We start from the raw sequence: 72,089 nt of genomic DNA, 5'->3' as shown, positions 1-72,089 counted from the left end.
TGATCTTAGGCTTGTGTGCGGCCGCTTGGCCATGGAAACTAATTTCATGAAGCTACCGAAGAACAGTTCCTATGCTGACTGTAAAGTTTGGTGGAGGAAGAATAATGGTCTGGGGCTGTTGTTCATGGTTCAGGCCCCTTAGGTTCCAGTGAAGGGAAATCTTAACGCTACAGCATACAATGACATTCTAGATGATTCTGTTTTTGCAACTTTGTGGAAAAAGTTTGGGGAAGGCCCTTTCCTGTTTCAGCTTGACAATGCCCCCGTGTACAAAGCGAGGTCCATACAGAAATGGTTTGTCGAGATCAGTGTGGAAGAACTTGACTTGCCTGCACAGAACCCTGACCTCAACTCCATCTAACACCTTTGGGATGAATTGGAACGACGACTGCGAACCCGGCCTAATCGCCCAACATCAGTGCCGACCTCACTAATGCACTTGTGGCTGAATGGAAGCAAGTCCCCTCAGCAATGTCCCAACATCTAGTGGAAAGCCTTCCTAGAAGAGTGGAGGCTGTTATAGCAGCAAAGGGGCGACCAACTCCATATTAATGCCCATAATTTTGGATTGAGATGTTCGACGAGCAGGGTTCCACATAATGTTGCTCATGTGGTGTATTTAATCAATGGGAGATAGATTTAAAATGACAGAATTAAAAGCAGCAATGCAATTTTCTCTCGCTCTCCACTGGAAGTGTAAGGATCAGAACACATGCCTTTTATTGCAACTTCTTCCAAATCATCCATTTAGAGTTGGCACAATGCAGCCTTTATGTTTTGATTTCTAAGAGATTCCCAGGTTTGTAGGTCTATAACAACTGAATAAATAATGGATTTTATGGTGATGACTATATTAAACTGATTTATTCCACTTTTTAAAGTGTAGATACTTCCTAAACATGTTTATGTTAATAAATGGCCAACTACTGTGAGACCGGCAGCCATTTGCATTACAATTACCGTCTGACAAAATGTCATGACCACCACCGCCTTTGGTGCAGAAAACAAAAAAGATCCAGTCAGCGGCAGTCCTGTGGACTAAAACAGTTTGTTGATGAGAGGTCGAAGGAGAATGGCAAGAACTGTAACAGCTAACAGGCGGGTCACAAACATGCAAATAATGGCACAGTACAACAGTGTCGTACTGCAGAACGGCGTCTCAGAGAGCACAACTCGTCAGTCCTTGTCATGGACGGGCAGCAGACGACCACACAGGGCTCCTATCACCTAAAAACAAGACGAAGGGTTTCCAGTGGAAGGGCAGAGGCGGATTATTTACTCCCTGACGTAGTTTCGACAGGATGCCCGCACGTCGGCCTCTCTTACGCTGTTCCTTCCTTTTCCGGGTATCAGGGATTAGGGCCTGATCCGTGGTGAGAAGTATGACCTGCACCGCTGACTCGTTGAAGTAGAAATCTGCATCCTAATCGTGGTTAGTGACTGGTGTTCTGATGTCCAGAAGCTCTTTTCGGTCATAGGAAACGATGCAGGAAAACAAAACAGCAGAACTGGCCAGGAGCCCATTAAACAAAAGCCATCCAATGCAGAGCCATTCTTTCAACATCAACACCCACCCCTGCTCCAGCCCAAGCAGAACTTGATGCACACCTCCGTGTCAATCCGTCAGGAACATAAATGGGGCGACGCCAGCAGAATGTGCTTTGCTAGCACCCGCGACCTCATCTCCAGCTCTGGGAACATACGTCACCCTGACAACAGACAGATTAGTAGCACGGTGCTCGCCTCTGGATTTATTGTCTCAACATGTGTTTTTTTATTTTTTTTAATGTTCGATGCTTGCTGTTTGCAGCCATCTAACATTTCCTCTCTATATGCTGTACTGTGGAGACTGAAAATCCATCTAGAGATTTGTGCTGACATCACATACTCAGGTACCATGGTAACCATAGCTATGTTATAAAAAAAAATTAAAAATCGTATATGCTACTAATCAAATGAAAATAACAACCAAACAAGTCTTTGACCTGTTCTATAAGAGCTCCTGGTACTCAAGAGGTAAAACATTTGAGATTCCGGTTCTCGATAGCGGTCAGCACAGGCCAACTTCAACCACTAGTCGAGACAGATCTCAAGAAGCAGTTCTATTCAGATCAATTTAAATTCGGTGTATTAATCGATGTCACGACATACACATAAAAAGACACTCAGGGTAAAAATGCAAAGGCACTTTTCCTCCATCTCCACCTTCACTCAGGCACGGGAAGCATTCAGGAATACATTCATCTCAGGCCATAAAGGAGAGGAAGCTCACACTCCATTTCCATCTGATGAAAGTATTTCAACTCCAGCTAGCTCTTACTCTGTCATAAAAGTCCCCTGAGTGGACAATTATACACTCTAACAGTATTTTGCTTTGCCTGCTTAGCCTATATGTTGTGAAAGCATTGTAATAACATTATAATAAACTGATAAAAGCATAGCATATATAGTATTATTAGCCAAATCTTTCATAATATATTAACATAGTAGAGAATGAAATAAATGTAACAAAACAAACATATGGACTCCGGATTACTTTAGATCCCTCAAATTCAAATCTGGATCTCGAACCCAGTTCCACTGTTTTTTTTATTTTTATTCTCCCCTGTAATCAGGGACTGATTTAGACCTGGGACACCAGGTGGGTGCAATTAATTATAAGGTAGAACAGGAAACCAGCAGCAGTCCATACCTTGTAGGGTAAGATTTGAATAACCCTGCCTCTGGTGGTCTTTTAAAATATGCATTTACCTTTGACCTTTTCAACAAAAAAGTAGTTTTTCCTTCATAATTGCTTTTACAATTACAGATTAGTGAGAGAACGCAATAAAACGCAGTCATCATCTCATACTCCACTGAGCACCGTCTTTAACTCTGACACCTACATGAGGGAAGTCATAGCTACTGTAGCTGTGCTCAGTGTGGATGACCAACGGTAGACCACAACAAGATAACAATTTTCAGATGTTGTAACTGAATTTGAAGACACTGTTGACTCTTTCCAACAAGTCATATTGACATCTTTAGGTAGAATAATTAGGACGAGTAGAGGGGACTGCATGAGGATTCCTCTGAGCTCCAATTAAAGAGTGTGTCTTTGAAAATATGTGCTGTTTTCAACTCTAATTCATTAACGTGACGTGTGTGCCAGCTTCAGAGCCTGTACCCTTTCAAGTTAAGACCAATTATAATGATCCTTCTCTCTTTCTCTCCCTCACATCCAGGAGCAACTGTAGGAAAGAGGTTTGAATTTTCCCATGTCTTGGCTCACCATATAGGGACATTTACAGATCAGAGGACTGGTCCATTGGAGCTGGATTATGACATGACAACCAGGGGAGTGGGTTATACAGACCTGTCTATGGCAGAAACCTTCATACAGGTCTAACACTGACCTTGGGTGCCTATCCTTCTGTCAACAGACAGGCAAATCAAACCTGTTCTGCACAAGAAACATCCATAACCTGGGATTCAATCAAAGGTGTGTTGTCGACGACCACATTACACTACGAATGTCTGGGAAATTGCACTTAAAAGGCGCACTGTCGGTAGTGCAGAATGCAGCTCTGGCAACACTACATCTTTAAATGACTCCCAGCCATAGATATGAAGCACAAACTCTATACGAAACAGCATGAATATACTGCATCTCTCAAATGGCTTTGAATCTATGTGGAATCATATGACATAAAAGTCTTTGTCACGCCCTGGCCATAGAGAGGTTTTTATTCTCTATTTTGGTTAGGCCAGGGTGTGACTAGGGTGGGCATTCTAGTTTCTTTATTTCTATGTTTTCTATTTCTTTGTTTTTGGCCAAGTGTGGTTCCCAATCAGAGGCAGCTTTCTATCATTGTCTCTGATTGGGAATCATACTTAGGCAGTCCTTTTTCCCTCTTTCATTTGTGGGTTCTTATTTTTGGATTGGTTGTTATTTTGCCCTGCAGAGCGTCCCGTTCGTATTTTGCTGTGTTGTTGTCGGTGTTCTTTAAATAATAAATAGAATGAACACGTACCATTCTGCTCTTTGGTCCACTTCTTCCCATGACGATCGTGACCGTCTTGAAGCTCTCAGATCCTCAGTGAAGCTCTGTTTTCATGACTGTTTCCCTAATAGGCTAATAAATGCTTGGGTGACTAGATAAAACAAGATTCATTTCCACACAAAGATTAGAAACCTTTGAGGCATTTCTTTCACAACCGTAGCCAGGGCCGGGCTATGCTCAGCTGTATCAAATTTCAATCGCAGCAGTCTGGGTCTTTGGGTAAGATTCAATAATGTTTCATATGAGCTGCTCAGTCAGTCATCTCCACATTGTCTGATCTGAAGACAGCAATTGAAAGTGAAACAGCTGGATGTATTATTTGAGTCTAGACCTATTGTGGCATTTTGATCAAATAATGTTTTTTAACAGTTTAGTTACTTAACAGACACTTATCCAGAGCAACTTACAGCAGTAATTAGGGTTAAGTGCCTTGCTCAAGGGCACATCGACAGATTTTGCACCTAGTCGGCTCGGGGACTCGAAGCAGTGACCTTCCGGTTACTGGCCCAACGAGCTTAACAGCTAGTCTGCCTGCCACCATAAACACATAATCACATATAAACTGTTCTCTGGCTTTTTCACCTAAATAGCTCCATCTCCCTCCTTATGTGTTTGGATAAGAGGCCATATGGACATTTATGAGTCAGTATCCTTGAGGAAATGTGAGCACATGCCGTAGAGTCAACCCTGTAATGCACGGGTGATTACTTCCACACTGTTAAAATAGAAAAGACACCATCATCGTGTAGTATTACCATGAAAAGTACCTCACCTAAGCTGAGATCTGGTGTTCGGATGTAAACCCAATGTCAGTGTTCTGATACACGGAATAGATTTCAAAACAGATTAGAAGTACTCTGAAACACCCAAAGTGGTTCTTCAATCTGAATAATTGTATCAAGAAAGTGTTGTGAAAACACTTGTTGGTGTTTCAGTGCATGTAAAAGGCAGCATCAAAACACAAAAAAATCATGTTTGGCAGACTGTGTCTCTCATACAATCAAATGGTTTTACATTGCAAATGATGCAAAGTATAAATATTGATTGATGATGATTTTGAGTATTTTGATTAGACATGGGGAATGGAAGACTTTTCCTAGGGTTGACAACGCCATTAATTATAGGCTACAGTTGCCAGGCCCATTGTAAGATTATAAATGTTGTTACGATCAAGTTGTCTAGAGCTATGTATAGTAGAAGTAGCATGTGGTCCAGTCATGAACCTTCATGTGAGGAGGTGGATGTGAACCCTGGTCTTTTGCCTGTCAAAACACTGCCTTTGTCCTCTCAGCCAGACTTCAGGAATAAACTGCTGTGCTGAACCACTCTTCTTACACTGAGCACATTGGGCACAATTCAGTCTTGAGATAAGTAAGACTTAACATGGAATCAATAAAACATGGACTTAATTAAGTCCCCAAAATTGTAAACGTCCATGTTAAATCAACTTAACTAAAGACTAAATAAGGTTTAAGGAGAATTTTGGGGACTTTTTTTGTTGACAAATTTATACATTTTCTTGATGCAACACTGTTAGGAAAAAAAGGTGCTATGTAGAACCTAAAAGGGTTCTTCGGCTGTGTCCATTGGAAAACCCTTTGATGAACGCTTTTTGATTCCAGGTAGAACCCCTTGTGGTTCCAAGTAAAACCCCTTTTTAATTCAATGTAGCCCTTTGAGTTCAATGTAGAACCCTTTGTCAAACTCAATCCATGGAGGGCCTAGTGTCTGCTAACTGTTTTTTCCCCTATCAATTAAGCCCTAGACAACTAGGTGTGGGGAGTTCCTTACTAATTAGTGACCTTAATTAATCAAGTACAAGAGAGCAGCGAAATCCCACAGACACGCGACCCTCCGTGGAATGAGTTTGACACCAGTGCCTTACACAGAGGGGTCTACCTGGAACCCAGAAGGGTTCTCCTATGGGGACAGCAGTAGAATCATTTTGGAACTCTTTTTTTAAAGCGTGTACATCAGTGGAGGCTCCTCCTCAGAAGAAAGGGAGGACATCCTCCTCAGTGAATTTAATAAAAATAGCGTAACATAAAAATAAATTATGCTTTTTAGATAAAACTATAAAAAGTCGAAGTTTACATACACTTAGGTTGCAGTCATCAAAACTCTATCAACCACTCCACAAATGACTTGTTAACATATTATAGTTCTGGCAAGTCGATTAGGAAATCTACTTTGTGCATGACACAAGTCATTTTTCCAAAAATTGTTCACAGACATATAATTTCACTTATAATTCACTGTATCAATTCCAGTGGGTCAGAAGTTTACATACACTAAGTTGACTGTGCCTTTGAACAGCTTGGAAATTTCCAGAAAAGGATGTCATGGCTTTAGAAGCTTCTGATAGGCTAATTGACATCATTTGAGTCAATTGGTGGTGTACGTGTGGATGTATTTCAAGGCCTACCTTCAAACTCAGTGCCTCTTTGCTTGACATCATGGAAAAATCAAAAGAAATCAGCCAAGACCTCAGAATTATTATTATTTTTACCTCCACAAGTCTGGTTCATCCTTGGGAGCAATTTCCAAATGCCTGACGGTACCATGTTCATTAGTAGAAACAATAGTACGCAAGTATAAACACCACCATGGGACCACACAGCCGTCATATCGCTCAGGAAGTAAATGCATTCTGTCTCCTAGAGATGAACGTACTTTGGTGCAAAAAGTGGGAATCAATCCCAGAACAACAGCAAAGGACCTTGTGAAGATGCTGGAGGAAACAGGTACAAAAACATCTATATCCACAGTAAAACGAGTGCTGATAGACATCATCTGAAAGGCCGCTCAGCAAGGAAGAAGCCACTGCTCCAAAACCGCCATAAAAAAGCCAGACTACGGTTTGCAACTGCACATTGGGACAAACATTGTACTTTTTGGAGAAATGTCCTCTGGTCTGATGAAACAAAAATATAACTGTTTTTCCATAATGACCATCGTTATGTTTGGAGGAAAAAGTGGGAGTCTTGCAAGCCGAAGAACACCATCCCAACCGTGAAGCAAGGAAGTGGAAGCATCATGTTGTGATGGTGCTTTGCTGCAGGTGGAACTGGTGCAGTTCACAAAATAGATGGCAACATGAGGGAGGAAATTTATGTGGATATATTGAAGCAACATCTTAAGACATCAGTCACGAAGTTAAAGCTTGGTCGCAAATGGGTCTTCCAAATGGACAATAACCCCAACTATACTTCCAAAGTTGTGGCAAAATGGCTTAAGGACAACAAAGTCAAGGTATTGGAGTGGCCCTCACAAAGCCCTGACCTCAATCCTATAGAAAACTTGTGGGCAGAACTGAAAAAGCATGTGCAAGCAAGGAGGCCTACAAACCTGACTCAGTTACACCAGCTCTGTCGGGAGGAATGGGCCAAAATTCACCCAACTTATTGTGTGAAGCTTGTGGAAGGCTACTGAAACGTTTCACACAAGTTAAACAATTTCTAGGCAATGCTACCAAATACTAATTGAGTGAATGTAAACTTCTAACCCACTGGGAAAGTGATGAAATAAAAGAAAGCTGAATTAAATTCTCTTTACTATTTTTCTGACATTTCACAGTCTTAAAATAAAGTGGTGATCCTAACTGACCTAAGAGAGGGACTTTTTGCTAGGATTAAATGTCAGGAATTGTGAAAAACTGAGTTTGAATGTATTTGGCCTAGGTGTATGTAAACTTCCGACTTCAACTGTATATTCACGTCACCAAATAAATTATTAAAACACACGGTTTTGCAATGAAGATCTACATTAAGCCTCAGCAGCACTTTGTGGGGTAGCACCACAGACAGAACAATGAGACAGATTTTTCACTGGATGTATAAATGTGAAGCATCCGCTTGGCGTTTCCACTCATTACCAAATATGGTAGCGAGAGGAAGCTCACTGGCGGTCAGTCGGAGAAGGTGGAACAAGATGAATTTTGGCCGACATTCTGCAAATTTTCTCATCGATGAAACATTTGATCTCAATTCAGTCGTGGCCAAAAGTTTTCAGAATGACACAAATATTAATTTCCACAAAGTTTGCTGCTTCAGTGTCTTTAGATATTGTCAGATGTTACTATGGATTACTGAAGTATAATTACAAGCATTTCATAAGTGTCAAAGGCTTTTATTGACAATTACAAGAAGTTGATACAAAGAGTCAATATTTACAGTGTTGACCCTGCTGTCAATTAACTTCTGGGCCACATCCTGACTGATGGCAGCCCATTTTTGCACAATCAATGCTTAGAGTGTGTCAGAATTTGTGGGTTTTTGTTTGTCCACCCGCCTCTTGAGGATTGACCACAAGTTCTCAATGGGATTAAGGTCTGGGGAGTTTCCTGGCATGAGCGGTTCAATTTGCCATAAGGCAAATGTGATGACTAAGTGACTCGGGGAACAAAACATCGATATTTTGGGTCTACCGCCAGACCAAAAATATCGATGATTTGTTCCCCGAGCCACTTAGTTATCACATTTTCCTTATGGCAAGGTGCTCCATCATGCTGGAAAAGGCATTGTTCGTCAACAAACTGTTCTTGGATGGTTGGGAGAAGTTGCTCTTGAAGGATGTGTTGGGGCCATTCTTTATTCATGGCTGTGTTCTTAGGCAAAATTGTGAGTGAGCCCACTCCCTTGGCTGAGAAGCAACCCCACACATGAATGGTCTCAGGATGCTGTACTGTTTGCATGACACAGGACTGATGGTAGCGCTCACCTTGTCTTCTCCGGACAAGCTTTTTTCCAGATGCCCCAAACAATCGGAAAGGGGATTCATCAGAGAAAATGACTTCACCCCAGTCCTCAGCAGTCCATTCCCTGTACCTTTTGCAGAATATCAGTCTGTACCTAATGTTTTTCCTGGAGAGAAGGGGCTTCTTTGCTGCCCTTCTTGACACCAGGCCACACCAGGCCTCCAAAAGTCTTCACCTCACTGTGCGTGCAGATGCACTCACACCTGCCTGCTGCCATTCCTGAGCAAGCTCTGTACTGGTGGTGCCCCGATCCCGCAGCTGAATCAACTTTAGGAGACAGTCCTGGTGCTTGCTGGACTTTCTTGGGTGCCCTAAAGCCTTCTTCACAACAATTGAACCGCTTTCCTTGATGTTCTTGATGATCCGATAAATGGTTGATTTAGGTGCAATCTTACTGGCAACAACATCCTTGCCTGTGAAGCCTTTTTTGTGCAAAGCAATGATGATGGCACGTGTTTCCTTGCAGGTAACCATGGCTGACAGAGGAAGAACAATGATTCCAAGCACACCCTTATTTTGAAGCTTCCAGTCTGTTATTCGAACTCAATCAGCATGACAGAGTGATCTCCAGCCTTGTCCTCGTCAACACTCACACCTGTGTTAACGAGCGAATCACTGACATGATGTCAGCTGGTCCTTTTGTGGCAGGGCTGACATGCAGTGGAGATGTTTTGGGGGGATTCAGTTCATTTGCATGGCAAAGAGGGACTTTGCAATTAATTTCAATTAATCTGATCACTCTTCGTAACATTCTGGAGTATAAGCAAATTGCCATCATACAAACTGAGGCAGCAGACTTTGTGAAAATTAATATTTGTGTCATTCTCAAAACTTTTGGCCACGACTGTACAGTTTTCTGTCCAAAACAAAAAATATGTTATGAACAGAGTGGACTAAGGTTTGTACATTTTACCCTTTGCAAAAGTTTTAAAAATCAAGTTGTTTAGAAGGAGTGCAAAGGCAAATTTAGTTATTGCACACGCGCACTTCACAGAGTAGGCGTTCCGTAACAGAAATATGCAGATAATGCTAGAATGCACAAATAGGATCTCACTAGCTCATGCTTGGCTCTACCCCCCTCCTTGTGTGTCCTGCCACTATGGCTCATTTGTTGGAAATGACAGGCTGCAGTCTATCTTGGTTTAGTAAAAAAATCTTTGGTAGCACCATGGTGTAGCCGCTAGCTACTGTCCTCCTCTTGGTACATTAACTTCAATACAAAACCTAGGAGGTGCATATTTCTCACCCCCTTCCATAGACTTACACAGTCATTATGACAACTTCCGGAGGACATCCTCCAACCTTTCAGAGCTATTGTAGTATGAACTAACATGTTGTCCAGTTGTCCACCCATCAAAGGGTCAGAGAATGAATCTAGTACTGAAAGCATAAGCTACAGCTACCTAGGACTGCAATATATACAATGTGGTGAGTAGTTGACTCAAAAAGAGAGAAAGATAGAATTTTAACAAGGAGAAGCATGAGAGAGCTAGCTATATTTGGTTGTATTTTTTAAACTTTCACTTAGCTAGCGAATGCAGCTAGCTAGTTTAGCCTACTCAAACACCTGGCTCAAACAGATAGGGATGCCATGTTAGCTAACTGGCTGTGGCTATTCAACACTGGAACTCTTACAAGTCAAGGTAAGCTTGTGGTTTTATGAATTTATTGCCACAGGGGCCCGCCAGTGTAACTGCTAAATTGCTTTCTGGTTGTAGACTGTACAGCATGATTGTAGCGGGTTTACTAATGTGTTAGTTGTATTAGCTATGTTGACTATGAGGTGACAATGATATAGGCTGTGTGTAGCGGTTAGCAGTCATGATATGGAGGTTTGGCTTGGCAAGGTTTTTTGTTCTGGTCACAGACAGCTGATGTGTTGTGCACTAAAGTCCACAAGTGAAGGGAAAAGGTGAGAGGAGGAGAGCGCGTAGATAGTTGAGGGAAGGAATTATATATACAACGACCATGCATTTTTTTATTGTGGCTGCTATGAAAATTAACTGTGTTTGCGGGGGTGTATACATTCCGCTGATAGTTGAGTTTTTGTATTCTTATTTTTTACCCCTAATTCTCCCCAATTTCATGGTATCCAATTGGTAGTTACAGCATTGTCAAATCTAGACCCCTACAAATCAGCAGGGCTAGACAATCTGGACCCTCTCTTTCCAAAATTATCAGCCGAAATTGTTGCAACCCCTATTACTAGCATGTTCAACCTCTCTTTCGTAGAAGCAGACGATACCATTCTGTATACTTCTGGATCTTCTCTGGACACTGTGTTAACTAACCTCCAGATGAGCTTCAACGCCATACAACTCTCCATCCGTGGCCTCCAACTGCTCTTAAATGCAAGTAAAACCAAATGCATGCTCTTCAACCGATTGCTACCAGCACCTGCCCGCCCGTCCAGCATCACCACTCTGGATGGTTCTAACTTAGAATATGTGGACATCTACAAATACCTAGGTGTCTGGTTAGACTGTAAACTCTCCTTCCAGACTCACATTAAGCATCTCCAATCCAAAATTAAATTTAGAATCGGCTTCCTATTTCACAACAAAGCATCCTTCACTCATGCTGCCAAACATGCCCTCGTAAAACTGACTATCCTACCAATCCTTGACTTCGGCGATGTCATTTACAAAATAGCCTCCAACACTCTACTCAGCAAATTGTATGCAGTCCATCACAGTGCCATCGGTTTTGTCAACAAAGCCCCACATTCTACCCACCACTGCGACCTGTACGCTCTCGTTGGCTGGCCCTCGCTTCATATTCGTCGCCAAACCCACTGGCGCCAGGTCATCAATAAGTCAGCTCACTGGTCACCATAGCAGAACCCACCCATAGCACACGCTCCAGCAGGTATATTTCACAGGTCACCCCCAAAGCCAATTCCTACTTTGGCCGCGTTTCCTTCCAGTTCTCTGCTGCCAATGACTGGAACAAATTGCAAAAATCACTGAGGCTGGAGACTCATATCTCCCTCACTAACTTTAAGCACTAGCTGTCAGAGCAGCTCACAGATCACTGAACCTGTACATAGCCCATCTGTAAGTAGCCCATCCAACTACCTCATCCCCATACTGTTAATCATTTTTTTGCTCCTTTGCACCCCAGTATCTCTACTTGCACATTCATCTTCTGCACATCTATCACTCCAGTGTTTAATTGCTAAATTGTAATTATTTCACCACTATGGCCTATTTGCACACATTTGCAAACACTGTATATAAACTTTTTTTCTATTTTGTTATTGACTGTATGTTTGTTTATTCCATGTTTAACTCTGTGTTGTTGTTTGTGTCACACTGTTTTGCTTGATCTTGGCCAGGTCGCAGTTGTAAATGATAACTTCTTCACAACTCAGCCTATCTGGTTAAATAAAGGTAAAAAAAAAAAAAAAAAAAAATTAAAAAAATCGCTGCATAGGGACTCGGTAGAGGCGAACATCGAGAGCCATGCATCCTCCGAAACACACCCCATCCAAGCCGCACTGCTTCTTGACACAATGATCACTTAACCCGCGCTGGGACAAGGACATCCCTGCCGGCCAAACCCTCCCCTAACCCGGGCGAAGCTGGGCCAATTGTGCTCTGCCCCATGGGTCTCCTGGTCACAGCCCGGCTGCGACAGAGCCTGGACTCGAACCCAGAATCTCTAGTGCCACAGCTAGCACTACGATGCAGCACTTTAGACCACAGTGTCACTTTAAGGGAAGCCCTTAAAAAAACATTTCTTAAACGGAAGCAAATGGAATAAAACGGGGATAAACATACCTGAATGGGTCCAATAGAAACTCTCATTTGCAACTTTTGGACTAATGATTACACCCTAGATCAGCTAGATGCAGGCAATAGTGTGAATGGCTGTATTGAATGTGTTAATGTCTGTCACCTTGATTCCTCAAAGTTATCTCGACCTGTGTGCACCTACATTGTAAACTGTCATTCATAGGCTAGGATGTAATGACCTCATGATGGGTACAGGGATATTTTAGTATCATCTAGTAGCTGTGGTGGTTCATTTCTTTACTATCAAATGAGGAGAGACAAACTTATCACACAAGTCAGAGTTATTCTCAAACTAAATCTTTATTCACTTATTAATAAGGGAGCAGGTCAATACAACACATATAAAGTGAATCGATTGAGTGCTCTACGTTAATGATGGCTGGTCGATGAATCACCCTCAGATGATTTGTTGAGAGCCCCGAGACAAAAGTACAAAGGTATTTTATAGCCAAGATACACACCTTTCAGTCTACCTGACAAACAACAGATGTATGGAATGGGTCACAATGTTAAGATTTGTATAATTCACAGCAGACAGTATCTGCTGGAAAAACAGTTATCTTTGTGTAGAGATCAAAGTCTGGCCCTGGGGTCATCTCTCCCTGGTACCATATAGAACAGAAACACTAACTCATGCTCTGGAATGCGGTATCCCCAAAGACATCATATATCTTCCAGAGGACAATCCTCAGTAGAACACACAGAGATGAGCTTTCTAACAACTCCTTATTCTTTTGCATAAAACAACCATTTCATGCAATGAAAAGTATTATAACATAATCTTGCAATTTTGCTCTCACATAGCCTAAACCTAGATATGTTAAATTGAGATGGGTGAATGGAATATGAATGACAATCATCCAATATGCTGTAATAGAAGTAAGGCCATGTTCATAAAAATAAAATTCTCCTCCCTCATCTTAAACGGCACCAAATGCCACTGGTGTACCTATAGTTGTTAATTGACACCACCTTGTTTGCATCTGTTTTTTTATGCAAACAAATGCCATCTTTTTAGTTTATACTGCTGACAGGTTTGCCTACTAACTTTGAGTTTTAGCTGTTGTTTGCTATATGCTACATTAAATAGCCACTGCAATTTTAGCCTGCTTTGGCTTACCACACCACATGTTATTGTCCCACTTTTGACGTTCATATTGTTATCTTGTTGCTATATTTGCATATGAGCTATTTGCATAGCTCATATGTATTTTGTTCAATAATTGTATATTCAAATCACAAAATATTATTATTATAGAATTTGTTATGCATTCATGTAGTGTCATTATTGCTTGTTATTATTTGCTATTTCTGTCTTCCTGCAGACAAACATACATTACCCACCGGCTAGCCAATCCTATACAGAGCTAATCAATACCAGGATCACAGACTAATGCCAACTGAACTGTCAACTGTCAATCATATTGTCTAACTGTACTGTGATTTTATTAATCTGAACAACATTCCATGTACCATCTAAATATAAAGTTTAGCATAATGTCTGACTGGTGGATCGCATTGAGCCCTGGGCTGAAGTGTTGTATGAATGCTACTGCTAACATTAGCAGTCATTGCCTGTATTTGTTTTCCATTCATGTAAATGACAATGCCATGTTTGCCTTGATTTGGAAGAATATTAAAGATGAATGCCTTACAGATCTTTGAACTGTCTTTATCAATAGAAAAATGTGAAAGACCTATTTTGTTAAATTAATATTTGCCAAGAAAAGAGAAACCATTTGAAGCTTAAAAATAATGTCTTCAAGTAATTTTGTCTTTAAGTAATTTATAATAGTGTATTTAACCTTTTGAAAATACCAATGAGGTCATCAGCACACCATATAAAAGAGCAGGAAATACACAATAAGAGGAGAGACTCCCATTTACAGTATTTGGAAAGTCCAAAAGAAGAGATTTAATTCTGCACACTAGACTGGATTGGGGAATAGGGAAACCTAGTCAGTTGTACAACTGAATGCCTTCAACTGAAATGTGTCTTCCGCATTTAACCCAACCCCTCTGAATCAGAGAGGTGCGGAGGGCTGCCTTAATCAACATCCACGTCTTCGGCGATTGGGGAACAGTGTAACTGCCTTGCTCAGGGGCAGAATGACAGATTTGTACATTGTCAGCTTGGGGATTCGATCCAGCAACCTTTCGGTTACTGGCCCAATGGAAACAGCATCATAGTGTTTAGGAGCTTTAGAGAGTTGAAACAACACCAACAGAGGAGGGATCTAATTCTGCACTGTACACAGGACTCAAAACACCATAAGTGTGGTCAATCTTTTCTGGGTTAGTGCTCCCAGTCTCTGGCAAAGGTGTTGCACAACTCTTGATTAAGTGGTGTTATAACACACCATGTTTCAGAACACCTCAGGGTGAATGTTTCAGTACACTTTAAATCTGTCCCAAGATCCTCACAACCATGTGTTTCAAGACTCCAGCAAAGTTACCATTTCGCCTCCTTAAGGTGGTGGCAGCTCAGTTGACACTAGTTTTAACAGCGCATTCTTTTGTGATGTGAAGATTGGGGAGAAATGAAAAGGTAGAAATGAAAAAGACTATAGAGCAATTCCAACAGTGAGTTGAAAAAGTGGAAAAGGTGTGTGTACTTTTCATGGAGGCTCACACTACGTTAACAATACAGTACTAATGTGGTGATGTTTAGTGTGACATTGTGCTAGTGTGAAATAGAGCTGCCATGCATTGTCAAAATGTATCTGTAAATAGCACACCAAACTACCTCGTCCCCATATTGTTATTTATCTTTTTGCTCTTTTGCACCCCAATATCTCTACTTGCACATCTATCACTCCAGTGTTAATGCTAAATTGTAATTATTTCACCACTATGGCCTATTTAGACTCCTTTTACCCATCTATCACTCCAGTGTTAATGCTAAATTGTAATTATTTCACCACTATGGCCTATTTAGACTCCCTTTACCCATCAAGGAGTCTAATCTATGTGGCAAACATCTCATAAAGGGGGTTTGGAATGCAACAGTTTTGGGACTGAATTGGGCATGTTTCTTCACAGTTACGTTTTACATGTAATACATTGCTTTGCACAGATGTAATGATGATAAAGGTGGTGATATATATAGATTATATTTATGATCAAATTTTATTTGTCACATCCGCTGAATACAACAGGTATACAGTGAACTACTTACTTGCAAGCCCTTATGATGGTGAGGATGATGACAAGGTAATGTTGATCAGAACTACATCTAGCTATTGTCAATAGTTGATGCAGGACAAGGTAATTGCCAAGTCAGTAAACTCCAAATTCAGGGCTAAAATTAATTCAATTTCAGCCTCTTTAGCAGAGTTAGATTTAATCTTTCACAGGGGAGGGAAAAAAAGCATTCCATTTGCCAGTGGAACACTTAGCGAGATGAAAAGCCTTGCTAGCAGCCCTGTTGCCGGGCTACTCTGCCAGTATTGTCTTTGTAGATTACACCCAGCAAGGGGGACTGCAGGGGTCAGTGCCTGAGGCAGGTACTACAAACAGCTTTCTGCTGGCGTCCTGCAACCCAGAGCCCTGGCCCTGCCAAACAGCTGGCTCTACAGCGCGTCACAAGGCCTGGTCATTAAAGTGCCCCAGTTCAGCCTTCAACTTCCTCAACCCGGACTTCCGTTCACAGAGCTCGTTTGTGCCAGACAAACACTCTGCCAGCGGGGTCGCTGATTGGCTGAATACCCAGGGCGCGAGGTGGTTGGAGTTGTCAACAAAGTAGCGTTACAGAAATATGATGCCAAGTTTCCGAAATAGCGGTATTTTCTTTGAGAAGATAATAATATAATATAATATAAAGCGATCTGTGCATTTGAACAGCATAAATACACCTATTTCACTTTTGCATGTCAAAAACTGAATGACCACAGCTGCACATGATGCCAGTGTTTAGAACGAGCAGCCAGGTCACGAACAAACGAGTGCACCAGTGAGAACGGTCGTCACTAGTTACCACAGCTACAAAATCATAAAGCCTGTCTATTTTTTTTTAAATATATCCTCTTAAAATGTGATTTCAAACCTAAGGCGCTGCATGGTCAATCTGACATCTGCATTGGCCGTGGGGTATTTACGGTGATACGGCCTCTGCAGAAGTCTGGGCATTCATACTGCTTGTGCTTCACGGAGTAGTGCAGAACGGTTGAGCAGAGCGGTTGTGAATGAAGTTGGCAAGAAAGTGATTTTGTGTTTATACAGGACCTCCTGCCCCCACCTACCATCAACCAATAATGTCAATGCGGAGCTATACAGAGCCCTCCACATTGTTACAACATTTGGGAGGTGCACGGTGATGCGGTACAGAGCTCAATTTAGCCTCTGAGTGTTTCCAGTGGCTCTGCAATTGCATACGGGGCCTCCGACCACATTTTCGGATTTAACGTTAGTGTCACGTCCGTCTGGCAAAGAGACTAATTGGGATGGAGACTAGATCAGACCCAGAAGTTGTGAATGAACGGACACACATTTGACCGGGACAATCCATTTGCTTTGTGCTGTTATAATGTATGCTGTGAAATCCTGCGAATTCATTGGGGCAGTGCTCCCTCATAGCAAATAGCTGGCAAAACAATTCAAGCAATGATCGCACAACCTATGCACCCAAGGAGTCGGGGGCTGCTGGCAGTCACTGATGGGGCAGAGTATTAAGTAACTGAACAGCTTGTTTTGAACAATATATTTTTGAAAACAGGAAAATGTACACATTTACTGAACTTTTATGAGCATTTAAAACATAATCCATGCATTATATTTATACATATTTTTTTTATCGGAAGTGTTTAACTTTTTATTTTGTTAACCATTCACAAGTGGGGCTCTGTCCCTAAAGCCCTAATGGGCGAGCTTCCACTGCACTCGGCTGACACAACAAAACATGACCGGAAACTAATCTGAACTCCAACCTCAACTCCCCTGCAGAGGTAATAGATTCTAGCACATCGTCTCTCCAGTGAATCTCAGGATAGTGGAGGAGGGGAGGAGAAAAGGAAAAACATAAGAGGAGATGAGACTAAATGAAGGGTGCACCACCCATTCTCAACAACACCTTGCCCAGAGGCCTGATGTTGTTAGAGAGTGAGGCAGCTGGAAAACGTTTAATTCAAAGCGAACAGGAATAACTAATTGAACATTTCGGATGCAAAGCCTTCCCAGTGGGGTGTTAGCCAGGGAGGGTTGTGAGTAAAAGGATTTAGAGGTCTGCTCCACAGAGGGAAGCCAATGCATCGACATGTCAAGCCGCAGCCCTCCCCCGAGTCAGACACAGAAGCAAAACAAAATGATAAAATGGGAACCATTATATTCGTCTCTCAGAGGCATGCAGAGTCTGAGAATACCTAAGTGCCACCGCTGTAAGCAGCCTCCTGTAAAGGAAATCATACCGTAACCCTTCTCACACACAGACGCGGCAGCCAAAAGACTGGGAGACATTTAAATGTCAGTGAAGTGTCACACACACAGTGCTATATTCTTCATGCTCACTGTAAACTGGAAAAGAGCTGTAACACCTTCAGTCTTTTTTTTCTTCGTATAACTGGCTCCATTATAGGGTCATATAAAGTTGTATGGCCTGTCCCTGTCAGAAGTTATCCTCTTAGCCCCTACTCCTAAACACTCCTGGTATGTCCCTGTCAGAAGTTATCCTCTTAGCCCCTACTCCTAAACACTCCTGGTATGTCCCTGTCAGAAGTTATCCTCTTAGCCCCTACTCCTAAACACTCCTGGTATGTCCCTGTCAGAAGTTATCCTCTTAGCCCCTACTCCTAAACACTCCTGGTATATCCCTGTCAGAAGTTATCCTCTTAGCCCCTACTCCTAAACACTCCTGGTATGTCCCTGTCAGAAGTTATCCTCTTAGCCCCTACTCCTAAACACTCCTGGTATGTCCCTGTCAGAAGTTATCCTCTTAGCCCCTACTCCTAAACACTCCTGGTATGTCCCTGTCAGAAGTTATCCTCTTAGCCCCTACTCCTAAACACTCCTGGTATGTCCCTGTCAGAAGTTATCCTCTTAGCCCCTACTCCTAAACACTCCTGGTATGTCCCTGTCAGAAGTTATCCTCTTAGCCCCTACTCCTAAACACTCCTGGTATATCCCTGTCAGAAGTTATCCTCTTAGCCCCTACTCCTAAACACTCCTGGTATGTCCCTGTCAGAAGTTATCCTCTTAGCCCCTACTCCTAAACACTCCTGGTATGTCCCTGTCAGAAGTTATCCTCTTAGCCCCTACTCCTAAACACTCCTGGTATGTCCCTGTCAGAAGTTATCCTCTTAGCCCCTACTCCTAAACACTCCTGGTATATCCCTGTCAGAAGTTATCCTCTTAGCCCCTACTCCTAAACACTCCTGGTATGTCCCTGTCACTTATCCTCTTAGCCCCTATAAACACTCCTGGTATGTCCCTGTCAGAAGTTATCCTCTTAGCCCCTACTCCTAAACACTCCTGGTATGTCCCTGTCAGAAGTTATCCTCTTAGCCCCTACTCCTAAACACTCCTGGTATGTCCCTGTCAGAAGTTATCCTCTTAGCCCCTACTCCTAAACACTCCTGGTATGTCCCTGTCAGAAGTTATCCTCTTAGCCCCTACTCCTAAACACTCCTGGTATGTCCCTGTCAGAAGTTATCCTTCTGACAGGGACAGTATCCAGATACTGCGGACACCATCGTCCTGTGGTATAATACATCTCCACAACAGACAACTCTGTCCAGGTCTAGAAACTCTGATGGCCGTAGACTCCCAGACAATGGTCAATGCGTTAAAATGTATCTGTTTTTTGAATCTGCACAGTAGAGTGTCAAAAGGAGAATTGAGTGCGCTCTTTGGTTTAGTAGTGCTTCCTGTCCTTCTGTGTTCTACTGTAGCTGGCTCTATTGGATTTCAGACTGAAACAGAGATCAGGCAGGTGCTACAGTACATCCTCTGTGTTGAGAGACTGATACAGAGATCAGGCAGGTGCTCAGCAGTGGATGCTGTCCGTAACAACAGAGCAGAAGCCCTGTTATTGGGGGGGTACACATGTATGTTTGCAGTCACACCTCTCTGCAAACCCTGATCAAGGTCTATCGATCAAAATATGTATACTTCTTTTTTTTAGTGTACAAAAATGGCAATATGTTAAGTGAGTTTCTTTTTCTCAACATTCTCTGTCGGGGAGTGAAAAATAGTTTTCAGATGGTATCCTGTGAACACTAACAGGCTCAGTAGTGGATGCTGACTGACTGAGAATTGACCAGGAGGCTGTGCTGTGTGTATGCTCACTACAATACGACTGTACGACTGTTTCATCCTCCAGGGATGAGGGCCAGATACATCGAACAACCAGGGGACCCATTCCCTTTAATATTGAACAATTTAGTACATTGTCTCCGTCCCTCTCTAGCTCCAGAAGAATTCACACAGAGAACCTGCATTTCAAAGCCATTGGAAATTGCTGAATGTATTTATTATCTTTGAAGGTCAGAATTAAACAGTGTCTACAGTATTTACACCAAGAGCTAGATTTGAACACAAGCCTAGCCAGCTACGCTACTGTGAAGGGCCCAGTCATGAATTCATGCAGATTGAATGGAAGGGATGGATTTGAAAGGCTTGCATAATCCCTGTGACAACATTAAACATGGTTTGAGAATGAGCTGAGAACATGAAGTACAGAGCTGCAAGTGGAGACAGATATACTCCTGTCAGAATGTTAGCATCTCAGGAGAAGATTTCTACAGAACAGCATGTTCAGAACCATTTCTGTGCAAATGTAAAGGTTATCCTATGAATGAACCATTTCTGGTAAGTGTGAGACTGATTTGTGTTCTCATACATATTCATTTTCACTTTGAAAAAATATCCAAACACTTGGTGGCAAAGTACAGATACTGAATAGACAATGAGATATGCTGTGAGCCAGAAAAAAAGAAAGCAGAATCACATTGGGAAAAGAAAGAGCTTATGAAAAATACAAAGGAAAACGCTGCACACTGCTGTTCATACTCCCAGGTATTTTATTGATACGTTTTACGACAAAAACGTTTGCCTATAACTATATAAAATAATATAACTATATAAGATAATATACGCATATATTATAAGTATAACCGCATAATATAACTATAAATAACTATAATATAATATAACCATATAATACAATATAAAAATAACTATATAATAACTACTATATAAAATAACTATAACTATAATTATTCAACCTTTATTTATAGAGGCAAGCCAGTTAAGAACAAATTATTATTTACAATGACGGCCTACCAGGGAACAGTGGGTTAACTGGCTTGTTCAGGGGCAGAAAGACATATTTTTAACCTTTCGGTTACTAGTCCAACGCTCACTTGTGTAATTTATTATAACTATAACTAACTATTTTATATAATATAACTAAAACTATATAATATAATATAACTATGACTATATAATATAAATATATAATATACCTATAACTATATACAGTTGAAGTCGGAGGTTTACATACACCTTAGCCAAATACATTTAAACTCAGCTTTTCACAATTGCTGACATTTAATCCTAGTTAAAATCCCCTGTCTTAGGTCAGATAGGATCACCACTTTATTTTGAGAATGTGAAATGTCAGAATAATAGTAGAGAGAATGATTTATTTCAGCTTTTATTTATTCACATTCCCAGTGGTCAGAAGTTTACATATACTCAATTAGTATTTGGTAGCGTTGCCTTTAAATTGTTTAACTTGGGTCAAATGTTTCAGGTAGCCTTCCACAAGCTTCCCACAATAAGTTGGGTGAATTTTGGCCCATTCCTCCTGACAGAGCTGGTGTAACTGAGTCAGGTTTGTAGGCCTCTTTGCTCGCACACGCTTTTACAGTTCTGCCCACACATTTTCTATAGGATTGAGGTCAGGGTTTTGTGATGGCCATTCCAATACCTTGACTTTGTTGTCCTTAAGCCATTTTGCCACAACATTGGAAGTATGCTTGTGGTCATTGTTCATTTGGAAGACCCATTTGTGACCAAGCTTTAACTTCGTGACTGATGTCTTGAGATGTTGCTTCAATATATCCACATAAATTTCCTCCCTCATGATGCCATCTATTTTGTGAAGTGCACCAGGCCCTCCTGCAGCAAAGCACCCCAACAACATGATGCTGCCAACCCCGTGCTTCACTGTTGGGATGGTGTTCTTTGGCTGCCAATCTCCCCCTTTTTCCTCCAAACATAACGATGGTCATTATGGACAAACAGTTTTTTTTCATCAGACCAGAGGACATTTCTCCAAAAAGTACGATATTTGTCCCAATGTGCAGTTGCATACTGTAGTCTGGCTTTTTTATGGCGGTTTTGGAGCAGTGGCTTCTTCCTTGCTGAGCGACCTTTCAGGTTATGTCGATATAGGACTCGTTTTACTGTGGATATAGATACTTTTGTACCTGTATCCTCCAGCATCTTCACAAGGTCCTTTGCTGGCCCCCTCCCAGTTAGGGGGAGTGATGAGCTCTACAGCAGAGTCTCACAACTCAATCGCTGGTTGAAAACTGTTTTCTGACCCTCTAATTGGCCCTCTTTCTGGGACTCACCCACAAACAGGACCAAGCCTGGCCTGCTGAGGAGTGACATACTCCATCCTAGCTGGAGGGGTGCTCTAATCTTATCCACCAACATAGACAGGGCTCTAACTCCTCTGGCTCCACAATGAAATAGGGTGCAGGCCAGGCAGCAGGCTGTTAGCCAGCCTGCCATCTTAGTGGAGTCTGCCACGAGCACAGTCAATGTAGTCAGCTCAGCTATCCCCATTGAGACCGTGTCTGTGCCTCAACCTAGGTTGGGCAAAACTAAACATGGCGGTGTTCGCCTTAGCAATCTCACTAGGATAAAGACCTCCTCCATTCCTGACATTATTGAAAGAGATAGTGATACCTCACATCTCAAAATAGGACAACTTAATGTTAGATCCCTCACTTCAAAAGCAGTTATAGTCAATGAACTAATCACTGATCATAATCTTGATATGATGATGCCCTTCCAGACTCCCTCTGCCTAAAAGAGGACCAAAATCAGTTAACCACCTAACTGAGGAACTCAATTTAACCTTGCGCAATACCCTAGATGCAGTTGCACCCCTAAAAACTAAAACCATTTGTCATAAGAAACTAGCTCCCTGGTATACAGAAAATACCCGAGCTCTGAAGCAAGCTTCCAGAAAATTGGAACGGAAATGGCGCCACACCAAACTGGAAGTCTTCCGAATAGCTTGGAAAGACAGTACCGTGCAGTATCGAAGAGCCCTCACTGCTGCTCGATCATCCTATTCTTCCAACTTAATTGAGAAAAATAAGAACAATCCTAAATTTATTTTTGATACTGTCGCAAAGCTAAATAAAAGCAGCATTCCCCAAGTGAGGATGGCTTTCACTTCAGCAGTAATAAATTCATGAACTTTGAGGAAAAGATCATGATCATTAGACAGCTAATTACGGACTCCTCTTTAAAACTGCGTATTCTTCCAAAGCTCAGTTGTCCTGAGTCTGCACAACTCTGCCAGGACCTAGGATCAAGAGAGACACTCAAGTGTTTTAGTACTATATCTCTTGACACAATGATGAAAATAATCATAAATACTAAACCTTCAAGCAGCATACTGGACCCTATTCCAACTAAACTACTGAAAGAGCTGCTTCCTGTGCTTGGCCCTCCTATGTTGAACATAATAAACAGCTTTCTATTGGATGTGTACCAAACTCACTAAAACTGGCAGTAATAAAGCCGCTCTTGAAAAATCCAAACCTTGACCCAGAAAATATTAAAAACTATCGGCCTATATCGAATCTTCCATATCTCTCAAAAATTGTAGAAAAAGCTGTTGCAACTCACTGCCTTCCTGAAGACAAACAATGTATACAAAATGTTTCAGTCTGGTTTTAGACCCCATCATAGTACTGAGACTGCACTTGTGAAGGTGGTGAATGACCTTTTAATGGCGTCAGACCGATGCTCTGCATCTGTCCTCGTGCTCCTAGACCTTAGTGCTGCTTTTGATACCATAGATCACCACATTCTTTTGGAGAGATTGGAAACCCAAATTGGTCTACACGGACAAGTTCTGGCCTGGTTTAGATCTTATCTGTCGGAAAGATATCAGTTTGTCTCTGTGAATGGTTTGCCTCTGACAAATCAACTGTAAATTGGGGTGTTCCTCAAGGTTCCGTTTTAGGACCACTATTGTTTTCACTATATATTTTACCTCTTGGGGATGTCATTCGAAAACATAATGTTAACTTTCACTGCTATGCGGATGACACACAGCTGTACATTTCAATGAAACATGGTGAAGCCCCAAAATTGCCCTCACTAGAAGCCTGTGTTTCAGACATAAGGAGGTGGATGGCTGCAAATGTTCTACTTTTAAACTCGGACAAAACAGAGTTGCTTGTTTTAGGTCCCAAGAAACAAAGAGATCTTCTGTTGAATCTGACAATTCATCTTGATGGTTGTACAGTCGTCTGAAATAAAACTGAAGGACCTCGGCGTTACTCTGGACCCTAATCTCTCTTTTGACGAACATATCAAGACTGTTTCAAGGACAGCTTTTTTCCATCTACGTAACATTGCAAAAATCAGAAACTTTCTGTCCAAAAATGATGCAGAAAAATGAATCCATGCTTTTGTTACTTCTAGGTTAGACTACTGCAATGCTTTACTTTCCGGCTACCCGGATAAAGCACTAAATAAACTTCAGTTAGTGCTAAATACGGCTGCTAGAATCCTGACTAGAACCAAAAGATTTTATCATATTACTCCAGTGCTAGCCTCCCTATACTGGCTTCCTGTTAAGGCAAGGGCTGATTTCAAGGTTTTACTGCTCATCTACAAAGCATTACATGGGCTTGCTCCTACCTATCTTTCTGATTTGGTCCTGCCGTACATACCTACACGTACGCTACGGTCACAAGACGCAGGCCTCTTAATTGTCCCTAGAATTTCTAAGCAATCTGTTGGAGGCAGAGCTTTCTCCTATAGAGCTCCATTTTTATGGAATGGTCTGCCTACCCATGTGAGAGACGCAGACTCGGTCTCAACCTTTAAATATTTACAGAAGACTCATCTCTTCAGTGGGTCATATGATTGAGTGTAGTCTGGCCCAGGAGTGTGAAGGTGAACGGAAAGGCTCTGGAGCAACGAACCACCCTTGCTTTCTCTGCCTGTTCGGTTCCCCACTTTCCACTGAGATTCTCTGCCTCTAACCCTATTGCAGGGGCTGAGTCACTGGCTTACTGGTGCTCTTTCATGCCGTCCCTAGGAGGGGTGCGTCACTTGAGTGGGTTGAGTCACTGACGTGATCTTCCTGTCTGGGTTGGCGCTCCCCCTTGGGTTGTGCCGTGGCGGAGATCTTTGTGGGCTATACTCGGCCTTGTCTCAGGATGGTAAGTTGGTGGTTGAAGATTTCCCTCTAGTGGTGTGGGGGCTGTGCTTTGGAAAAGTGGGTGGGGTTATATCCTTCCTGTTTGGCCCTGTCCGGCGGTATCATCGGATGGGGCCACAATGTATCCTGACCCCTCCTGTCTCAGCCTCCAGTATTTATACTGCAGTAGTTTGTGTCGGGGGGCTAGGGTCAGTTTGTTATATCTGGAGTACTTCACCTGTATTATCCAGTGTCCTGTGTGAATTTAAGTATGCTCTCTCTAATTCTCTCTTTCTTTCTCTCTCTCGGAGGACCTGAGCCCTAGGACCATGCCTCAAGACTACCTGGAATGATGACTCCTTGCTGTCCCCAGTACACCTGGCCATGCTGCTGCTCCAGTTTCAACGGTTCTGCCTGCGGTTATGGAAATCTGACCTGTTCACCGGAAGTGCTATCTGTCCCAGACCTGCTGTTTTCAAATCTCTAGAGACAGCAGGAGCGGTAGAGATACTCTTAATGATCGGCTATGAAAAGCCAACTGACATTTACTCCTGAGGTGCTGACTTGCTGCACCCTCGACAACTACTGTGATTATTATTATTTGACCATGCTGGTCATTTATGAACATTTGAACATCTTGGCCATGTTCTGTTATAATCTCCACCCGGCACAGCCAGAAGAGGACTGGCCACCCCTCATAGCCTGGTTCCTTTCTAGGGAGTTTTTCCTAGCCACTGTGCTTCTACACCTGCATTGCTTGCTGTTTGGGGTTTTAGGTTGGGTTTCTGTACAGCACTTTGAGATATCAGCTGATGTAAGAAGGGCTATATAAATAAATACATTTGATTTGATTTGTTGTTCTGGGATTGATTTGCACTTTTTTCATCAAAGTACATTCATCTCTAGGAGACAGAATGTGTCTCCTTCCTGAACGATATGACGGCTACGTGGTCCCATGGTGTTTATACTTGCGTACTGTTGTTTGTACAGATGAATGTGGTACGTTCAGGTGTTTGGAAATTGCTCCCAAGGATGAACCAGACTTGTGGAGAGCTATGATTTTTTTCTGAGGTCTTGGCTGATTTATTTTGATTTTCCAATGATGTCAAGCAAAGAGGCACTGCGTTTGAAAGTAGGCCTTGAAATACACCACAGGTACACCTTCAATTGCTTCAAATTATGTCCATTAGCCTATGACATAATTTTCTAGGAATTTCTGAAGCTGTTTAAAGGCACAGTCAACTTAGTGTATGTAAACTTCTGACCCATTAGAATTGTGATTCAATGAAAAATCTGTCTGTAAACAATTGTTGGGAAAATGGCTTGTGTCATGCACAAAGTAGATGTCCTAAATAACTTGCCAAAACTATAGTTTGTTAACAAGAAATTTGTGGAGTGGTTGAAAAACAAGTTTTAATGACTCCAACCTAAGTGTATGTAAACTTCCAACTTCAACTGTAATATAACATTGACTCTAGCACCTGCAAAACGTACCTAGATGTGCACATGTTCTTCAGCTTTTGAAAAAGAAAGAGCTATTGAAAGATGAATGAAGACGCAAAAATGTCCAGTTTAAAAGAGTAGGCCATTGTGTATTTTCACATTGATTGAAGTAATCGATTGGTGTACAGTTGACCTACATGTAGCAAAGGATTATCGTTATGGTTGAGTGAATAACTTCATTGTGAAACATAGTCACTCTAATACACCATGTGGAAAAAAATGACATTTTCAAACTACTGAAGGCCAAATAGCTTCCATTGGAAGCTTTCAACACCCAATAAGCCCAGCACAATGCAGCCGCTGTCTGTCTGCCACTTGAATACATCGACCAGACTAATTCTTAATTTGTCATTCGTGGGTACCTCGCAGACTCGTTTGGCGAGTTCTCTTGTCAATGCCAGCCTCTGCTTATTATCCATACAGCGAGCATCTCTTCATCATCATTACTCAACATTGAAATAAAGCTTTTTACTCTTAAGGCACAAATGTGGATCCATTTCATAAATGCTGGGTCAGATTCCGTCTAGCCATACGTGGACAACTACTACAGCCACAACTCGGGTAGGTGAACTCCCCAAATCCCCAAACCCAGTGTTGGTGGGACTACGGCTATGCTGTTCGTCGAGGAGCAACGGCCCGTTTAGGAGAGGCCCAGGCTTTATGTTGATTCATTACTCTATTAGGCCCTGTGACAGAGATAAGGACCAGCGTGTTTTAAAGTGATAGCTGACTTCTGAGTTTTACCCATCACGCCACCATCACACCCACTGAGAGGGCTCCGTTAGTCAAACAACCAGACCACTGCTCCGTTTCTCCGTTCTCCCCCACTGCACTTCTTCTCAAGTCAATTACTAATGAAATGGATTTCCTTCATCGTCTCACAGAGAAATGGGAGAGAGCGAGATGGACTGGGCTGAAGTGTTTGGTAACTGGTGAAGACAGGAACTGAAAATATAACTGGTGAGGCCATAGTAAGTGTTATGACAAGTGTAACTTACACAGTAATACATTGTGTACCTTTCCCATGATATTGTTTTTCAGGAACATAATGAGCAATGGGGACTGCGGTATGATTAAGCTTGAGTCTGTGATTCCTCTAAACAGGAAGTGAAGAAACGGATCATATAGGGGGAAAAAAGTACGGAAAGGTTCTGATAGATATTTAGGGATTTGTATGATTTTAAATAAGGAAAATATGCATGTTACATTATGACAAGGAGAAAGTCTATAATAACGAAACATACCATTCATTTATTCCTATCAACAAATTCACTTCCTCCGGGATATAGTCAAAGGTTTGATAAAAATTAGAAAAAGGTTTGTCACATTGAGGCCACCATACAATAGTGTTCTGAGCTTGTTATTGTAGCAGCCTGCTAACAATATGAGATGCTTTGCTCTGTCCTACATGCCTTTCTATTAGCATAATAAAGTCTGTCTTCTTTCGTCTCTTCTCTTGATGTTAAAAAGTCCCATGTGACAGAGACTGAGAGGCGGCTAGAGGAGGGGAATAAAATCTGAATGTACTTCATAGAATTAACAGCAGATCGATCCAATATGTTTTTCCACACTTGCTATAGACATACACATCTTAAAGTACCGTATATATTGGAAATAGAAACCCAGACCAGAGTAACAGTTTGATAGGTTCTGAAGCTAGACTTACAGTAGAAATCATTCTAGTTTTTCTACGATAACATAGATCAATTAAATTTCAACAAAGAACCCTGGTCACGAGTACACACAGGCTACACCTGGGAGCTTGGAATCTCTAGTCAGTTATTCTATGATTATGCTTGAGAAAGGTGTTTCTGCATAGTTTAAGACTGAAATTGTAATTTAATTGAGCAACTATCAGAAACATGTTAACAAAACTAAATTACTGTATTCACAGTATTATTTCACAGAATAAACATTGATGTATTGATTAAATGAATCCAATTTGCACACAAAATAATGTTTTTGTTTTGTGTTGCCTGGCAGTGCTCAATTCATGTCTCTGATGAAGAATCTAAGGCTGACACAGAGATTCTAAAACATCTACAGTATAAGTCTGAGGACACAGAGATTCTAAAACATCTACAGTATAAGTCTGAGGACACAGAGATTCTGAAACATCTACAGTATAAGTCTGAGGACACAGAGATTCTGAAACATCTACAGTATAAGTCTGAGGACACAGAGATTCTGATACATCTACAGTATAAGTCTGAGGACACAGAGATTCTGAGACATCTACAGCATAAGTCTGAGGACACAGAGATTCTGAGACATCTACAGTACAAGTCTGAGGACACAGAGATTCTGAGACATCTACAGTACAAGTCTGAGGACACAGAGATTCTGAGACATCTACAGTACAAGTCTGAGGACACAGAGATTCTGAGACATCTACAGTACAAGTCTGAGGACACAGAGATTCTGAGACATCTACAGTACAAGTCTGAGGACACAGAGATTCTGAGACATCTACAGTACAAGTCTGAGGACACAGAGATTCTGAGACATCTACAGTACAAGTCTGAGGACACAGAGATTCTGAGACATCTACAGTACAAGTCTGAGGACACAGAGATTCTGAGACATCTACAGTACAAGTCTGAGGACACAGAGATTCTGAGACATCTACAGTACAAGTCTGAGGACACAGAGATTCTGAAACATCTACAGTATAAGTCTGAGGACACAGAGATTCTGAAACATCTACAGTATAAGTCTGAGGACACAGAGATTCTGAGACATCTACAGTATAAGTCTGAGGACACAGAGATTCTGAAACATCTACAGTATAAGTCTGAGAACACAGAGATTCTGAGACATCTAAGCCATAAGTCTGAGGACACAGAGATTCTGAGACCACACCATACTTGAGGCTGTGCTACAGGATATTGAATCTGCACTCTTAAAGGGAAGTAATAACACATCACATTTCATCTGCAACTGCACCACCTTAACACCTTTACAGGAAGTCAAGTTAACGGTCATTGGTCCTCTGGTAATGTCAGAGAGAGAAACAAACTGAATGGATGTGAAGTCTACTAAAGAAACCCAAAAAAAGAAAGCACTTTGTAGAGAATTAGAACAAAGCCTACAATTGAAGTATAAACATTTGGGGAAAATGTTGATGTATAAAATGTTTAAAAAGTAGATAGAATATCATCATTGTTTGCTGTTTCATTGGACAGTTCTTTTCAGCCTGGGCCAATATGGAGAAATGGCCATGACAGAAAGCATAGAAATGGGAATTTATTCAAATGAAAAGGTGTTTTCAGATTGTTATGATTGTAAATTTGTATTTTAACTTATTGCTTTGCAGAGAAAAGGAATGGTCATGACTTAGACTCACCATTCAAAAAAACAGATTTGGTCTATATTGAGATCGGTCTATGAACTAGCTATAACATTTGGTCCCTGGCACTAGTTGTTGTTGTTTTTTGACAGCGTGTAGCCTTATTGTCTGAAAAGAGCCATACCTCCTCTGACCTTATGTTAGTAAACAATATATTACTGCTTCTACCCAGGAAGACACAAGGCTCAAACAGGTGGATTAGAGCTCCAGAGGAAGAAGACACTAAAAAAGAAAAACTGTTGTAGCTACGTTTATTCATACATTGCCTCAGATATGCTAGTGGGGGGAGTCCAGATTTCAACTCCATAAATATATATTTTTTGTTCAATCTAGATTAACTGTTGCTAATTGAAGATACTGTATAATGCACATTTAAATATGTAGCCTAATGTTGAGTTGCAACTGAGGCAGCTTCATGTGTAATTTGAATGACCAAATAAGATCAATCAAATCAAATAAATGACCAGAACGTGACTGCTCAGCAAGCTGGTGTGTGTCCATAGCATCTGCTGAGTTGGTACGTCTTCTAATGTACAACAGCCTATGTGAGCATTTATGTGAAAGAAACAAGCTATAAAGAAAGTGTGAGAGCACCTGTGTGAGAGTGTAATGCCCGAGTGCAGACAGTTAATGATGACAATTTAAAATTTTGATAAGCTAGCTGTTTCCATTGGCCAGCCAAGCCAGACGCATCCAGGAAGTCACCAGCTAATAGATGCCACATGATATTAATGCACCGAGGCACTGCCTGTAACCTAGCAGCTAAGGAGCAATCAATCACCCACACAGCATTGCTTTCTTCTGATAAATACCCTCTCCCTGGCCAGGTAGCAGGACTACTGGGCAGGTTAGTGTTTTTTGTCATGAATATTGTTCTGGAGGCAGCTCTGCAGAGCAGTCACAGCAACGAAGTCACAAAACCTAACCCTAACCACACTGGTAACCCTAATGCCTTTCCCTAACCTTAAAAAGCTTATTTTTGTTTTCATAAATTTTTTACCAGAGAGTCAATTTTGAATTTGCAGCTGGCCCATCTAATGGAAATCACTCAATTCTGCCTCCAGGACAAGATTCATGACAATAAACGTCAACCTGCAGTTAATAATCTCCAAAGCAGTGCTGTCAACCAGAGGCCTCCTATTAATAATTTAGTCCCTCCACCATGCCGCGGAGATACCTTACAATATTTCCAGTGTTCCTTTGGCCCAGTGCCACTGCAGAAACCTGCTCCTTGTGGCTCACTCACTTTACATGGAGAGGATCCCATCTGCATCACACCGCTCTCCTGTAGACCAGTAGGCTACTTTACTGCACCACAGAGTTACTGTACGTGAAGAATCAGACAACAACGGTTCACTAGGTTGTCAAGTTGTAAAGTGTGTGAGGAAACAAAGATGTGTTCGATTTTTACTTATTAATGAACAGTAGTGTTAATAAGATTGTTCGTGCTTCATTGAGGTGCTGCATGAAGTTGATATGGTGTGGTTGTCTGTCTGCCTGGGTTCAGGGGTGTTTGATGGAGTAAAGGGAGAGAGGAGAAGAGAGGTGACAAAGAAAATAAAATAAAAGACAGAGACAAAGGTGATGATAGCAGAGCAACAGTCCATCACACAGTACAGGAACTCCCTTTCTCAGAACAACAGTCCATCACACAGTACAGGAACTCCCTTTCTCAGAACAACAGTCCATCACACAGTACAGGAACTCCCTTTCTCAGAACAACAGTCCATCACACAGTACAGGAACTCCCTTTCTCAGAACAGTCCATCACACAGTACAGGAACTCCCTTTCTCAGAGCAACAGTCCATCACACAGTACAGGAACTCAATTTCTCAAAGCAACAGTCCATCACACAGTACAGGAACTCCCTTTCTCAGAACAACAGTCCATCACACAGTACAGGAACTCCCTTTCTCAGAGCAACAGTCCATCACACAGTACAGGAACTCCCTTTCTCAGAACAACAGTCCATCACACAGTACAGGAACTCCCTTTCTCAGAACAACAGTCCATCACACAGTACAGGAACTCCCTTTCTCAGAACAACAGTCCATCACACAGTACAGGAACTCCCTTTCTCAGAACAAAAGTCCATCACACAGTACAGGAACTCCCTTTCTCAGAACAACAGTCCATCACACAGTACAGGAACTCCCTTTCTCAGAACAAAAGTCCATCACACAGTACAGGAACTCCCTTTCTCAGAGCAACAGTCCATCACACAGTACAGGAACTCCCTTTCTCAGAACAACAGTCCATCTCACAGCAGAACAACAGTCCATCACACAGGGAACTCCCTTTCTCAGAACAACAGTCCATCACACAGTACAGGAACTCCCTTACTCAGAACAAAAGTCCATCACACAGTACAGGAACTCCCTTTCTCAGAGCAACAGTCCATCACACAGTACAGGAACTCCCTTTCTCAGAGCAACAGTCCATCACACAGTACAGAAACTCCCTTTCTCAGAACAACAGTCTATCTCACAGCAGGGGAACTCCCTTTCTCAGAACAAAAGTCCATCACACAGTACAGGAACTCCCTTTCTCAGAACAACAGTCCATCTCACAGTACAGGAACACCCTTTGTATCCCAGCATTCTAGCCTGATGATTCTAGCCTGATGATTCTTGCCTCATGTACTATGCATAAACATATGGAACTTTCTGAATCCCTTAGGTCTGTGTCATCTGAAACATACGTATATATGGAAATATAACAAACAAACCAAACAAAGAGTTCATTATTCATTGACTAGTAATTAACACAGCGTACAGATTTGACCCTGTTCCTGTTTTTCTTTCATATTTGAAAAGATCCTCAAAAGGTTGCACAACACTGAACATCACATCTGTAATCATAAAACCAGAAACCACTGGCGCTTCTCTCTAGCTCTCTTTCTCACTCTCTCCATCCACCGAGCCCACACAGTTCAATCGCTTTTTTTCACTCAGAGAAAGGGGGATGGGTTGGTAAGGGGAGGACGGACAGAAGGGGGGAGTGAATTCTAAGTGGGTCACGTGGGATGCCCCCCCCCCCCTCCTCTGCCTCCATACTACAGCGGCTGATTCTCCTCCTGCTGTAAAACAACGAAGCAGAGCCGAGAGGAGAGGACAGGAGCTGGACAGAGAGAGGGAGAGAGAAAGTAAAAGGAAGAGAGAGGGAGGAGTGTTTTCTTCCTCCAGACTCAGGATCATGTTCTTCTGCAGCCATTGTCAGAAACCATGAGTGCTCCCTCCCTCTCTGTCTCTCTCCATCAGACTGCCTAGCAACATGCGGGACTAGCCACAGCACTATCAACACAGCTCTGCTGTCTCTTACTGCTTTCTTTTAGCGGAGCATCCTGAGAAGAAGACATGCACACCGGAGCAGAGAACGGAAAACACAAGGCAAGGTGAAGGATTCCGTTTTATTTTCCGACACATTGCAAAAGGGAAGTGGGGAGAGGAAGAGAGACAGAGCGAGAGAGAGAGAGATAGACCATTGGAGAGATAGGAAAAAAGAGAGGCGGGCTGTAGTGCATAACTGAGACCAAGGATCAAGAAGAGGAAAGGGGAGGAGGAAGAGAGGAGAGAAAGAGCTCTAAACCCGAAAGGCTTGGTGACGCAGAGGAAGAGAGGAGATGACGGAGACTCTGGAATGCACTGTGACAGATGGACGGATGTTACGCCAACAATAATCCATTAGGCACAGGGTGGAAGAGTACATTACCCCAGATTCCAGAGAAGAGTAACAGTGATGGTGTACCGAGTGTGCCGACAGACGGCACCAGCAATCACACAGTCCGTCTGCCAGCTGCAGGAGGAGGTATGTACAGTACTACATGTTTCATCAGCTCTGGCACTCAACCTCCCCCTATACAGTCTTCTCTTTCTATCATCCTCCTGTCTCTGTCCCATCCTCCCCTCTCTCTCTCTCTCTCACATCCATCCTCCCCTCTCTCTCTCTCTCTCACATCCATCTATCCATCCTCCCCTCTCTCTCTCTCACATCCATCTATCCATCCTCTTCCCTCAGCAAAGCCAGGCTTACAGCTCTGTTGTTTCCAGACCTCTCAAAAACATTACCTGGCTGATCCAATGATTGATGCTGGCACGCCGGGCAGATCTCATTGATCCAATTCAATTAACACTGTCTCTAACCCCATGCATCATGTCCATCCCACTGACTGGGAAGTTGGCACACCAGCCCAGATGCATCGGGAAAGCTAATTGCTGAGGTGGATATTTAAAATGCATGGGGTTTGGCTCTTCATGGGGCTGTCCCCTGGACTATGAAACTTTGATAGGATCTCCTTTTTAAAGCACATCATGAAAAAGACACACACACACACACACACACACACACACACACACACACAGCCAAACATGGCAGTTTAACTGATGAGACACACACACAGCCCAACACAGCAGTTTAACAGATGAGACACACACACAGCCCAACACAGCAGTTTAACAGATGAGACACACACAGAGCCCAACACAGCAGCTTCACCTGCATACCATTGCCCACCAAACAGTCCAACTCAAATCACGTATATTCTTTACTTCACACAATTCTTACCAAGTGTCACTCAATCTGAGGGTTTGCTGTATAACTCAGAACTACTAATACAGTATCACAATATCACAAAATCCCTCCGAGTTGCTACGTTCTGAATATGATTTGATAAGCAGGCATCCGATATGACGGTGAGTACATTAGATAAGGGTTTGTGTGCAGGGAGGCTCGGGTGGCCTGGCCTAGATTTGACCAGCGCCTCGGCCATGAAGTGTAGAAACACCCGGTCTATCCAGTAACATTAATCCATTCACAACCCTGTCTATCCAGTAACATTAACCCATTCACAACCCTGTCTATCCAGTAACATTAACCCATTCACAACCCTGTCTATCCAGTAACATTAACCCATTCACAACCCTGTCTATCCAGTAACATTAACCCATTCACAACCCTGTCTATCCAGTAACATTAACCCATTCACAACCCTGTCTATCCAGTAACATTAACCCATTCACAACCCTGTCTATCCAGTAACATTAACCCATTCACAACCCTGTCTATCCAGTAACATTAATCCATTCACAACCCTGTCTATCCAGTAACATTAACCCATTCACAACCCTGTCTATCCAGTAACATTAACCCATTCACAACCCTGTCTATCCAGTAACATTAACCCATTCACAACCCTGTCTATCTAGTAAAATTAACCCATGCACAACCCGGTCTATCCAGTAACATTAACCCATTCACAACCCTGTCTATCCAGTAACATTAACCCATTCACAACCCTGTCTATCCAGTAACATTAACCCATTCACAACCCTGTCTATCCAGAGAGAGAGAGAGGTCTTCACCAGATCCTCCAGGTCCATTGAGTGGTGAAAGAGAGTGGAGGAGTACATTTACCAGCACCTCATATTAGAAGAATCCTCACTCTGAAGGAAGCATAGTCTGCAATTCCCAGGACATTCCTTATGTTAAAAAAAAATGGAATATCTTAATAGGAACCTGAGAACTCAACTGACAGAGGACAGAATGGAAAACTACAAAGGAAGCTGAGTAAATTCAATCAGACTCAAATACACCCCACTGGGCACACTGGTTGAATCAACGTAATTTCCACGTCATTTCAATGAAATGACATGGAATGAACATTAAATTGACGTCTGTGCCCAGTGCTTACAATAGACTTACAATACTTGAACATGGCTGTAAAGGTTGTTCCGCTCTAAAAGGATGATGGTAATAACAAGCCACTAAGTTATTTATAACCATGACAACAGATTAAAATCAAAGCCTTTATATGTGAGAGCGAAGGAGTCTGAGGGTACAGCATGAGATTTCACTAATTCCTTTAGACCCGTTCTGGAGCAGCCACACACACACACACACGAAGGGAGATGAAGACTTTCGATGGTAGTTTAGTTATTTCTGTTAGAAGCCAGCACCGGATGGAAAGACCATTAAAGCTATTCTTAGGAACAACGGCATGTTCCTAAGCGTGTGTTAAAGTTTAGTGTTAACTGTGTTAACTGCTCAATGCTTTTGCCTCAGACTGACTCTGAATGAGTCTGGATGTAACAATTGGGGCATGCAGGCATAGCATTGTGTTACAGTCTTAGGGTTCTATTAAATCAGATCCGCTTTAGCCGACATCCGCATAGCAGTTGTTTTGGTGGTGTCTGAGGTGGAACTGTGTTAGAGCTGTCAAATCCAGAAGAGGCTCCTGGCATTATACCTAAAGTGGACATTGCGATTGGCTGCACGGAGTCGCATGAACAGAAATTCCATGCAGCCTTGTTTACAAGTTGGAACACTGGAATGTGAGATGTAATCCGATTTGACCAGCCTGATCACTAGAAATAGACTTTTCAATTCCAGATGTTTGAAAAGGTCCTGAGAACATAGATATAAAAAGATAAGAACAATGATTGGCCAGCACTGGGCGAAGTCCTAACCTTAACCACTCAGAATGAATCCCTAAATGGTTAACATTTAACACTGTAACAACACTGAATTAATGCAGCAAAAATAGACGTTCATCCATAATATGTCGGATTTTGAAAAGGAAACTATTAGATCTTGTTGGATCTTATTTTTATTTAACTAGGCAAGTCAGTTGAGAACAAATTCTTATTTACAATGACGGCCTACCCCCGGACAAACCCGGACGTCGCTGGGGCAATTGTGCGCCGCCCTATGGGACTCCCAATCACGGCCGTATGTGATACAGCCTGGATTCAAACCAGGGACTGTAGTGATGCCTCTTGCACTGAGATGCAGTGCCTTAGACCGCTACACCACTCGGGAGCCCACAGGATTTGACAGCTCCAACACATCAGCAACGCGGGTGTCGGCTATCGCCGGTTAACTTCTGATCTGATTTAATCTAGGCCTTAACGTGTACACATATTGGAGATTCGTGAGAACGCTTTATCAAAACACATATCCCAGTAATGGTTTATGTACCTGCGAATAGTAGGATTTGTGTCTTAAAAACAAGTCTAGTTGAATGATCAGCTGGGCTGATGTCAGCAGTATCTGTCTGGTATACAGTCAAATAAAACATTACCGTCCAGAGACTTTTGTTTTGGCCTCTATATACAAACAGCACGCAGCTCCCTATTAAATATCAGAAGGCCTTTGAAAGAGTGCCAATGACAACTATGAAACAAAGAGCGATCGATACTCTGTCGAGGCTTGCAGTTATCAAATCAACGTTTATTGGTCACGTATACAGATTTGAAAGTGTTATAGCAGGTGCAGTGAAATGCTTGTGTTACTAGCTCCAACAGTACAGTAGAATGTCTTGTGTTACTAGCTCCAACAGTACAGTAGAATGTCTTGTGTTACTAGCTCCAACAGTACAGTAGAATGTATTGTGTTACTAGCTCCAACAGTACAGTAGAATGTCTTGTGTTACTAGCTCCAACAGTACAGTAGAATGTCTTGTGTTACTAGCTCCAACAGTACAGTAGAATGTATTGTGTTACTAGCTCCAACAGTACAGTATAATGTATTGTGTTACTAGCTCCAACAGTACAGTAGAATGTCTTGTGTTACTAGCTCCAACAGTACAGTAGAATGTCTTGTGTTACTAGCTCCAACAGTACAGTAGAATGTCTTGTGTTACTAGCTCCAACAGTACAGTAGAATGTCTTGTGTTACTAGCTCCAACAGTACAGTAGAATGTATTGTGTTACTAGCTCCAACAGTACAGTATAATGTCTTGTGTTACTAGCTCCAACAGTACAGTAGAATGTCTTGTGTTACTAGCTCCAACAGTACAGTAGAATGTATTGTGTTACTAGCTCCAACAGTACAGTATAATGTCTTGTGTTACTAGCTCCAACAGTACAGTATAATGTATTGTGTTACTAGCTCCAACAGTATAGTAGAATGTCTTGTGTTACTAGCTCCAACAGTACAGTAGAATGTCTTGTGTTACTAGCTCCAACAGTACAGTAGAATGTCTTGTGTTACTAGCTCCAACAGTACAGTACAGTACTAATGTATTGTGTTTACTAGCTCCAACAGTGCAGTAGAATGTCTTGTTACTAGCTCCAACAGTACAGTAGAATGTCTTGTGTTACTAGCTCCAACAGTACAGTAGAATGTCTTGTGTTACTAGCTCCAACAGTACAGTATAATGTCTTGTGTTACTAGCTCCAACAGTACAGTAGAATGTCTTGTGTTACTAGCTCCAACAGTACAGTAGAATGTCTTGTGTTACTAGCTCCAACAGTACAGTATAATGTCTTGTGTTACTAGCTCCAACAGTACAGTATAATGTCTTGTGTTACTAGCTCCAACAGTACAGTATAATGTCTTGTGTTACTAGCTCCAACAGTACAGTATAATGTCTTGTGTTACTAGCTCCAACAGTACAGTAGAATGTCTTGTGTTACTAGCTCCAACAGTGCAGTAGAATGTCTTGTTACTAGCTCCAACAGTGTAGAATGTCAGTAGAATGTCTTGTTACTAGCTCCAACAGTACAGTAGAATGTCTTGTGTTACTAGCTAGCCAACAGTGCAGTAGAATGTCTTGTGTTACTAGCTCCAACAGTACAGTAGAATGTCTTGTGTTACTAGCTCCAACAGTGCAGTAGAATGTCTTGTTACTAGCTCCAACAGTACAATAGAATGTCTTGTGTTACTAGCTCCAACAGTGCAGTAGAATGTCTTGTTACTAGCTCCAACAGTACAGTAGAATGTCTTGTTACTAGCTCCAACAGTGCAGTAGAATGTCTTGTTACTAGCTCCAACAGTACAGTAGAATGTCTTGTGTTACTAGCTCCAACAGTACAGTAGAATGTCTTGTGTTACTAGCTCCAACAGTACAGTATAATGTCTTGTGTTACTAGCTGCAACAGTACAGTAGAATGTCTTGTGTTACTAGCTCCAACAGTATACAGTATAATGTCTTGTGTTACTAGCTCCAACAGTACAGTAGAATGTCTTGTGTTACTAGCTCCAACAGTACAGTAGAATGTCTTGTGTTACTAGCTCCAACAGTACAGTAGAATGTCTTGTGTTACTAGCTCCAACAGTACAGTAGAATGTCTTGTGTTACTAGCTCCAACAGTTACTTGTGTTACTAGCTCCAACAGTACAGTAGAATGTCTTGTGTTACTGCTCTTGTGTTACTAGCTCCAACAGTACAGTATAATGTCTTGTCTTGTACAGTTACTAGCTCCAACAGTACAGCTTGTGTTAACAGTACAGTAGAATGTCTTGTGTTACTAGCTCCAACAGTATAGTAGAATGTCTTGTGTTACTAGCTCCAACAGTACAGTATAATGTCTTGTGTTACTAGCTCCAACAGTACAGTAGAATGTCTTGTGTTACTAGCTCCAACAGTACAGTATAATGTCTTGTGTTACTAGCTCCAACAGTACAGTAGAATGTCTTGTGTTACTAGCTCCAACAGTACAGTATAATGTCTTGTGTTACTAGCTCCAACAGTACAGTAGAATGTCTTGTGTTACTAGCTCCAACAGTATAGTATAATGTCTTGTGTTACTAGCTCCAACAGTACAGTATAATGTCTTGTGTTACTAGCTCCAACAGTACAGTAGAATGTCTTGTGTTACTAGCTCCAACAGTACAGTATAATGCTAGCTCAACAGTACAGTAGAATGTCTTGTGTTACTAGCTCCAACAGTACAGTAGAATGTCTTGTGTTACTAGCTCCAACAGTACAGTAGAATGTCTTGTGTTACTAGCTCCAACAGTACAGTAGAATGTATTGTTACTAGCTCCAACAGTTACTAGCTCCAACAGTACAGTAGAATGTCTTGTGTTACTAGCTCCAACAGTACAGTAGAATGTCTTGTGTTACTAGCTCCAACAGTACAGTAGAATGTCTTGTGTTACTAGCTCCAACAGTACAGTAATGTCTTGTGTTACTAGCTCCAACAGTACAGTAGAATGTCTTGTGTTACTAGCTCCAACAGTACAGTAGAATGTCTTGTGTTACTAGCTCCAACAGTACAGTAGAATGTCTTGTGTTACTAGCTCCAACAGTACAGTAGAAATACACACAAAAAATGATCACGGCAAGAAATAACAACCCACAGTAGATACATTATGTGTCAGAATCCACAATATAAATACGTGGTGTGTTGAGACAGTATATCATTTGGACAGAAAATGGTATGTTCAGTAGTAGGTAAATTAGGATGAGCTATGAATACAGTATATACATCAGGGATGGCCAACTCCAGTCCTCAGGGGCCTGATTGCTGATCATAAGTCACCGTCAACATATTGCCCTATGAACTCTGATACGTTGGAAGACGAAGTGTACAATGTTAATCTTTGATCTCAGTTTGGCTGTCCAAGAAAATAAAAACTAAATATAGAATATTTGGACATGTAGGCTGTGGTATTTAATTCCATATCACCATTAAATGGTGGCTAGCATTAGCATTAGGCTAGGTGAGATTTGAGGCGCGTCAGTTACTAGCTGGATTCTAATATTTTCATGCAGTCTTTGAGATTATTGACCGCAGTGGAACAACTGGGGCCTCAATTAGCACTGCTGTAACTAAGTGACTAGCGTGGAAGTGACTGTGATGGGAGGCAAGGAAATAAATGAAATGAATGGAGTGGCACGTTCAGCAGAATGACTGGGATGCCACTCAAAGGGATGCCTGCCTGGTGCCTGATCCGAAGATGTGAAATTGTCACTGGATTAGACAACAGTGTAGTCATACCACATACAACAAGTCAACATCTCTCGTATGGATAGAGTCTGTGTGCGTGCATGTGTGTGTGCTCCCGCATATATGTGTGTGTGTGTGTGTGTGCATGCCTGCGCACTCCCAAATTTGGGTGTGTTTGTTCCAGCATGTGTGTGCTCTCTGCATTAGCCTCCTGATAATTAGGTCCATGTATAGGCGACAACAGAAACCTTTGGAGCGTTGGATTTGCTCTGATGTAAAGTCTGTTAACCTTTAAAGCAAAGCCAGCCATGGCCCCCACTCATTCTGCTGTAATTGCCTGCGCAGGGTAAGCACATTCTGCTGAAAAGGTTAGCGTGCACCCATCCCACCCAGTCATCGTGATGAATGGGCAAACACTCCAAGAAAATGAAAATTGGGACGAGTGTGGTTGGCGTTTTCTCTCTCTGTCTCTCGCTGTCTTTCTCTCTCACAGCATCACACATCATAACACAAAAAAACACACAGTTTTTCCCCGATGTGGCGGAACACAACAACCACTAATAAACAAACCGAATGGAAGACAGAAAGAAACGGAGCTGTTTGTGTCACAATTGTATGGAGAGAAATGCCGCCTCCTGCCAGTATCTGTCAGCACATTTGAGTGTGTACGTGTGTGCAGGAGAACGTGTGTGTGTGTGTACTGTATGTGTGTGTACACAAAGAGAGAGAGAGAGAGCTGGCAGGGAGACCTCTCTCCAGGCAGGCAGAGAGGCAGGCAGGCGAGGTATTGATAAGCTGGAGGTGGAAGGTGAATGGCGGGTGAAGGCTGTTATTGCCGGCGGCTGACTGGGGCTCAAGCAGCACTGCTTGCTGGACCCTGAAAATTCATTTTGACAGATGCGTCTCCTCCCCGGCTGGCGAGGCGCAGAGCAGTGGGGGGCTGATGGCACAGGCTCACCAGAGCGGCTCAGAGTAGTGTTAGCCAGCATCATGTTGTGCAAACCAGCAATTTATACTTCCGCCTCTGGCATTAGACCCGGCTGATGAGATGCAAGAGGCCCCCCTACCATCCTACCATCCCATTCAACCTCCATCATCACCAGTCCACAAGCCCTAAGGAGTTTACATACCAGACATATGGATCATTTTACTGCCTTGTTATAGCTAGTGTTTACCTGCTTTTTAGGCCTCTGAAACAGTCCGCGGAGACAATGGGTACTCGGCTGTTGATATGTTGGCCCCACTACCACCTATGTCTGCATTCACCTTCCCTCCTCACCAGTCTAGCTGTCTGGAGTTTTCATACATACGTAGCTAGGCTTTATTTTAAAGTCCAGCTGTTGTTTAGTTGGTAAATATTGAGAAATGATGTACCGTAATAACAATGTAGTTGGTTCTTCAAAGAATTCCTCAAAATAGGGAACTAAATGATGTCGAACGGAACATGGCACTGGTTGTTCAAATGACTCACAAAGAATGAAAACAGCTGGTCATTATTAAGTAATTACTGATTTACTGCCATTTTAATTATGGGTATGAGACTGTAAAGAAAAACACAACTCAAATGATCAGAAGGTGGTTGCCAGTACACAGCCACACCCTACACACGGACATGCACCCAGATGTATACAGTAACACGTATTGTATACAACTCCTTATTACACATATGCAGTACCTTAAACAGTTACAACACACAGGCACACACACTCACACGTCCGCTCACACGTCCGCTCACACTCACACGTCTGCTCACACTCACACGTCCGCTCACACTCACACGTCCGCTCACACACTCACACGTCCGCTCACACTCACACGTCCACTCACACACACACGTCCACTCACACACTCACACGTCCGCTCACACTCACACACGTCCGCTCACACACACTCACACGTCCACTCACACACACTCACACGTCCGCTCACACACACTCACACGTCCGCTCACACGTCCGCTCACACTCACACGTCCGCTCACACACACTCACACGTCCGCTCACACACACTCACACGTCCGCTCACACACACTCACATGTCCGCTCACACACACTCACACGTCCGCTCACACGTCCGCTCACACACACTCACACGTCCGCTCACACGTCCGCTCACACACTCACACGTCCGCTCACACACACTCACACGTCCGCTCACTCACGTCCGCTCACACACTCACACGTCCGCTCACACACACGTCCGCTCGTCACTCACGTCCGCTCACACACACTCACACGTCCGCTCACACACTCACACGTCCGCTCACACACACTCACACGTCCGCTCACACACTCACACGTCCGCTCACACACACACGTCCGCTCACACACTCACACGTCCGCTCACACGTCCGCTCACACACACTCACACGTCCGCTCACACACACACGTCCGCTCACACACACGTCCGCTCACACACACACGTCCGCTCACACACACTCACACGTCCGCTCACACACACACACACGCCCGCTCACACGTCCGCTCACGCACACTCACACGTCCGCTCACGCACACTCACGTCCGCTCACGCTCACACTCCGCTCCGCTCACACACTCACGCTCACGTCCGCTCACACACACTCACGTCCGCTCACACACACTCACGTCCGCTCACACACACTCACACGTCCGCTCACACGTCCGCTCACACTCACACGTCCACTCACACACTCACATGTCCGCTCACACACACTCACACGTCCGCTCACACGTCCGCTCACACTCACACGTCCGCTCACACGTCCGCTCACACTCACACGTCCGCTCACACACACGTCCGCTCACACTCACACGTCCACACTCACACGTCCGTCCGCTCACACGTCCGCTCACACACTCACACGTCCGCTCACACACTCACACGTCCGCTCACACTCACACGTCCACTCACACGTCCGCTCACACACTCCGCTCACACTCACACGTCCGCTCACACGTCCGCTCACGTCCGCTCACACTCACACGTCCGCTCACACTCACACGTCCGCTCACACTCACACGTCCCTCTCACACGTCCGCTCACACACACACGTCCCGCTCACACATCCGCTCACACACGCCCGCTCACACGTCCGCTCACACTCACACGCTCCGCTCACACTCTCACACGTCCGCTCACACTCACACGTCCGCTCACACTCACACGTCCGCTCACACTCACACGTCCGCTCACACTCACACGTCCGCTCACACTCACACGTCCGCGCACACTCACACGTCACACGTACGCGCACACGTACGCGCACACACACACACACACACACACCCCTCTGTCTGTCTGTCTTCCCCACTAGCATCTACACCCTATCGGCCATTGCAGTCGTCTTGGCATCTATTTTAGATTTAGTTTGTCTTAAAATACCTTTTAGTCTTAGTCACATTTTAGTAATAAATCCTTTGTTAGTTAGTTTTAGTTATTATCAGTCGACTAAAACTCGTGGACAATTTTGGTCTAGTTTTAGTCATAGCCATTTTAGTCACATAACAGTGCATTAATAAATAATAGTTAGGCTACCTATAACTTCCATCATACACATTCAGATAGTAGGCTTAGACGGACAAGGCTATCTCCTCATATACCTTAGCTGATAACATAGATATAGTGGCAGATTGTAACCATGCCAGACATAATTAACCATATAGGTAAAGCCTTGGCTACAGGTAATACAATTTACAGCTCTGATTTTCTCCTTATCATAACCAGGGGGTAGATAAGTGTTTTCTAACAAAGCAACTCCAACTCGCATTTGCGGACAGCAGGGCAAGAGCGGCAACACAGATGAATGAATAACAACACAGATGAATGAATAACAACACAGATGAATGAATAACAACACAGATGAATGAATAACAGCGCACATAGGAATATAGAGCTTCTTATGTGATCAAAGAAAAAATCTCCTACATGAAAGTAAGAGAAAAAGTAAACATTGTTTCTAGTTGAGGTTAGCTACAAGTAAAGTTTCCTGGCTTCGCATCAGTTCAAAAGATTGCCGAGTGACTGAAGTGACCGCCTGGGAGCTGTGTGGGAGATTCTGCGTGCTTCTGATTGGACCAAACAGATGAAAAGGACCGTCATATGAAATGTCCGTTAGTTTCACTTGAAATTCTCATCTCCTCACATTTAACGTTATCGTTATAGTTTGAGTCAAGAAAAATAGGATGTTGACAAGTATCTTTCGTCATAGTTATTGCGTGCGTAAGATCTCACATTATTCAATCTGTCTTAACACACTATCCATTAACAATCTACCCCAGGCAGGGTGGTTAGAATGCAGACAAGCCATGTGGAAGTGAGTGTCAGGTTTTGTTGCTCTCAGGAATCTACAGAAATAAACAACAAACAAGGCAGTTACCATGGTGAATGCCATAACATTATACTGTACATTACTCATGCAGTGCAGCAGAGGTGTTTTATATTTGAATAGACAAGTCATTCTGAATGACTTTGATCATCCATCACTAAGAATAGATGGAAAATGCAGAGATACAACACAACATCAAAGCTGAATGATTTTAAATAAGCTTTGCTCTTCCTCATGGGAATATAGTCAGATCTCTACAACTTAAACAATTGACAATTCTGAACATTTGCCAAGCCTGTTTCTCTGTTCTTTCTTCCCAGATAAGAGAGGTGATCCACTGAGGAGGTGACTCCAATCTCTGATCTGAAGGAGCCCAGACCTGGAGCATGATCCTGGGTGTGTCTGCAGAGTCAGTGAAGAGCCTGGGTCCTGCCTCCATGGCCACAAAGTCAGCACTGTCCTAGCTCTGCCACGGGACCAAAGCATCCCACTGCTGGCTCCGCGAGGGGCCTCAAGTATCTCCTTGCTAGCTCTGCCAGGAGGTCTTGTACAGTACATCCCGTAATAGCTCTGCCAGGAGGCCTTGTACAGTACATCCCGTACTAGCTCTGCCAGGAGGTTCACTCCCACGTGTCTGCCAGCTCAGATAACCCTCTGGCTATTGGCAAACACATGTTTGACGTGATCGAATGTGACCGCCGCCGTGCCATCCAGAGCAGCAGCAGCCCCCTGTTCCCTCCGCCTGCCGATTCACCATGCAGTGGAGACGTTGGCACTACTGCCCCATCAAGATGACCTGGACCGTGAAGCGCTCGCTCTTCCGGACCCACGTGGCGGGCCTCCTGTCCCTGGCCCTCCTCTTCACACTCTTCCTTTTTTTCAGCCACCAGGACTGGTTGCCGGGCCGGACCGGGCCCCGGGACAACCCCCTGGCCTACACCGTCAGGGGCTTCCGCACGGCCAGGGCCGAAGCAAACCAGAGCCTGAGTCTGCGGAGCCTGTGGAAGGAGACGGGCTATGTGCCTCCCAAGCCCCATCTCAACATCAGCTCCCAGCAGGCTGAAGGTGGAGGTGGTGGAGGAGCCATGATGGGCGTGACGGGACTGGAGAACTCAATGAGTGCCAACAACAGTTTACAGCAGGAAATGGGCGTGGGAGGGAGGCTCAATGCCCAGCCCTATCGCTACATCCTCAACCAGCCCTTCAAGTGCAGAGACAGAACCCCATTCCTGGTGCTGCTTATCGCTGCAGAGCCAGGCCAGGCAGACGCCAGGAATGCCATCCGGCAGACATGGGGCAACGAGAGCGTGGCCATGGGCCTGACCTTCGTCCGACTCTTCCTGCTGGGTTTGGGGCGTAGCTCAGACTCGTACACCCAGACAGCCATCGAGGAGGAGAGCCGGGTCCACAATGACATCATCCAGCAGGACTACCAGGACACATACTACAACCTCACCATCAAAACCCTGATGGGCATTAACTGGGTGGCCAGCCACTGCCCCCAAGCGCGCTATGTCATGAAGACTGACAGTGACATGTTTGTCAACACGGAGTATCTCATCCAGAAGCTGCTGAAGCCAGAGCTCCCGCCCAGACAGAGCTACTTCACTGGCTATCTGATGAGGGGCTACGCGCCCAACCGAAACAAGGACAGCAAGTGGTACATGCCTCCTGAGCTGTACCCTAGTGAGAGGTACCCCATCTTCTGCTCGGGGACAGGGTATGTGTTCTCCGGAGACATGGCGGAGAGGATCTACCAGGCATCTCTGAGCATACGGAGGCTGCACCTGGAGGACGTTTACGTTGGCATCTGCCTGGCCAAGCTGCGCATCGACCCCACGCCGCCGCCCAACGAGTTCCTCTTCAACCACTGGAGGGTATCCTACTCCAGCTGTAAGTACAGCCACCTCATCACCTCCCACCAGTTCCAGCCCAACGAACTGGTGAAATACTGGAACCACCTGCAGAGCAACAAGCACAACGCCTGCATCAACATGGCCAAGGAGAAGAATGGGAAGTATAGACACAGGAAGTACCACGCAGAGAGACCTCAGTGAGGATGCCTCTACTTCATGTGGAAAGGGTATGGACAGGACATGGGAAGGAAGTGGACTAGAGGAAGGGCTGGGTCTTGAAAGGGCATGTAAAAGAGAGCTCAGCACTATACACTACCTGGGAAAGAGCACTGTGTTTTTGGTATTGTGTACGGTCGATTAAAACTATTTTTTTTATTTGAGAGAGATGTTATGTATTGTAAACCTGTTGAAAACTCTTTTTAAAAAAGGGCAGTGAAGTGTTTATGTGCAATATGAAGCATGCACAACGCGAGAGAGAGAAGGCTAGTGGTTGATGGGGTTTTGTTATGCAACAGATAGTTCACTTTAACTGTTGGGCCAAATCTATCAAAGACCTAATTAATGACATAAAGAGTATTTACATGGGATGGGAAAGGGGGAAAGACAGAAATCTATCACGTTACTAATAACTACTACCACTACCTACAAAAAAATGATGAATATATTTATGATGTGGACATGTAATGCTGCCCTTTTTCTCAATGTTTACTTTACAGAATGATCATCAAATAGGAATTAAAAGGGGTTACCTGTCAATATGCCATATATTTGTATTTACAACCAAGGTGAAAGCACTCAGAATCAGAACTGTGGGAAATGACTGAGATTGTATTTTCTAAAGCTTTACATGAGTAAATATGGGGTCTGCACTTCAGTAAATGTGCAATGAATTAAATAACAATTAAATGTATTCAATTCTTGAGGTTTCTTTTGCGTTTGTTGTTGGGTAACTAACACCATAGTTAATTAAGGCGGACTCTTCCATTCACCAATATACGACAACTCTTTATTTGACCATTTCGTAGTCGCCATCCATTTGACAGAGTCAAAACACTCCAGGATCCGAATCCGACGGGGGATGTGTGAAAACACTGATGAGGGAGAAAGAAATTAGTGCCATACTGTGTTCTCTCATTCTCTTACCCCGAGAGAAAGAGGAAAAAGTCCAAGTCATAACAGTTACATTTTATTAGAACTGAAGACACACTCATAGTGTTTACTCCAGATGGGCCAGGACTGAGAGATGTTCTGTACCGTGCAATAGTTAGGCTACGTATTAGATGTCTACATGCTCCACTGCTCAGGGTTAGCAGTTAAAAGAGCACACATAACTGGTTGAATTGGTTGACGACTTGGAATGGCTCCCATACGAACACAATAATCTACTTAAATTAATGCATAGCGAGCTGGAGCTATTTAACCGGCAGACTTCATTGCTCATCGGTCCGTCTGGTTTTAAATCAGCCATACATTTTTGAGTAATTTTGATTATGGTGCTACGGTCAAAGTTCACAAAGCAATGTAATAACGATACATTATATTTTAAACCCCTTTTATTAGTTGATCCGTAAATCTATGCTGATAAAATGCAAACAATCAGACAATGTTTACTGACTGAAACAAAAAACACACATTTGGACAACAATAAATAGATGTATTATTTTGTAAATATAATTATTTTGGTAATTATATGTACTAATAGTACCAGACTTCTGATCACCTGATATACCGTTGTAAAGAAAGTACAGTACGGCACCAGAAAGACATCTGACAAACATCTTTCCCTGTGATCTGCCTGACCACCGATTTAAAGCAGCCGTCCTTTAAGCCGGCACAAGAGACAAGAAAGACCATCCTCGTCTGAGAAAGAATGTAATTCCAGTGCTGTGCAATTCATTAAACACTCAACTGGCCTAAAGTATTCATCAGCCTCAATTAATGAGAATGAAAGTCATGGCTCAAGAGGATATTGGGACCCAGGTCTGCTTCCATTCATCCGTGGCCTTGGCAATCACACAGCCCAGATTACCAGCATCCGGTGCCTCCGGAAAAATATGATGAGAGGCAGAGAGGGAGAGAGAGAAGAGGGGAGGGGAAGAGAGAGGAGAGAGGGATGAGAGGCAGAGAGGGAGAGAGAGAAGAGGGGAGGGGAAGAGAGAGGAGAGAGGGATGAGAGGAGAAAATGGGGAGAGGAGGAGGGAGGAAGGGCAGAAGGGGTTGGGGGAGCAAAGGAGTGAGAGAGGAGGTGGGATAGAGGTGGAAAGGAGAAGGGAGAGAAGTGGAGAGAAGTGGAGAGGAGGGAGAGGGTGAGAGGAGGAAGGAGAGAGGGCAGAAAAGGTTGGGGGAGATGAGGAGGGAGAGGGTGAGAGGAGGAAGGAGAGAGGGCAGAAACGGTTGGGGAGATGAGGAGGGAGAGAGGGAGAGGAGGAAGGAGAGAGGGAGAGGAGGAAGGAGAGAGGGCAGAAATGGTTGGGGGAGATGAGGAGAGAGAGAGGGAGAGGAGGAAGGATAGAGGTGGAGAGGAGGAAGGTGAGAGGGCAGAAACAGTTGGGGGAGATGAGGAGGGAGAGGGAGAGAGGGGGAGGGACAGAGGTGGAGAGGAGGAAGGAGAGAGGGCAGAAACGGTTGGGGGAGATAAGGAGGGAGAGGGAGAGGGAGAGAGGGGGAAAGAGAAGAATAGAAGGAAGGAGCTAGTGATGAATGAACAGGAAAGAGGCCGTGACTGATCGGTATTGAAAACCTGTGCTGCTGTAAACGTGGTAAAAGTGAAGCGGGGAAACGGATTGAGATGTCGGCCATGATGAAGTGGGGGCTACGGCCTCAGCCTGGAATCTACCAGCGCAGCTCAGCACTACCACAGAAACCAGAGAACTAAAATACACTTGAGGAGGAGACAGATATCCTGACCTTAACCCGGCAGAGCTGTAGTAGACCTCACCCTGATAGGCCTAAATGTACTAAGATGAATTGCAACTAAGCCTGTTCATGGTATGTTCTCTATAAAAACACAGTACATTTTATAACACCAGTTTCATTCGTTTTTAGAAGCTCATGACATTATAACAGAGAATGTTTCTCACATCAACATGCCAATAGCTACATCTCAGTCATTTAGGCCTATGTTGTAATCATTTAATTGAATAGATCTACATGTAACATGCATACCACGTCTTTAAACAACAACATGTTTTTTTTAATGATATAGTAGACAGCAACGGTCTGTTAATAAATTGTCATTTTTTTGTTGTCAATTTCCTGAGCTTGTCTGTCCTGAGACACAGAGCTGAATAACATCTTCTAACAGATGGTAGATTCCAACCAAGCCTCAAGTATTCAATGATGGGGAGGGGACAGCTTCGAGACAAAATCTATTTATAAACCTAATTGGAGGGTGACAAAAATCCTGAATGGGCCATGCAGGACAGGAGGAGCGGCTAGACATCCACCTGCCAGCTCTCAAATAAACCCATTTTACCACACTATCAACTCCTCTTCAGCCATGTAGGGGCAAACGGAGGTTTGTTGTTGAGTACAAGATAAGTCAAGGGTGAGTTGATGTCAGCCATTTTGTGGAAAACAAAACCAATCAAAGAGCTGTAGGTATCATATTATATTTACTGTATATGATATAACATCTAATACTGTTATAACACTGGTACTCAACATTGGTAGGCTGCAGTTGTACCAGTTTAATTAATAGGCACATAACGCTCTTCAGATATTTGATTTTACATTTTTATTTATTTAACGAAGCAAGTCAGTTAAGAACAAATTCTTATTTACAATGACGGCCTACCAAAAGGCCTCCTGCGGGGACGGGGGCCTGGGATTAAAATAAATAAATAAATACAAAATAAAGATAGGACAAAACACACGTCACAACAAGAGAGACAACACAACTTAAAGAAAGACCTAAGACAACAACATAGCAAGGCAGCAACACATGACAACACAGCATGGTAACAACACAACATAACAACATGGTAGCAGCACAAAACATGGTACAAACATTATTGGGCACAGACAAAAGCACAACGTCAAGAGGGTAGAGACAACAACACATCACACAAAGCAGCCACAACTGTCAGTAAGAGTTTCATTTTTTTGAATGAAGAGATTGAGATAAAACTGTCCAGTTTGAGTGTTTGTTGCAGCTCGTTCAAGTCGCTAGCTGCAGTGAACTGAAAAGAGGAGCGACCCAGAGATGTGTGTGCTTTGGGGACCTTTAACAGAATGTGACTGGCAGAATGGGTGCTGTATGTGGAGGATGAAGGCTGCAGTAGATATCTCAGATAGGAGGGAGTGAGGCCTAAGAGGGTTAAAAAACATCCCCATAGTATATCATATAGAGACCAGATAGCCTTTGACCACAGTCATGTGCACATGCAGTACATAGGTTGAAAGGTCTTGACCATTGTACTGCTACACCATCCAGGGTCAACAGAAATAGCAGCAAACTTTTTTTTAAAGTACATTAATCCTCTCAAAATCAATACCTGGGGTACTAATTATCCTCTCCCACATTTGTCTACTTCCTCCTTTGGTGAGCAGTGTGGGGTGCAACACCGACACAGCTTCTCCGCCAGAGTCACGTTTCAGCGGGGTGTTTACGGTTCCACCATCAGCCATGACAAACGAGGACAAATTGCAGGCCAGGAGTGCATTAGCGCACGGTGATTGTATTACATGTTGGTAAAATACAAGCCTGACAAAACACTTTATCCTGCACAATCTCAGAGGTGTCACAGATGCTGCGCAAATTGGAAAAAGGAACAATGTCCCTGTCTCTTACAGCACTGAGGAAGGTACCTCAGGGATTACCATTTAAAGTAAAAGAAAGCACGGGGATTAAACGCACTATCGCACTATTCTCAATATTGACAGTTCAAAAGGAGATTATCCAGGCAATATGCTCTTTCTGTGAGTTTGGTCAGTCAAAATAATATAATGAATGCATTTTCCATGGGAAATTGTTACGTGCCACTGTTACAGACGTCACGTTGCTTGCTTAGCCGGTACCACTTCCCACTGATTCAGCTCATAACTGTCTGGAACTCGGGATCTCTACTTCACTAACACACGTGACCGCCCTCTTGGACAAATGTTCCAACCGGTTGAGCCCCCCCAAAAGGTACCAATTGGATGGCTCCATCCACGACACCTAGGCTAGCTGTGGAGAGATCTCACAGTACGTTCGTAACGCCGTTACACCACTTCCGTCTCAACATATAAGACTCATTTGAGCTATTTCCTCCCTCTGAAGACCTCCACCCCAGCAAGGAAATCAACAGTATTTCCCTTTGGCAGCAACTCTCTTTATCTCTCTCTCTCTTCATGTACTCTTCTTCATGTTGGGGCGGCAGGGTAGCCTAGTGGTTAGAGTGTTGGACTAGTAACTGGAAGGTTGCAAGTTCAAACCCCCGAGCTGACAAGGTACAAATCTGTCGTTCTGCCCCTGAACAGGCAGTTAACCCACTGTTCCTAGGCCGTCATTGAAAATAAGAATGTGTTCTTAACTGACTTGCCTAGTTAAATAAAGGTTAAAAAAGGTTAAAAAAAATACAGTATCTACCTCAAAAACCTTGTACCGGTACTCCCTGTATATAGCTCTTTTATTCCTCTTGTGTTAGTTACTACACATTTTCTATTATTATTTTTAAACTCTGAATCTTTGGAAAAAGGTTCGTAAAGCAAGCATTTCACTGTAAAGTCCTCACCAGTTGTATTCGATAAATATAATTTGATTTGATTTCTCACACACAAATACACGAACATACACACTCTCTCTGTACCTCACACTTTTTCTCTCTTTCCACCTCTCTCTCTCCAACCCCATCCTGTAGCTTTAATCTTGGCTCTAAACGCCCTACAAGGCCTTGCTGGTGGAAACTGATTGATGTATGGAACACCATGGAGAGGGTTGCAGCCATCTGCATCGATCCAGATATATGACAAAGGCAAGGGATTGTGACAAGGCACTTTGCAGATGGCAGACAAGTCTGGAAATCTGACAATTAAATGCTAGTCCCTGTGAGGTGCTAGTCCCTGTGAGGTGCTAGTCCCTGTGAGGTGCTAGTCCCTGTGAGGTGCTAGTCCCAATGAGATATTGAGTCCCTGTGAGGAGCTAGTCCCTGTGAGGTGCTAGTCCCTGTGAGGTGCTAGTCCCTGTGAGGTGGTGCTAGTCCCTGTGAGGTGCTAGTCCCTGTGAGGTGCTAGTCCCTGTGAGGTGGTGCATGTCCCTGTGAGGTGCTAGTCTATGTGACATGCTAGTCCCAATGAGGTATTGCTAGTCCCTGTGAAGTGCTAGCATATCTCATGCCTGACATGAAGTAACCCCAGGAGCCTGCCAGACAGGAAGTAACCCCAGTATCCTACCTAACATGAAGTAACCCCAGTAGCCTACCTGACAGGAAGTAACCCCAGTAGCCTACCTGACAGGAAGTAACCCCAGTAGCCTACCTGACAGGAAGTAACCCCAGTAGCCTACCTGACAGGAAGTAACCCCAGTAGCCTACCTGACAGGAAGTAACCCCAGTAACCTACCTGACAGGAAGTAACCCCAGTAGCCTACCTGACAGGAAGTAACCCCAGTGCCTACCGTACAGGAAGTAACCCCAGTAGCCTACCGTACAGGAAGTAACCCCAGTAGCCTACCGTAGAGGAAGTAACCCCAGTAGCCTACCGTACAGGAAGCAACCCCAGTAGCCTACCGTACAGGAAGCAACCCCAGTAGCCTACCTGACAGGAAGTAACCCCAGTAGCCTACCTGACAGGAAGTAACCCCAGTAGCCTACCTGACAGGAAGTAACCCCAGTAGCCTCCAGCCTCTATTCCAGTGCATACAGATGACATGTCTTTTATGTCTTGCCCCTGTTCCTGCCCATTTGATAACAGGGCATTCTAAATGGAAACTAATTTGACATATTAGTTAAGATGAAGGAAAAAGGAAACCGCACACTGCTCTTGATAGTATCACCGATCTTTAATAAGCGTACGTATCGCCCACCGGTACTCCATGAGCTTATTAAAGATCGGTGATACTATCAAGAGCAGTGTGCGGTTTCCTTTTTTCCTTCATCTTGTTCAATTCTTGCCATGCACCTGCAAATTAGATTGCTCAGATCTGCGAGTGCCTTTTGGATTTTTCTATACATATTAGTTAAGACAAAGTTAAATTGAGAATAGTCTGAGGGGTGAACATATGATCACTAGGTGAGAGAACAGCATGTGCAGAAACAGATCGCCAGCTTTTGTAGCGACTTTCTCAAATCATCAGTAGCCTATAGTCGCATCATGCAGCCCATACATGTTTTGATTTCTAAGGCATTCTAAGGTTTGTATCATACACTACTAAAGTTACCAAATAACTCTAAATCTAGCACATAGGACCTGTTTCAAATCCTCACTTTTACGCTCAACATAGCCACTTCATATGGGCACGCTCCTCCAGAATTGGAAAAAATATCCTTTCTATTTTATTCAGCTAAGTTCATTTCTGTTCTTCTTACTATACAGTTATATAATATAAAAAAATGACAAGGTGATTATAAGCATATCGTATCTTGTCAGCTAAATGTATAATCCTAGAGCCTATGGCATGGTGCATAGCCAGATAACATACAGTAGGTCAACTCATATTCTGTTCTTCCAAAATACATTTTCTTCATATCATAATGTTTCTTTAGACCTGCCTAAAATAAACCATGGATTTATTGTGATGCATTATATTACATTGATTTATTATAGATGTTCCAAAGGCGTGCATCAGTGGCTTGTATGCGGCTTCTATGCATGTCACTGTGTTTAATTATGTTAATTAATGGTCAATTACAGTGAGACAGGCAGTCTTTTTCTTTTGCATGACAATAACAGTCTGACTACATTTCATGAGCGTCACAGCTCTAGTCATGATCAAAGGCTAGCTCTGGTCCAACGTTAGTAAAGCCAACTCTCTGAAGTTCAAAGAGATTCAAAGTTCCTTCCTAGAGGTCGTTCCTCTGTAGTTATAATTCTGTGTACCTAATTCAGATAATGTCATAACAACAAGATACACAGCACTTCATGCCTCGCACTTTCCTCACCCGCAAAATGCCAGTCACATGTCACACCATACACAACACTTATTTGTCCAATGCATGTCCATAGCTAGCCCACTCAATAGGAAGCTGCTCTATACATTACTTTGAGTACCAGTCATTTTAATTTAATGTTGAGCTAAATGTAAAAAAAAGACATATTTTGCTGGTCGGGAACAGTTGAACGGACTTGAAAAAAGAATTGTTCTGTTCAGAACAAAACAAATCATAATTTCCCTTGACAGAGTGATGATAAATGTAAAACAGGTATCAACTTACACCGCTCTCCCATATAGCTAGACAGGAGAAAATGTTTATCAATGGCAGGATTACATTATATAATCTCTAGAGAACAATTATAACTTGGATTGTAATTATTATCAAAAGTCGGGGAACGCACGAAAACTGTGTTTTTGAACATCGTGCACGAAGGAAATTGAGGGTCGACTTCCAATTATAATCAATTTGTTTGGTATGCATCTTCACTTAACCATGAGGGCTTTGAAGTTATGCTGAATGTGCCTACACACACACACAAACACACACCTTGTCTAAAAGTAGCGATTGATGTCGTGGACTAACTTGTAATGTCCAAATTTCATTAAAACAAAATTCTGGATTCAAAAAAGGGAGTGAGAGAAATTAGAGCAGATGTTAAGCCTGGTTCTCAAAGTGACAGGACTGAAATTAGAGCAGATGTTAAGCCTGGTTCTCAAAGTGACAGGCCTGAAATTAGAGCAGATGTTAAGCCTGGTTCTCAAAGTGACAGGCCTGAAATTAGAGCAGATGTTAAGCCTGGTTCTCAAAGTGACAGGACTGAAATTAGAGCAGATGTTAAGCCTGGTTCTCAAAGAGACAGGACTGAAATTAGAGCAGATGTTAAGCCTGGTTCTCAAAGTGACAGGACTGAAATTAGAGCAGATGTTAAGCCTGGTTCTCAAAGAGACAGGACTGAAATTAGAGCAGATGTTAAGCCTGGTTCTCAAAGTGACAGGACTGAAATTAGAGCAGATGTTAAGCCTGGTTCTCAAAGTGACAATCCTGAAATTATAACAGATAAAAAACGTGGTCCTCAAAATGACAGGCCTTAGAACAGATTTGAAGCCTGGTTCTCAAAATGACAGGCCTTGGAACAGATATGAAGTCTGGTTCTCAAAGTGACAGGCCTTGGAAAGGATTTGAAGCCTGGTTCTCAAAATGACAGGCCTTGGAAAGGATTTGAAGCCTGGTTCTCAAAGTGACAGGCCTGAAATTAGAACAGATTTAAAGCCTGGTTCTCAAAGTGACAGGCCTGACAATAGAACAGATTTAAAGCCTGGTTCTCGAAGTGACAGGCCTAAAATTAGAACATACAGTTGAAGTCGGAAGTTTACATACACCTAGCATTGCCTTTAAATTGTTTAACTTGGGTCAAACGTTTCAGGTAGCCTTCCACAAGCTTCCCACAATAAGTTGGGTGAATTTTGGCCCATTCCTCCTGACAGAGCTGGTGTAATTCAGTCAGGTTTGTAGGCCTCCTTGCTGGCACATGCTTTTTCAGTTCTGCCCACACATTTTCTATAGGAATGAGGTCAGGGCTTTGTGATGGCCACTCCAATACCTTGACTTTGTTGTCCTTGTGCCATTTTGCTACAACTTGCTACAACTTTGGAAGTATGCTTGGAGTCATTGTCCATTTGGAAGACCATTTGCGACCAAGCTTTAACATCCTGACTTATGTCCTGAGATGTTGCTTCAATATACAGTATCCACGTAATTTTCCTCCCTCATGATGCCATCACCAGTCCCTCCTGCAGCAAAGCACCCCCACAACATGTGCTGCCACCCCTGTGCCTCAAATGACATCATTTTTGGGAATTTTCCAAGCTGTTTAAAGGCACAGTCAACTTAATATATGTAAACTTCTGACCCGCTGGAATTGTGATACAGTGAATTATAAGTGAAATAATCTGTCTGTAAACAATTGTTGGAAAAATTATGCACACAGTAGATGTTCTAAACGACTTGAAAAAACTATAGTTTGTTAACAAGACATTTGTGGAGTGGTTGAAAAACTAGTTTTAATGACTCCAACCTAAGTGTATGTAAACTTCCAACTTCAACTGTATATGAAGTCTGGTTCTCAAAGTGACAGGACTGAAATTAGAGCAGAAGGTAAGCCTGCTTCTCAAAGTGACAATCCTGAAATTAGAGCAGAAGGTAAGCCTGGTTCTCAAAGTGACAGGCCTGAAATTAGAGCAGAAGGTAAACCTGCTTCTCAAAGTGACAGGACTGAAATTAGAGCAGAAGGTAAACCTGCTTCTCAAAGTGACAGGCCTGAAATTAGAACAGATATAAAGCCTGGTTTTCACTTAGATCCTTTGACAGACCTTTTGAGACATGCACATATTCCTATGTGACCTCCATTGTTTCCCATTATTATTACTTTGGTATTATCAATTGTCAGGAGAAAGGACAGGAATCCTGACCATTAGCACAATCAAATCAAAATGACATTTTATTAGTCACATCCCCCGAACACAACTAGTGTAGAAATGCTTTACTTACGAGCCCTTTCCCAACAATGCAGTTAAAATGTATGAACATCAACAAATAGATCAAAAGAAAATAACAACAATGAGGCTATGTACATGGAGTACCAGTACCGAGTCAGTGTACTGGGGTAATATGTACATGGAGTACCAGTACCGAGTCAGTGTACTGGGGTAATATGTACATGGAGTACCAGTACCGAGTCAGTGTACTGGGGTAATATGTACATGGAGTACCAGTACCGAGTCAGTGTACTGAGGTAATATGTACATGGAGTACCAGTACCGAGTCAGTGTACTGGGGTAATATGTACATGGAGTACCGGTACCGAGTCAGTGTACTGGGGTAATATGTACATGGAGTACCGGTACCGAGTCAGTGTACTGGGGTAATATGTACATGGCGTACCGGTACCGAGTCAGTGTACTGGGGTAATATGTACATGGCGTACCAGTACCGAGTCAGTGTACTGAGGTAATATGTACATGGAGTACCAGTACCGAGTCAGTGTACTGAGGTAATATGTACATGGAGTACCGGTACCAAGTCAGTGTACTAGGGTAATATGTACATGGAGTACCGGTACCGAGTCAGTGTACTGAGGTAATATGTACATGGATTACCGGTTCCCGAGTCAGTGTACTGGGGTAATATGTACATGGAGTACCGGTACCGAGTCAGTGTACTGGGGTATGAGGTAGTTGGGGTTGGTGATTCATTGAGGTAATATGTACATGTACGTTTGGTTAGGTGATTGACTGAAGGTCAGGGGTGAAGAGCAGAAAGTCTGGGTAGCAGTTTAACTGTTCAGGAGTCTTATGGCTTTGGGATAGTTGTTCAGAAGCCTTTTGGTCCGATACTTGGAGCTCTGGTACCGTTTGCCGTGCACAGCAGAGAGAACAGACTGTGACGTGGGTGGCTGGAGTCTTTGACAATTTTTTTGTGCCTTCCTCTGACACCGCCTAGTATATAGGTCCTGGATGGCAGGGAGTTCGGCCCCAGTGATGTACGGGGCCGTACACACTACCCTCTATAGCGCCTTGCTGAGCAGTTGCCATACCAAGCGGTGATGCAGCCAGTCAAGATGCTCTCAATGGTGCAGCTGCAGAACTTTTTGAGGATCTGAGGGCCTATGCCAAATCTTTTCAGCCTCCTGAGGGGGTGAGAGGCTTTGTCGTGTCCTCTTCACAATTGTGTTGGTGTGTTTGGACCATGATATGTCCTTAGTGATGTGGACACAGAGGTACTTGAAGCTCTTGACCGTCTCCACTACAGCCCCATCGATGTGAACGGGGACGTGCTCGGCTGAACAATCTATGAGCTTCAAGGCCCAATGCAATGTGCTTGAAATGTCTCATTTCTACAATGTCTTACCAACTCTTTACAGCTAGGCATCTTATCAGACATATAAAACGTTAAAATACAAATCAGTAAGTTACCTAACCTTGGCTTCAGAGAATTCCCACACAAAGGGAGTTGTAGTATACATAAGGGATACGCAGCATCAACTTTGTGGCCAAAATACAGGGTAAAACAATGCATTCAGTGTCGCGCTTCTAGCGGCAAATGTCACCGGTGCATGGTGCACCAAATGTCACCGGTGCACCAAATGTCACCGGTGCACCAAATGTCACCGGTGCATGGTGCACCAAATGTCACCGGTGCATGGTGCACCAAATGTCACCGGTGCATGGTGCACCAAATGTCACCGGTGCATGGAGCACCAAATGTCACCGGTGCATGGAGCACCAAATGTCACCGGTGCATGGAGCACCAAATGTCACCGGTGCATGGAGCACCAAATGTCACCGGTGCATGGAGCACCAAATGTCACCGGTGCATGGAGCACCAAATGTCACCGGTGCATGGAGCACCAAATGTCACCGGTGCATGGAGCACCAAATGTCACCGGTGCATGGAGCACCAAATGTCACCGGTGCATGGAGCACCAAATGTCACCGGTGCATGGAGCACCAAATGTCACCGGTACATGGAGCACCAAATGTCACCGGTACATGGTGCACCAAATGTCACCGGTACATGGTGCACCAAATGTCACCGGTACATGGTGCACCAAATGTCACTAGTACATGGTGCACCAAATGTTACTAGTACATGGTGCACCAAATGTTACTAGTACATGGTGCACCAAATGTTACTAGTACATGGTGCACCAAATGTTACTAGTACATGGTGCACCAAATGTTACTAGTACATGGTGCACCAAATGTTACTAGTACATGGTGCACCAAATGTTACTAGTACATGATGCACCAAATGTTACTAGTACATGGTGCACCAAATGTTACTAGTACATGGTGCACCAAATGTTACTAGTACATGGTGCACCAAATGTTACTAGTACATGGTGCACCAAATGTTACTAGTACATGATGCACCAAATGTTACTAGTACATGGTGCACCAAATGTTACTAGTACATGATGCACCAAATGTTACTAGTACATGGTGCACCAAATGTTACTAGTACATGGTGCACCAAATGTTACTAGTACATGATGCACTAAATGTGTTTTTTTTTATGTAACCTTCATTTAACTAGGTAAGTCAGTTAAAAACAAATTCTTATTAACAAAGATGGCCTACCCCGGACGACGCTGGGTCAATTGTGCACTGCCCTATGGGACACCCAATCACGGTCGGTTGTGATACAGCCTGGAAATGTACCAGGTTTCTGTAGTGACGCCTCTAGCCCTGAGATGCAGTGCCTCTGACATGCAGACCGCTGCGCCACTTCGGGAGCCCAAAACTCGGGAGCCCAAAACTCGGGGGCCCAAAACCAAAATTACACTCACTCCACAGGTCAGTGACTGCTGCAACAGAATGGGGTTTGTTTACTTTCTCTGGCTGCCCAAAATAGGAAAACTAAAATAGGAAATCGCCCCCAGAACAGACTTGCTATTGTTTTCATCATCTCCATTTTCCAGCATGTGACACCATAGCAAGGCACTGTTTCTCTGGGTCCAGCAGAATAGGAAGCAGAATGTCCAGTATACACATGTACAAATAAAGTTATATTCTATGGTTCCACAGCTCATATTCTATTAGGGTCAATCAGGGACAGTGAGATGGTAGATTGATTAGTCTTTAGCTGATTACTGAGGGCAGAGCTATAACAACATGGCCGTCCCCTCAGTCTTAGCTCACCAATGGAGATTCAGCATGTAAATAAACTCCTAGGCCTACAACAAGCTCCTGGATGTGTTCAGTTGTATACAGAAAAGTGGTGAGCATGTTTGTACTGTGGAGAGAGAGACAGCCAGAGAGTGTGAGAGAGAGCAACGGAGGCATGACTGATCAGCATGAAAGGAGCGTTATCATAGTCAAACACATCAATGATTAGCATCAGAGCCAGATTAGCCACAATTAGCAATCATTGACAGCCTATCTCCGGTAATGTAAAAATGTACACAACATCACTGGCACAAAGCCTATTAGATACACCAGATATAAATAGAATATATTATGGGGTGGATTTTTTTTTATTAAAACAGAAAGTCCTAGGAGAATGATGAGTCAATGAAGGAAGGAAGGAGGAAAGGAAGGGCTGGTGCAGATATCAGCATATTTTTGTTGCTCAAAGCTAAATAACTAATATATTCTGAACTGACACCACCAGGCACCCTTTTTGCATCTGTAAGATATAGCAGTTTTTAGTTTTTTTGGCGAAATAGTAATATCTCATGCACACAATCTGAAGCACTACACTTTTCTTGGTACATGTACTTTGGGAAGTGCATTCCAAAACCAAAGCTCTTTTACATCGTCTGAGTTTAAATGGTAAGCACTAAACTACATTTTCCCAAAAGTTCTGTAGTTGTCAAAAGACCAACCAACTGTAGATAACAAACTCAAATTAACACACTATATAGTTAGTATTTCATAGCATAATGGGCATATACTGTCGATGTTTACTACTGCAGAGGCAGTTCAATTACTTTTCTAATGGCCTAATTGGAAGATATGTTTCCAGTGCTATATGAACCCACCTCTTCCTCTCATTTCCTGCTGTCCCTCTCGTTACCCAGGTTACATCACCAGATCATTCACACAGTGCAGAGAGATACAGAGAGAAAGAGAGAGATACAGAGCAAGAGAAAGTAAGAGAGAGATACAGCGAGAGGGAAAATGAGAATGAGATCCTGAGAGAGAGAGAGATACAGGGAGATACAGATTGAGAGAGAGAGAGAGAGATACCGAAAGAGAGAAACAGAGAGATGTAGAAAGAGAGAGAGAGACATCAAGACATACAAGATATGTCTCAAGCATTTCGCTACACTCGCATTAACATCTGCTAACCATGTGTATGTGACAAATAAATTTGATTTGATTTGATTTGAAAGAGAGAAACAGAGAGAGATGGAGAAAGGAGGAGAGCAAGTCTGCAAGAGTCATACCTAAATTTTACAATACTAACCTCTCTCTTGAAGCTGCCTGTCAGCACATCAGTGTACATAATTACAAATACTGATAACTGTCCATTACACACTCAACACAGCTCTCCATGTCATCCAGATGTCAACAGAGCCTTCTAGAATAGCACATATAGGTAACTGCCAAAATAAAGGAAACACCAACATAGTGTCTTAATAGGGAGTTGGGCACCCACGAGCCGTCAGAACAGCTTCAATTCGCCTTGGCATAGATTCTACAAGTGTCTGTCACTCTATAGGACGGATGCAGCACCATTATTCCAAGAGAAATTCAATAATTTGGGGTTTTAATGATGGTGGTGGAAAATGTATCAGGAGCCACTCCAGAATCTCCCATAAGTATTCATTTGGGTTGAGATCTGGTGACTGAGACACACACACACACATACATACACACAAAACCTCTTAGGCTAAATTCCCTCTTTTAAAGACTCAGATCTCTTCTTCTAGACATGGTAGCCAATATAATGGTCAACTGGGTATTTTTATACATGACCTTAAGCATGATGGGATGTTAATTACTTAATTAACTCAGGATCCACACCTGTGTGAAAGCAAATACTTTCAATAAAAATGTAATCCATCATTTACCCACGTTTCCTTTATTTTGGCAGTTACCTGTGTCTAGCAGCATGCTCTGAATGCACATGTAGCTAGGGCTATCAAGACTGGGCTGTGCTTAACACACTTACCCTGACGGCTACAGTACATGTGCACTCAGAAATGAATATGTTCTTTGTAATCTAATCTCTGCATACAAAGTGAATATAGAAGAAAAGGACTGGGATTGTAACTGCAACCGGACCGCTAAAAGACAGTGAACATCTGCTGTTTGTCATGTGATTGGTGCAGCCTGCCATTACAAGGTGTGCTCCATTCAGTTACACTTTATTTGAACCCAATTTGTCTCATAAGACCTACTTAGTGATAGTGTAATAATGACATAACAGATATGTCTCAAAAGACCTTCTTAGTAACAGTGTAATAATGACATAATAGATATGTCTCATAAGACCTACTTAGTAACAGTGTAATAATTTTTTTATTTTTTTTATTTTTTATTTTACCTTTATTTAACCAGGTAGGCAAGTTGAGAACAAGTTCTCATTTACAATTGCGACCTGGCCAAGATAAAGCAAAGCAGTTCGACAGATACAACGACACAGAGTTACACATGGAGTAAAACAAACATACAGTCAATAATACAGTATAAACAAGTCTATATACAATGTGAGCATGTGAGGTGAGATAAGGGAGGTAAAGGCAAAAAAGGCCATGGTGGCAAAATAAATACAATATAGCAAGTAAAACACTGGAATGGTAGTTTTGCAATGGAAGAATGAGCAAAGTAGAAATAAAAATAATGGGGTGCAAAGGAGCAAAATAAATTAATTAATTAAAATTAAATACAGTTGGGAAATAGGTAGTTGTTTGGGCTAAATTATAGGTGGGCTATGTACAGGTGCAGTAATCTGTGAGCTGCTCTGACAGTTGGTGCTTAAAGCTAGTGAGGGAGATAAGTGTTTCCAGTTTCAGAGATTTTTGTAGTTCGTTCCAGTCATTGGCAGCAGAGAACTGGAAGGAGAGGCGGCCAAAGAAAGAATTGGTTTTGGGGGTGACTAGAGAGATATACTTGCTGGAGCGTGTGCTACAGGTGGGAGATGCTATGGTGACCAGCGAGCTGAGATAAGGGGGGACTTTACCTAGCAGGGTCTTGTAGATGACATGGAGCCAGTGGGTTTGGCGACGAGTATGAAGCGAGGGCCAGCCAACGAGAGCGTACAGGTCGCAATGGTGGGTAGTATATGGGGCTTTGGTGACAAAACGGATTGCACTGTGATAGACTGCATCCAATTTGTTGAGTAGGGTATTGGAGGCTATTTTGTAAATGACATCGCCAAAGTCGAGGATTGGTAGGATGGTCAGTTTTACAAGGGTATGTTTGGCAGCATGAGTGAAGGATGCTTTGTTGCGAAATAGGAAGCCAATTCTAGATTTAACTTTGGATTGGAGATGTTTGATATGGGTCTGGAAGGAGAGTTTACAGTCTAACCAGACACCTAAGTATTTGTAGTTGTCCACGTATTCTAAGTCAGAGCCGTCCAGAGTAGTGATGTTGGACAGGCGGGTAGGTGCAGGTAGCGATCGGTTGAAGAGCATGCATTTAGTTTTACTTGTATTTAAGAGCAATTGGAGGCCACGGAAGGAGAGTTGTATGGCATTGAAGCTTGCCTGGAGGGTTGTTAACACAGTGTCCAAAGAATGGCCGGAAGTATACAGAATGGTGTTGTCTGCGTAGAGGTGGATCAGAGACTCACCAGCAGCAAGAGCGACCTCATTGATGTATACAGAGAAGAGAGTCGGTCCAAGAATTGAACCCTGTGGCACCCCATAGAGACTGCCAGAGGTCCGGACAGCAGACCCTCCGATTTGACACACTGAACTCTATCAGAGAAGTAGTTGGTGAACCAGGCGAGGCAATCATTTGAGAAACCAAGGCTGTCGAGTCTGCCGATGCGGATGTGGTGATTGACAGAGTCGAAAGCCTTGGCCAGATCAATGAATACGGCTGCACAGTAATGTTTCTTATCGATGGCGGTTAAGATATCGTTTAGGACCTTGAGCGTGGCTGAGGTGCACCCATGACCAGCTCTGAAACCAGATTGCATAGCAGAGAAGGTATGGTGAGATTCGAAATGGTCGGTAATCTGTTTGTTGACTTGGCTTTCGAAGACCTTAGTAAGGCACGGTAGGATAGATATAGGTCTGTAGCAGTTTGGGTCAAGAGTGTGCCCCCTTTGAAGAGGGGGATGACCGCAGCTGCTTTCCAATCTTTGGGAATCTCAGACGACACGAAAGAGAGGTTGAACAGGCTAGTAATAGGGGTGGCAACAATTTCGGCAGATAATTTTAGAAAGAAAGGGTCCAGATTGTCTAGCCCGGCTGATTTGTAGGGGTCCAGATTTTGCAGCTCTTTCAGAACATCAGCTGAATGGATTTGGGAGAAGGAGAAATGGGGAAGGCTTGGGCGAGTTGCTGTTGGGGGTGCAGTGCTGTTGACCGGGGTAGGAGTAGCCAGGTGGAAAGCATGGCCAGCCGTAGAAAAATGCTTATTGAAATTCTCAATTATGGTGGATTTATCAGTGGTGACAGTGTTTCCTATCTTCAGTGCAGTGGGCAGCTGGGAGGAGGTGTTCTTATTCTCCATGGACTTTACAGTGTCCCAGAACTTTTTTGAGTTAGTGTTGCAGGAAGCAAATTTCTGCTTGAAAAAGCAAGCCTTGGATTTTCTAACTGCCTGTGTATAATGGTTTCTAGCTTCCCTGAACAGCTGCATATCACGGGGGCTGTTCGATGCTAATGCAGAACGCCATAGGATGTTTTTGTGTTGGTTAAGGGCAGTCAGGTCTGGGGAGAACCAAGGGCTATATCTGTTCCTGGTTCTAAATTTCTTGAATGGGGCATGTTTATTTAAGATGGTTAGGAAGGCATTTAAAAAAAAATATCCAGGCATCCTCTACTGACGGGATGAGATCAATATCCTTCCAGGATACCCCGGCCAGGTCGATTAGAAAGGCCTGCTCGCAGAAGTGACATAATAGATATGTCTCATAAGACATACTTAGTGACAGTGTAATAATGACATAACAGATATGTCTCATAAGACCTACTTAGTAACAGTGTAATAATGACATAATAGATATGTCTCATAAGACCTACTTAGTAACAGTGTAATAATGACATAATAGATGTCTCATAAGACCTACTTAGTAACAGTGTAATAATGACATAATAGATATGTCTCATAAGACCTACTTAGTAACAGTGTAATAATGACATAATAGATATGTCTCATATGACCTACTTAGTAACAGTGTAATAATGACATAACAGATATGTCTCATAAGACCTTCTTAGTGACAGTGTAATAATGACATGATGTCCTAAAATGTCGTGACAGCTGATGACAGAGTATGATCACTGACAAAGTGTTACTTATTTATCCAAACATGTTATTTATCAACAATTGATGTTTGAATTCTGGGTCTATATAGACATTTCCAAGAAACAGAGTAGTGGGGATGCAGATGAACAAAAACAATGTGATATTGACCAGGCAGCCGCCTGTGTTTTCCATGGAAACCAACAGCACAGTAATGAAGCATTCTCAACTGCTCAAATGCTGACTCATAGGCCCAATTAAATCTAAATATTCTGCTTTGTTTACCACTGCTGTGTAAACCACAGAATGAGTAAATACCTTCTGAATGCGTTTACAGCCAATATCCTACTAGATTAACAAGTAAATCACATCATGCCAACTGAAAAGAATAATTTACAAATTTCAAACATGATGAAGAGCTAAGGGCTGACGTGTCGTCAAAATACTGTAAATCACACTATGGTAAATCAAAGTTGGGAGCATACTGTAGATCACACTATGGTAAATCAAAGTTGGGAGCATACTGTAGATCACACTATGGTAAATCAGTTGGGAGCATACTGTAGATCACACTATGGTAAATCAAAGTTGGGAGCATACTGTAGATCACACTATGGTAAATCAAAGTTGGGAGCATACTGTAGATCACACTATGGTAAATCAAAGTTGGGAGCATACTGTAGATCACACTATGGTAAATCAAAGTTGGGAGCATACTGTAGATCACACTATGGTAAATCAAAGTTGGGAGCATACTGTAGATCACACTATGGTAAATCAAAGTTGGGAGCATACTGTAGATCACACTATGGTAAATGAAAGTTGGGATACAAGTTCCTTGTATCATTTCTGAGCGTTGGCTACTTTGGCTACTACTCATAAATTAAATGAAAGGATTGCATACATTTTTTTCGTTAATTGCACACAAGGTCCACCTGAAACTTGCCTTCCGCTTTTATTAACCCAACCCCTCTGAATCGGAGTGATGTGGGGGGCTGCCACATTGGCAGTTGTTGTGGGGGGTTAACCAGCTTGCTAAAGGGCACAATGACAGGTTTTTCACCTTGTCGGCTCATGGATTTTAACTCTTGGTTACTGGCCCAATGCTAACCACTAGGCCACCTGCCGGCATCCAGCCAGTCTTTATCATCTAACAACTGGATGTGCTTCTGTTTCTATCCTTCCCAAACAAATTCTCTGAATTACTACACATAAGATGTATGCAAGATTAAATGCAAAACACCAAACAACACGTAGCCTAATACTGCTTCCCAAAGCCCAAACTGTAGCCTAAAGCCCAGACAGAGAGACGGACAGCTCAACCAGTGTCTCTCTGCGTCATCTACCCAGTGTGTTCGTCCAATGTGTGGATGAGAGTTTTAATAGGAATCATAAAGCATCCTGTAGCACCTCACAAGACTTTCATTCAGCCAGCTCTCTCCTTCAACAGTGGAGACCCAGTAACCGTAACGGTTTATGAACTGGTGCGTTTCACAGAGGGAGCTGATGCAGAGGTTCAAGGTTGGCTGCTTCCTGGCCTGAGCGATAATACCCTCTAGTCTGGACAGCCGGTGTATCAATCTTTCTCTCCCGTCTGGCAGAAGTAAAGTCTGCCCGCTGACTCACCGACTTGCTGTAGTCAGGGAGTTCTTTCAAGGCCTCAGCAAGGAGAGGGGAGGAAAGAACTCAGGAGGGATTTGCCTAGGTGTCGGACCAGAATCAGGAGGGATTTGTCTAGTGGTCGGACCAGAATCAGGAGGAATATGTCTAGTGGTCGGACCAGAATCAGGAGGGATTTGTCTAGTGGTCGGACCAGAATCAGGAGGGATTTGCCTAGGGGTCGGACCAGAATCAGGAGGGATTTGTCTAGTGGTCGGACCAGAATCAGGAGGGATTTGTCTAGTGGTCGGACCAGAATCAGGAGGGATTTGTCTAGTGGTCGGACCAGAATCAGGAGGAATTTGTCTAGTGGTCGGACCAGAATCAGGAGGAATATGTCTAGTGGTCAGACCAGAATCAGGAGGAATATGTCTAGTGGTCGGACCAGAATCAGGAGGGATTTGCCTAGTGGTCGGACCAGAATCAGGAGGGATTTGCCTAGAGGTCGGACCAGAATCAGGAGGGATTTGCCTAGAGGACGGACCAGAATCAGGAGGGATTTGTCTAGTGGTCAGACCAGAATCAGGAGGGATTTGTCTATTTGTCAGGAGGGATTTGAGTGGTCAGACACGAATCAGGAGGGATTTGCCTAGTGGTCGGACCAGAATCAGGAGGGATTTGACTAGTGGTCGGACCAGAATCAGGAGGAATTTGTCTAGTGGTCGGACACGAATCAGGAGGGATTTGACTAGTGGTCGGACCAGAATCAGGAGGGATTTGACTAGTGGTCGGACCAGAATCAGGAGGGATTTGACTAGTGGTCGGACCAGAATCAGGAGGGATTTGACTAGTGGTCGGACCAGAATCAGGAATCAGGGGGATTTGACTAGTGGTCAGACCAGAATCAGGAGGGATTTGCCTAGGGGTCGGACCAGAATCAGGAGGGATTTGACTAGTGGTCGGACCAGAATCAGGAGGGATTTGACTAGTGGTCGGACCAGAATCAGGAGGGATTTGACTAGTGGTCGGACCAGAATCAGGATAAGGTTTAAGAACAGAGAAAACATTGCCAAACTAAAACGTTATGAATAGACTATGAAACAGGTACCATAGACAGACCACACTACTGTGGGCTGTCTGCCAACTCACTGTTTTAGCTGATTCATTTGCTTACCATTAGGTAATAGGCCCCCAGATTTAAAATGATTAGGGTGTCATTCCAAACTGACAATTTCATATTCCCCTCGACAGACAAATGTTTCATTTCCTCTCAACACGCTGAAATGCTTTGTCTTCCCTCATCCTTCTCACCTGAGCATCATGTTCTACCTCAGGGCAGGCTCCCTCCCTCCATTACCACGGGATAACCAAGACCTTCCTGAAACACTATGGCAATTACAAATGTTTATTAATTTACCTGAAAGATGCTTTGTACAATAAAAACTGTTTGACGTAGGAAGAACACCATGCACGCCATCATTCCTGCTTTATTATAATTAGCCCATCTGTCATCAACCCATAAATAAACCTTATGAATGCTTTGGGAAAAAACACTGGCTTGAGAGAGCGAAAGAGAAGGGGGGTAGCAAAGAGAGGGGTGGGAGAGAATGACAGGGAGAGAAAGAGAAGGGGGGTAGCAAAAGAGAGGGGTGGGAGAGAATGACAGGGAGAGAAAGAGAAGGGGGGTAGCAAAAGAGAGGGGTGGGAGAGAATGACAGGGAGAGAAAGAGAAGGGGGGGGTAGCAAAAGAGAGGGGTGGGAGAGAATGACAGGAAGAGAAAGAGAAGGGGGGTAGCAAAAGAGAGGGGTGGGAGAGAATGACAGGGAGAGAAAGAGAAGGGGGTAGCAAAAGAGAGGGGTGGGAGAGAATGACAGGGAGAGAAAGAGAAGGGGGGGGTAGCAAAAGAGAGGGGTGGGAGAGAATGACAGGGAGAGAAAGAGAAGGGGGGTGGGAGCAAAAGAGAGGGGTGGGAGAGAATGACAGGGAGAGAAAGAGAAGGGGGGGTAGCAAAAGAGAGGGGTGGGAGAGAATGACAGGGAGAGAAAGAGAATTTTAATGAAAAATGAATGAATGGCATTTCTGCAGTGAAAAGCTCACTTCGAAAGGAATGAGAAATGACGCACGTGCAGTATTTTAAACCTTACACTACATTAAGTGGAAAATAGAGGATTTTATAAGAGACCCATTTCAATGAGAAAGAGTTATAAGTGAATGAATACATAGTTTGCATATTCCTTGCTGTATTTCTCCATCCACAGTAGAGAGAAGAGAGGTGTGGCAGTTGAGAGCATCAGGACTGACCAGCTGTCACAACAGTTTGACAGGATGAATGGTGAGGTAGGATGGCCTGGCAGCATCACACATGTAGGTCTCACTGCTTTGACTGAGGAGAGGCAGGTACAGCCTAGTGACTCTGACACTCACACAAGCATACACACACAAGGCACGCACAAGGCACAAGAGTGACTGGGCCATTTCATTTCCATGGCAACCACTCATTGAAGCCTACATTTGTGCTGTGTATGGACGAGAGAGAGAGAGAGAGAGAGACGGTGGGGGTGAGGGTGAGTGGGAAAGGCAGTAGTGGCGAGAATGAAATTGACAGGATATATGACAAGAGAACTAGCATGGCTTTGTAGAGCTGCAGAAGTAATTCAACTAGAATAAATTCTGTGAAATAAGAAGTGTATCTTAATGTCAAACAGCATTGCTCCATTACCATCCATGTCTGTCAGGTAAAACAGTGCACTTGGCCTGAGCATAGCTACCTGGTGTGCGACCTACAGCTCCAGCCCTGTCTCTCTGCAGCCTCTGTATCTGAACTAGACCCCACAGAGACACTCTGAGAACCAGCTGGTAATTTTTCAGCTGATGTGCTTTCCTGTGAAGCAGATTATTGAGGTGCAGATAAAGAGTTTAAATCGCTGCAAGGTCAACGTAATTCCTGCTTGAGATAAAGGAACATGAGCCTGCTGGCACTCACCTGGGCGTTCTGAAACCAACTGATAAAACTGCATGGGGTGGGGGAGGGGGGTATTCATATGGGGAGAGAGGGATATCCTACCTATGTGGGAGTCATTTAATAGTAGCAAAGAAAATCACATCTTGAATTGAGAATGTAACAAGTACAGTTTCTTCAGACAGCCATCTTCAGATATGAAACTAAATTACACAGGATTAAACTACTGTACAGATGTATTGCTTGTATATTCTGGCTAAATGGTAGCTGCACTTGGCCTGATTATACATGTAAACTGTCAAATTGAATTTTGTTTTGTGTTTTGTGCACACAACACACTATAGGACACCTGCTCGTCAAACATCTCATTGCAAAATCATGGGCATTAATATTGAGTTGGCCAAAAGAGCATTAGTGAGGTCTCGGGCACTGATGTTGGGCGATCAGGACTCGTTTGTAGTTGGCGTTCCAATTCATCCCAAAGGTGTTCAATGGTGTTGAGGTCAGGGCTCTGTGCAGGCCAGTCAAGTTCTTCCACCCCGATCTCGACAAACTATTTCTGTATGGACCTCGCTTTGTGCAAGGGGGCATTGTTATGCTGAAACAGGAAATGGCCTTCCCCAAACTGTTGCCACAGAAATATCTTCAGAGACCTCAAACCGCCCAAACACCCCGGTGTCTGTCCGCCCTTTCTGCTAGTGACGCACACACACACACAAACACATGCACACACCGTCCATCTTGAATAACAAGGAGACACCCACACCAGACAAGATACAACCCTCCCCCCCCCCATCCCTCCTCTCAGTCTGAACCCCCACACTGTCAATGATTGAGAGGCGTAAACTTAAGGATTTTAAACACTGATCCAACATTGTACCAATCCAATGTGTGTCAACTGCGCCACTCACCCCCAAAAACAGCAACAAGCACTGACAGCCGTCAGGAGAAAACTAACGTGGCACATTGCAGTAACCTTCCTCTAAAACAAATGTCACCGTTGATAGCATCGCCCATCACAGTGAAAATGAGTCCTGTCCAACCTTTTAACAGAGATGTCAAAAAAGTAGGAGAAGGGGAAGCTAACAGTTTAATTTCAGATGCCTAAAACTTATTTTTCGAATCCCAACACCCCCCGTATCTCATTCCTAGAATGTCAACACTGCCCACCCTGTCCCATGATCACATGTAGCCTACTCCCTCAAGCAAACATGATGAAGACAGGAGGGAAGGCATTTTATAGGGGATGTTGAAGGTTGTATTTCATTGCTGGTGTCGCCTTGTCGTCTCCTCTCCGTCTGCACTGCTCTGAAAGGACAGGAGAGGCGAAAGCAAATCCTTCTTGTTTCCACTTCATTGCCTTGCTGCCTTCTTAGGTCAAACCAGATTAATAACAGGAAAACACAGTGACAACTTCACCATAGAGACCAGTTTCCCAGACCAAGAGTGAGACTACTCTTGGACTAAAAAGCTTGCAAAATGGAGAATCTGAATTGAAAATTCTTTCCAGGAATAGCCTTCGCTTGGCTCTGGGAAACCGGCCCTTGGAGCAGAGGTGCACCTTATGAGGTAGCCTCGACTATCTCTCGGTAGTTATAGTAATCATGCAGTAGCATGGCCTTGATCAGGTGCTGAGCCTGCCGCGCCGTGACTCCTGAGAGAGAGGACCATGATTGTCCACCAGGGGGGGAGGGGGATTAATGAGGGCATCCTGTGCAGCAGCACCTTGTGGGCTGATTACACGGCCTAGTCAAATGCATGCAGCAAACGCCTAAACACTTGAGGGGGAGTGGGGATAACATTCCCAGGGTTTCTGCATGAGTTAGGCAATCTAGCTGTCAGTGGCAAT

At 43.3% G+C, this 72,089-nt stretch overlaps 2 protein-coding genes across 2 annotated transcripts; one reads left to right on the top strand and one right to left on the bottom strand.

Moving 5' to 3' along the window:
• Positions 1–32,889: 32,889 nt before the first annotated feature.
• LOC112251392 (beta-1,3-galactosyltransferase 2) lies at positions 32,890–47,598 on the top strand. The gene is made up of 2 exons (XM_024422348.2): positions 32,890–33,650; positions 45,143–47,598. The coding sequence occupies exon 2, from the start codon at positions 45,578–45,580 to the stop codon at positions 46,877–46,879; it is 1,302 nt and encodes a 433-aa protein (XP_024278116.1). The 5' UTR covers positions 32,890–33,650; positions 45,143–45,577; the 3' UTR covers positions 46,880–47,598.
• Positions 43,201–45,261, bottom strand: LOC121846584 (keratin-associated protein 5-5-like). Its single transcript, XM_042322726.1, has 3 exons — positions 45,202–45,261; positions 43,560–43,709; positions 43,201–43,365 (listed from the first exon to the last, which is right to left on the bottom strand). The coding sequence occupies exons 1-3, from the start codon at positions 45,259–45,261 to the stop codon at positions 43,201–43,203; spliced, it is 375 nt and encodes a 124-aa protein (XP_042178660.1).
• Positions 47,599–72,089: the final 24,491 nt, after the last annotated feature.

This window comes from Oncorhynchus tshawytscha, linkage group LG05 (genome assembly GCF_018296145.1).
Source record: "Oncorhynchus tshawytscha isolate Ot180627B linkage group LG05, Otsh_v2.0, whole genome shotgun sequence".
In the NCBI taxonomy this organism is placed as follows: Eukaryota; Metazoa; Chordata; class Actinopteri; order Salmoniformes; family Salmonidae; genus Oncorhynchus; species Oncorhynchus tshawytscha.
Note: the sequence above shows the minus strand (reverse complement) of the source record. Positions and strands in the feature narration are given on the sequence as shown.

What these genes read in the sequence shown, in the direction of transcription:
- LOC121846584 (XM_042322726.1), bottom strand. Translation starts at nt 45,261, where the DNA reads ATGGAGGCAGGACCCAGGCTCTTCACTGACTCTGCAGACACACCCAGG. An exon ending in CACCCAGGATCATGCTCCAG is followed by an intron (nt 43,710 to 45,201) that starts GTCTGGGCTCCT and finishes CGGACGTGTGAG; the next exon opens with TGTGAGCGGACGTGTGAGTG. An exon ending in GGGCGTGTGTGAGCGGATGT is followed by an intron (nt 43,366 to 43,559) that starts GTGAGCGGGACG and finishes TGAGTGTGTGAG; the next exon opens with CGGACGTGTGAGTGTGTGAG.
- LOC112251392 (XM_024422348.2), top strand. Translation starts at nt 45,578, where the DNA reads ATGCAGTGGAGACGTTGGCACTACTGCCCCATCAAGATGACCTGGACC.